Source organism: Lipophrys pholis, assembly GCF_963383615.2.
Source record: "Lipophrys pholis genome assembly, chromosome: 9".
In the NCBI taxonomy this organism is placed as follows: domain Eukaryota; kingdom Metazoa; phylum Chordata; class Actinopteri; order Blenniiformes; family Blenniidae; genus Lipophrys; species Lipophrys pholis.
In genome coordinates, this window is record NC_137639.1 from 18,384,115 (window position 1) to 18,456,203 (window position 72,089).

General features: G+C 40.5%; 3 protein-coding genes across 5 annotated transcripts in view; 1 reads left to right on the forward strand and 2 right to left on the reverse strand.

The window, feature by feature from the left end:
* Positions 1 to 16,148: 16,148 nt before the first annotated feature.
* On the reverse strand, positions 16,149 to 18,616 carry utp11 (UTP11 small subunit processome component). The gene is made up of 8 exons (XM_080471988.1): positions 18,426 to 18,616; positions 18,244 to 18,305; positions 18,040 to 18,142; positions 17,802 to 17,921; positions 16,995 to 17,088; positions 16,775 to 16,905; positions 16,534 to 16,644; positions 16,149 to 16,437 (listed from the first exon to the last, which is right to left on the reverse strand). Exons 1-8 carry the CDS (start codon positions 18,483 to 18,485, stop codon positions 16,354 to 16,356), a joined length of 765 nt encoding a protein of 254 aa, XP_080328114.1. The 5' UTR covers positions 18,486 to 18,616; the 3' UTR covers positions 16,149 to 16,353.
* An 8,681-nt stretch (positions 18,617 to 27,297) lies between these two features.
* Positions 27,298 to 60,025, forward strand: fhl3a (four and a half LIM domains 3a). 2 transcript variants are annotated; one of them, XR_013935598.1, is made up of 7 exons: positions 27,298 to 27,483; positions 50,667 to 50,839; positions 51,808 to 51,982; positions 56,452 to 56,621; positions 56,853 to 57,039; positions 57,829 to 58,084; positions 59,106 to 60,025. XR_013935598.1 is itself a non-coding variant. In XM_080470858.1 (6 exons), the coding sequence occupies exons 2-6, from the start codon at positions 50,684 to 50,686 to the stop codon at positions 57,978 to 57,980; spliced, it is 840 nt and encodes a 279-aa protein (XP_080326984.1). In that variant the 5' UTR covers positions 27,298 to 27,483; positions 50,667 to 50,683; the 3' UTR covers positions 57,981 to 58,089. The 2 variants fall into 2 exon arrangements, 1 of the variants encoding a protein (XP_080326984.1); XM_080470858.1 differs by lacking the exon at positions 59,106 to 60,025 and having other exon boundaries at positions 57,829 to 58,089.
* An 11,545-nt stretch (positions 60,026 to 71,570) lies between these two features.
* Positions 71,571 to 72,089, reverse strand: part of rspo1 (R-spondin 1) — an 18,461-nt gene continuing 17,942 nt past the window's right edge. For both annotated transcript variants that reach the window (XM_080471689.1, XM_080471688.1), the window contains one exon: positions 71,571 to 72,089. This exon is cut by the window's right edge and continues 1,149 nt beyond it. The gene's annotated coding sequence lies outside the window, so the exon portion shown is untranslated.

Below are 72,089 nucleotides of genomic sequence, written 5' to 3' on the forward strand. Positions count from 1 at the left end.
ACAACAATGCTGGTGCATGGCATTAAGCAGTAACAATAACAGTGATGCTTGGAGCTCCTACTCAGCGTTGGATGTTTATCCAACAAACCTCTGTGTTGACGCCCAGTACCGAATGGTGTGAAATACCAGCAGAAGAGCCAGCTTGGGAATATCATGAATGGAGAGTTTGGTGGCTGTTTTCCTGTACAGAGACATTTGACAATCATTTAAAAAAAAACAAAAAAACTGGAAAAATCAAGGGTGGAGCTCAAAATGGGAGCATCTGGTTGGCCGCTCAGGGTACCCCCAAGTTGTGATTGGTTTTAAGTGGTGTCCGTTGTTGTGTAAAGGTGTGCCACCCATACCTTAAAGTTATTTAAACAGAAACAGCAGGACTATATTTTCGGTACCTTTCATTTCACTTTGAGGTGAATTCTGTATGTCTTTCGCAGTAGAACTGAAAGAAGGAGATATTGAAAGAACAACATAACCAGGGGCCCATCAAACCTTGTTGACAGAAAAGTTAAAAAGCCATATGCACTCTCTTTACAAATAGAAATATGAGCAAGATGAAGGAATGAATCCACTAAGTGACCAGTTAAAACCTTTATTTCCACTTAGTAGTGTAATATTAAAGTAATACATCACTGTATCATCAATTTTAATGCACTTATTACTCCATATATGCCTCTTCTTCAGAAATTCTCTCCATCCACCCCAGGGAACAATTAGAGACCGGACTGAGTGCATTTATCATTATTTTTAAGCGATTGAATGAAGCAAGCATTGTTGGTACAGTTAAACGGTACAGCTTTAATGAATAACTGATTATATGACTTGTTGGGTCGGAGCACAGCTTTGTATAAGAACCTCGTGAAATCCATACTGTGTAGATGTGCGAGATTGATAGTGTCCACGGGACAATAGACACATATGAGAGCGAACCATAGGCTCAAAGGTCACCTGGCCCACCCACGTCACTGTGGTGTAACAAGCCCGCGTGGAATGTCGGGGGTGTCGCTCTGGTCAAAAACCTTGGGTTTGTCACCCGCCCAACCCTCCCAGCATCGTGATACACCCGAGTGGGCCAAGCTATGTTCCACCCCCGCCAGCACCCTGTTGAGGCAGAGACCTTCCCCACCCTTGGGTCCCATTCACACAAAACCACACATGGGCGTTTGCGGACAACAGCCATCTCTGATGCCCTTCTGATTCTCGCTTGCTGGCATTTAGCTGGAGAAGAATCAGCGTGTGTGCGTGTACGTGTGTCAGCGTGTGTGTGTGTGTGTGTGTGTGTGTGTGTGTGTGTGTTTGTTTCAGCGGGGCAGTCTGCTGCAGGGAAGAGGTGACAAGAGTTGTGGTGCAGATGTCCCCAGCGCAAGTGGAGCCTCATGAATGGCGGCTGTTGTGATGGTGACGGGGAAACGCGTTGGAGGCCTGGCCTACGCACTCCAGTCATCTGAATGGCTGGAATTCAGCATGGTCGAAAAGACAAGCTCATGCGTGCAGATTGGGAACAAAGTGTCCTCTTTATGACTTTTTTTTTTCTGTCTGTTAGTGTCACTCTTCTTTATTTGACTTTTAATAATTCCTTTTCTCAAGCTGGGGTTGCCTTTATACAAGTATATAAGCATGTAAAAGTAAAGAGTTAAAAGCAAATTGAGAATATATGAAATGTAGTGAATAATTATTAAAGGAACAGGCACTAGCCTTTGAGAGGGAGCCAGAGTGTAATTGATTCGAAGTGGAAATGTTATGATTGATCTATTGATTAGCTGTCCAGAGCTTCAGCCCTTTAACAGCAGACATGTGCTTTTACTCAGGAGACCATGAAGCCCGAGTCTCGGAGGAACAGACACACGCCACAGACGCATCTATTCACCATGTGACGATCAGGACTATGAGACAAAGGGGGGCATGAGGCAACTCTTCAAGCTCTGTCCCACTAAACATCTGTTCAGCCGAACTAAGTGGCCACTGCTCGGTCGACCACCTTTTGTGCCTCAAACGCTGTTTACATCTTCGAATCAATTGGCATTTATCAGCTTTGCCTTGCAGAAATGTATCATCTGACAGAATCATTTGACATAAGACCGAGGAGGAATCTACTCCATATGAGTGAAACCCTTCCTTAATCAGTTTGCGATCAGTTCACTTTTCCATGTATTAAACATATTACTTACTTGTACATTTTCAAATGAAAGTGTTTTGATATGTTCTCAAATTGAACACTACTTCAATGCATTGAAAATACATACATCCTATTGTAGTTATTGTCACATGCAGCACTTTATTCAGCTTTTGAAGGTTTGAAGTGCACTGGGGACAGAGTACCAATTGGACAGTTAAACAGTCCAGCACAGGGCAAACACAGAGACTCAGACCTATGCTGGGCACACACAGGTGGAACATGCAAACTCCACACCCAGGCTTGAACTGGGGACATGAAAATGACACACATTAAATATATCTTTACCTTCTTTTTCGTGTTAAACTGCATGCATAACTAAAAATCGTTTCCGTAAGGGAAAAGGTTGTAGTTGGGAACTAAATACTGCTCGTGTTTTTACAATGTTTCCATAGTCATCATCAAATTTCTGAAAAAGTAAGAAAATTCCAAGAATCTATGGCATTAATTTAATCTCAAAAAAACATTGCGCAAAGGTTTGGAAAATCATTTTTGAGTTCAAACTGCTGTATCCAGTATAGACAGGGAGTCAACAATATCTGTAGTTTTCCCAATACTGTCTATGAATTGAGTAGAGCAAAATAGTATATTGCTAATTAGATCTTTAAAAAAGAAATATGCTTTGATTCATGTTCAACAGAAACCTATAAAGGGAGCATTTTACTATTGGATTTGTCGTTTACTATGTCTGTTTCTTTGCATGTTGCATGCACAGATCTTATATCCGTCTGCATGTGTTTCGTTTAATACCAGTATGTATCAACACTGCCGGCTTCACACAGGTACATACAGCTCTCTTTATGGTGAGTGACACTGAAGTGGAGAGGCTAGACTACAGCGACGTCCTTCATCCCGACGTACAATGAGATAAATCACTAACACCCCCACACAGAGGAGAGACAGACAGTAAAAGTCTGACAAGAGGAATAAGAAAAGGATTCTTGTTTGATGCAGGAAGGGGACATTGTTCACAAGATGCCAAGGCGTGGGCATCCAGGCACAGATTAGCCACAGGGAAACATTATCTCTCTGGGCCAGTTTACGAGACCCACTCTGGACGGGCTTGGCGTATTTTGACCGTCTAGGTACTTTATGTACTGAGTGGCTCTTGTCTCCCATACGAACAAAGTGGGAGCTTGTTGGAGTAACCTCAAGGGGTGAGTCCATGCTCTCCTCCCACCTCCATCCTCCCAGCTTCTCCTCCCCTCTGTGCCCCGCACCAACAGTGAGGTTGCTGGAGTTCAACCCTGGCCACGTGTTAGCCATTACAGTCCCACAATGACCTTGTTGAGCTCAACATTTAGAGTCCCATAAAAACATTATTGTCTGACTCCTGGGATCATTTGTCCACTACCACAAAGACTCAGCGAAAACCAAAATGTTAACCCCTCCAGGGATTTGTGAAGGCGCATTTTTCAGATTCTGCCCCCTCTCTGCCCATCCACCCCCTCGGTGCCACATTGCACCCACATTGACGCACTTCTCAGTGCCCACAGGGTACTCCTACACCAACTCATTCAGATATGAGGAGGGCTGAATGGTCAAAATGCTACCCCATAAAAAAGACATTTTGTCTGCTGAACGCCCAAAGAGCAATCCCAACAATATCCATTTTCTTCTTGCTACACCAGCACTTGGCTTTTTCCCCTTTTAATTATATCGACTTTTACCCACAAATGTTACTGTTTGTCATCTGTCTATCTGTTTGTCCATCTAACCTTCCCTTTCAGGTGCATAGCAATAGACCAATAACAGCTAAAGGTCTGTAATGGTCATTTAGTCTTTATTTCCATTTCACATCGGCTTGGTGCATGTACCTGGATAGTGAATGGGCAAGGTCGTGCCAGCCTATTAGCCATATTAAAAAACCAGCCCATTATGGTAATTGGCGAGGTCTAATGCATGTACAGGTTGCTTAGCGCCCATGTATTAGCTCTGATAGATGACTCAGTGATTAGCATTGAAAGGTACATTGTAGTACAGTGCCTCTGCTTGCCCCCATGCTCGCTGTCCTCCGATCCTGTCTCTCAGTGCGGTGACCTCTACAGTGGACACTTTAGGTCAGCGATGCATGTTCCAGACCAAATGTTTGGCGCTGGGAATCAGAGTGACTGCTGTTGATCAGGAGCATCATTAGTCTTTGATGAAGGCGTGTGACGTGTTTTGTAAAATAACAATATTCTTTTGTACAATAACAATTTGACATTTGGGGGAAAGATGAGAATCTCGGAAGAAATTGTGGAATCTATGTCTTGTTTAATTTTCATTTTCTTATCCATATGGAAAAATGACTCTAAAAATAAACTCTACATCCACAGCCACATCAACATCCTGATAATTTTTTAAATAGTATGCCTACCAGCATGCAGAACAACAAAGAAGACACAGTGATTTGTATTGTGAAAAAGTTTTGATACAATGTCACATTGACTGTTAGAAGTTTGTCAATCTTATTTTATTGCATTTAGTATTTTTACCTGAAGGTTAAGATTGAGGTGCCTTGCATTGACTCAGATCAAATTGTGGATTAGCCTTCAATCGTGAGATCCCCTATTTAATCCCAGACTCATCCATTCCAGGTGTAAAAGTTTCCTGAGGCGAAATGATGAAACACTATATTGGTGTGTGAGTATGTGTGAGTGAATGGGTAAATGTAGTGATGATATTGTTTGAGAGCATGATAGAGTCTCAACCCTGGACAGATTTTTATTGGTCTGAAAATCGAATGGGACCTTTGTACCAAGAATGGTAAAAAAAAAAGAAAAAAGCCCAAACAGCAAATAGTTAGTAGAGGTGAACTGTTTTGATCAAAAACTCTTTAACATTTTGTGATAGTGACACAGTGTCTTGGTATGATGGTATGATTGCAAACATCTAACAATTAGAAAAACAACTACTTGAATGGATAATGTGGCTTGGAAAAACAAACAAACAAACTACATCTTACAGCAGTGTTAATACAGTGTTAATACACTAATAATTTTTTTAAATTTGGTCGCCCATAAGAAAAACACTTTGCCTTGAGTATCCAAATCACATTTCATTATATTTTGCCATCTGTCCCAGACCACCGGCACCCACTACAATCCTCATACTCCCAATATAGAGCTCCCATCCCTTGCTCTGTTAACGGCCCTGACTGGGTCTCTCAGGGAAGGGAGCACATTCTCCTTTCATCCCCTCTTAGAGGACAAACATCAGTCCCATCTCGCTGCCCATCCATATTCATGAGCCGCTTATAAATATCTGATAGGAGCCTTGCTACAGCTGTTTAGATGGGAGCGCAACGTAAAGCTCCCTGCACATGCACAAACACACAAAAACTGTTTTACCGGGGTGTGCATATATGCATGTGCTTTAACATGTAATGTATTGTTCTTCTTCTCTTCTCACACACCCACCCACACACACACACACACACACACACACACACACACACACACACACACACACACACACACACACACACACACACACACACACACACACACACACACACACACACACACACACAGGTTGGTTGCCAGATCTCAGACATTCCTCCACCTGCCTTGCCCCCTGATAGCATCGGCTCATTGCTGGGCTATCACTCTCCCTTGTTCTCTCGTTCTCTCGCTCTCTCTCTCTCCCAGCTTTAATTAAAGTGTAAGTGTGACTACAGAATGAGAGAGGAATCCTTAAGTGCCGTATTTACCTTCCGTCTGACAGGACTCATGCTTATCAGTGAGACTGGAGTACTGGTGCCAGAAGACAGGGGCTTCTCAAAGGCCTAAGTAATCGCCAGAATCCCTCCGCAACAACACACACACACACACACACACACACACACACACACACACACACACACACACACACACACACACACACACACACACACACACACACACACACACACACACACACACACACACACACACACAGATTCCCAGTCTGAGCATCACCTCCCTTGTGACGGTTTTCCTCCTGTTTATGCATATGGAATACAAATGCTTCACGCTGGTTCTCGTGCTTTTCAGAAATTTTAAATGGTTAATGAAACATAGAATAAGTGAGGAAGGTTGGGCTATACCAGCATTCATAACACCTCATTAGAATAACAGTGTGTGAAGATGAGCTTTTCTTGTGTTCATTTCTGATTATTGCGATTGGTATTAATTCTTCTTTTAACTCCAATCAACCAATGGATTTTTCATTGTGGCTGCAATGTTTCACTTGTATGCCTGAGGACTTTTATTATTATTGACACCTAAATATTTAGGACTGCAAGGGTAAAAGCTCATGAGCTAAAATCAAGACTGCCATAGAATGATGATGAAACAATTTTAAAACTCTTGTATTATATTAAAAGTTTAATATGCCATGAATAGCTGAGACAGAGTTTCAAAATGTGTGGGGTGAGATCCGCATTTTCAGAAATAAAACCACCCATTCCAGCAACACACGTCACAGAACCTTGGATTGTCTGTATACTGTAGCTGCACAGCTCCGAGTTCTGTTTTTGTCTGTGATGCTCTAATTTCTGTTGTAAGTATGAAAAGACCATAGCCCACATTGACATTAGCAAATAAAGTAAATAAAACTAATAACAATATTTTGTTTTCCCAACATAACATTGGGTATAAAATATAATAAATCAACTTTATAAAATTAAATTTTCTTAACAAATTGAAGTGAATGTCCTGATACTTGATTTTATTCCCCGTCACTCTAAGTTTTATTCTCCTCGTCAATTTACAAAATCATTTTTTTTTTGTAACAATGAATGTGACACTGGAGTAAAGACACTTGACAATAACATTAGTTAACATCGACAGACAAGGACGGGCTCGTCACCGCCATTTCCAGACAATTTTTAAGGAATGGCAAAGTTGTGAAACTTGAAAATTGTTCCTCCGGTTGTCTTTTTCCCTGTTTTCTGTTCTCATCCTGTTGCCCCCAGTGTTCCCTCATGTCCATTGCTTCAATGTGGATTCTTGTGTTCGCCCTTACCTCACCTAATTACAACTGATTGTTGTCAGCTGTGCCTCATTGTCTCTCAACTCCCTGTGTGTATAAATGTGCTACTTGCCCAGTTTGCCGGTTGTTCTTCGTCAGGTTCCCTGGACTCTTTCTCCTGTAAGCTCTAGTTTCCCCACGAGATCTTAGGTTCTCCCATATTTATGGAATGTTTTGGGACTCGAGTGTATTTTCTTTCCTCATGCTTTTGTTAGCTAAGCTAATTGTTTGGCTTCTTTAATTAAGAGGGTGCATCATTGCCCCCTGTGCAATCTTTGCCCCGGGGGCTAGTGGAATACATTTTGACAAGCGCTGACACTTTCATGCCAATAGCCATCGCAAAGAGTATTACATCCATGTTACATCAGGATTTGTTGGGAATAAAGGGATAAGATATAACAGGTCAAAGCAAAACCATTAGAGATGGGAAATGTTTTCATGTGAGTCCAAATAGCTGGTTTTGCCAGTTTTGAATTCAAGCTTCAATAGAAGGTTGCTTGTGTCCCCCAAAAATGGAACTTTGCCTTTAAATCTCATGTTTTGGACTTTCTTTTTCATAGTTATTTTTTTTACCCTCCAGAAAGATGAAAAGGCTTGATGTATGTTGCCCCTATATGATGGGGTTCCAGACTATTTGGAAGTGGAATACAAAAATTGCTTCTTTTTTTCCCCAAACAAGCTCAAGATTAGAGTGGTGATATAATACCTCCTTATCAATGTGAGAGAGAGAGAGAGAGAGAGGAGAGAGAGAGAGAGAGAGAGAGAGAGAGAGAGAGAGAGAGAGAGAGAGAGAGAGAGAGAGAGAGAGAGAGAGAGAGAGAGAGAGAGAGAGAGAGAGAGAGATGAGAGAGAGAGAGAGAGAGAGAGAGAGAGAGAGAGAGAGAGAGAGATGGGTTGCAGGCACAACCTTGGAAATCAAATGCCACAATCCACCACGTGCTTAGTATGGCACAGATACAGCAACGGCATTCAAAGGTGACATTGCAATCAGTGGACAATGCTGGCACAGGTTGAATGCACTTTTCTGAAGGCAGACGCCCCAAACTGCACTTCTGAGGAACTTTTCTGGTTTTTCCTCCTCTTTCGCTTGTGACTCCTTTTTTTTTTTTTTTATTTACTGATACCTTACTGCTTCCAGTCTCTCCTCTTCTCCTCCAACTCATTAGAAACATTAGAATTGCTGATGCCGGCAAGAAACCACATTTTGCTTCGGTCTGAAGAATATCTTTGTTCTGTATCCAATACAAATAGAAGGAGATTTAAATATTGCTCATCTGGAGTGTGCTTGCGTGGCTCTGCGAGAGAAGGAGGCAGAGAGTCTGTGCATCAGAAGTTGAACCACGATTGGTTGTGCATGCAAAAGGAAGAGATATTGTGTGAGCTTGTATGCATGTGTGTGACTATATGTGCGTTCCCAGAGGGTATTTCAGTTCCTTGTGGGGAGTACAGTTAAAGTGAACAATAGGCAGTGCAGCGCTGCACTCAATGCAGCAGGATACTACAGAACATCAACAAAAGGCAAACCACAGCTTTGTAGATGAATCTGGATGCCGGTTTGGTCAAATAAAAAAAAAATCTAATTTTATTTTCTATTGGGTTTTTTTTCGCAATCAAGGTTATGAACAACTCAAATAAGATGCAACAGAAGTTGAGAAAGAGTGAATCACTTGCATTTTATGAAATTACATCTATAGAGATGCGGGGAATGTAAAAAGGTGAAATGTTCTGCTTCGAACTGAACTCCGACCCATATATGTTATTTTCTTAGTCGGCTCCAGTTTATATAGTAGTTTATATAGACTCCGCCTAACCTCATCCAATGTCAGAGCAGTGTGACCTTCACAACGGTGTGTTTGGTAAGAACTTAAAGTCTAAATACGAGATTGAAGTCCAAATTTTCCATATCATGAAAAACAACAAAACTGATGTAGATACAAGGCTCAAGATACAAGGTTTAATACAGAAAGGGGATGGGTTTTTAAAGCCAGTGTTGTTCATTAGCCATGCAGAGCATCTTGGCTCCTCTCCCACACCTCCCGGCTCATCATTGCCTGAGCCCTGGCTGCCAGCGCTCCCCCACCTCCATGAAATATCCCTCTCTGCCTCGTCCCTTCCTCCCTCCCTTCCAGCCCCTATAATCACACCCGCAATCACAGCCCCTAATTAGGTTAATTAATTTGTATCAGCCCTTGTAGGGACTTGGCTGATGAGGCAGCCATAATAGCGCCAGCACCCCCTCTTTGCAAGTGTAAAAAAAAAAAGAGAAAAGGAGAAAAGAAAAGGGGAACAAGATTCGATGCGAGCCCGTCTGTGGCGAGACGGTGCTATAAACCATGGGGTCACATTTACATCCCCACCCCCAAACCTTCTCTCTCAGCCAACGCACTTCTCCCCTCTAACCTCAACACATTCTTCCCCCAGCTCGGGTTATTCAATAGGGGTGACACTGCCACCTAAATAGTGATATATGCCCCATCATGTCACCGTGCGTCAGTGTGTCCACTGGAATGAGAACATCCTGTAAAAATAATAATTGAGTCTACATCTTCCCGGTGACAAATGTCCATGCATAGAGAAGTGTGATGTTTTGCTTGTTTGTTTACACTTTGGTACTCTGTCGTGGTGTTGCAAAAGTAGAAGGGGGGGGGATAAAGTGTATGGTATGATAATGATTCTCTTGGCGGTTTGTCTCTGTAACCAATCGAAGCATCACATTACAATCAGCGGCCCTCATCGCCCCTCATCAGGCCACTGACGAACAAACTCTGATTAACACCCCCATCTGATTACTGCAATCACCCAGGCTAACCACGCATGAGCACTGTCCCCCACCAGCACACACACACACACACACACACACACACACACACACACACACACACACACACACACACACACACACACACACACACACACATGCTCAATATCTCGCTGCTAGTCGTTGCGGTTTTGAGACACACGTGCACACAAAGTAGCTCTCATCACGCACCGTCACGTAGTTACCATTAGAGAGGTGAGCATCAGCAACAGCAACAAATTTGAGAGAGAAAAAGTGCACATCATTAAGAGAGTGTGTATGTGTGTTAGACACAGAGGGAAACTGAAAGACAGAGAGTGAATTAATGCAATTAATAGTTATGAACGCTCAAAGCTACCATATGAAACTCAACAGTCCAGCATCTCATGATGTCACTCAGGTTTAAGACACACAAAAATCCCTCCTCGCATAAGTGAACAGGGTGCATTCAATTGTGATGCAAGCAGACACTTGCATAAATATACATACACGCAATCTCAGGCAGACAATGACACAGGGAGGCTGCGAGACAAGGACAGATCCGGTAGTTAAAGCGTAATGAACACGTCCCCAAGGCAGGCGCCTGGCATTCCCCTGAATGATGGACTGACAGTAATACCGGGGCAGATGGGTGCGCTCCACGCCCTGTTCAACACCACACACACACACACATGCACTCACCCTCCCCCTTGGTCTATCCTGGCCCTCTCTCCTGCAGAGACATACCCCCTGTAGGTTTGAGGTGGTGGTGGTGGAGGTGGTTGGGGGAAGCGTAGAAGGGGTGCTCTGTGTGTGTGTGTGTGTGTGTGTGTGTGTGTGTGTGTGTGCGCACCCAGAGGTGGGGTGCACAAGTATGAGGCCCCTGTCATGATTTAGGCTCCCATGCAAATTTAATCAATTCGAGTACCTCTCGCCAGCCAGGGCTCATTAGCAGCAATTTAAAAAGGAGGCTCTGTGATCCCCAGCTCATTGCATGAGCCAGACATTGAGCTCAGGCACACATGCATACTCACACAAACATGCTGAGGCACACATAGATACCCAAATATTCACCCACAAATACACAAGAATGCATGCACATCAGGGGCACTGTCAAGGCTGCAAAGATTTTCCTTCAGACAGCTTCCCCCTGGCATGGAGAGAGAGAGAGAGAGAGAGAGAGACAGAGAGAGAGAGATCCCCGGCCTGCACGCCGCACCCCCTCCTCCCCATCTACCTCCCCCTCTTCTGTCCCACCTCTCTTTCCACTACTTCAAAAGCCCCATGACACCCAGCTTCAAGTTAAAGGAGAGGGGGATCCACAGATAAAGACTACCTTTCACTAGCCCTCCTCCACCCCTCACATTGGAAGATACCCTCCCAACACTGATACCCCGGGCTACCTCTCTCTTCTCCCCACTTCTCAGTCGCCAGTTCTCAGTAATTGGGTGGGATCGATTAGTACTGTCCTTAACCATCCTTAACCTCAGCTCAGTATACCGGCTCTGGAGCTGTGATATTGAATGTGGTTGGTGGAGCTGCAGCAGTGGGGTTTTTAAAGATCAAGTACCAGGTTAAATCCATTGTGGTTACTGATAAATCAGCTCTGAAGGAGTACTTTTAAGGTTCAACGTTTCAATCAGGAGATACAAAATGAAATATGATTTTGGCTTACGTCTTGTATTGTGATTGTGGCGGAAATCTCAAGTAAAGTCAATCCAATGTATGCTACGTGCAAGTCAACAACTCGTATCAGAGATTGTTGCAAATTCAGTGGGGGGAATTAAATTGACAGCTATAATGTGCTATTAATGCCATGAATAATATTTTTTGATCATTCTTTATTCTCAGGATTTGAACTTTATTTTTTTTTTAAAACACGTATTTGCTTAATGAGTCACTAATGTGTCATCGTTTTTCTGTTAACAAAACAGAGAACAGAAATCCATTGTATTTTACCCCCTTTTAACCAGACTGCACTTTCCCTCTCAGTTACCACATATCAGGGTCAATGTCATACCCTGCAGCTGTGTGACTGCCACACAGTGAAGGGCCTCATTCCAAAACAGACTTTACGTTAACAAACCTCAAGGGTCATTAACTTTAGAGATGGTGTGTGTGCTGGGGACAGGATGGCCTGTGCATGTAGTCAAATAAAATGAGGTTTTTGACGTTAGTGGAATGCCTGTCTATATCTTTAATATCAGAAGGTCACCCTCTGCCCACCCCTGAGGCCTGCCGCTGCACCCCGGCGAAACAGCCCCGTCGCTGGGGGGAATGAAAGGCGAGCTTGAGGAGGAAACAGTGGCTCATCTGTGCTCGGTCGGCATTGTCAGATAGGGGTCCCGGAACTGCGCACACAGTGTTTTGACCCCTGGGCTCTCCTCAACGACCTCCACCCCCTCCGCTTATGGACAGTAGGCCCCAGGGTCCCTGTCCACGCACGCTCTCCCAGCAAAGTGACGCAATAACAGGGGGCAGGGAGGGTTGAGAGGGAGGGGGGGGGATAAGTGGGCCTGATTCATTCATGTATTGGGTGCAACAAAATTCAGACAAGAGTGGTCAAACACTGGCAACTGAAGGGTCTTGTCTGGCCTCATGTGACTTGTGCAGAAATACATCAATGCATGCCTATACTGTATAGGTTTAACTGGTAACCTGTTGTTGCATTTTAACTATTGATAGGCAAGTCAATAGAAATATTCTTTTTTTTTTTTTAAACATTGTAACTTCAAATAGATCGTAAACATAAACATTATATGCAATCCATCCGTCCCTCTACTATACCGGCTTGACATTAGCCCAGTAGTCAATTGGATGAATGAAGTATTATGTATGCCATTTTATGTAATATAATCAGTTGTAAAGTGTCCAACTGACCAACGTCATACATATTTTCCCATTTAGATCTTCAAAATATGAGAATTTTCATTCTGGTTTTTAACAGTCCTATTGACAGACCCAGTCCACTAAAGACCAATGTCCTGTATCATAATGTGGTAATTTCAAAAAAGTACAATATATTTGACTCGTTATCCACACTGTTTAGTTAGTTATTATCCGTAAGGTGCATATCAGATATGGTGCTATTGCTCTTTCAAGGTAAATGTACTTCAACTATTTGTGTCTTCTGTGATAATTACGAGCTTACGATTATCATGTCAAAGGAGATCAGGTAAAATTACCCAAGACTTCTTCAAAAAACGGTAAAAAAATATAAAAATCCTTGTTTCTTATTGGTATGATATTTACAACTGCTGAACCTGAGGTTTCCAAAGCTGTCCTGGATTGACTTTTAAATGAAGGCAACTTGTTTGGCCATATGTGACTTTCAATGAGGTCCATCCGTGCATACATATACTGTATAAGTTTGCAACACCTGTTTACCTTTGGATGCATTTACATACATTTAAAATGAATCTTAATTGACAGAATATTCAAGTGCTGCAGGCTTTTACAGCTGGTATTTGTGTACCTACTTTTAAAAGCGGAGCAACTAAACCAAACATGTCGTGCCCCGGTCACGATTTTCTCTGCTTTGGCACACAGACTCGTTCAGCTCACCTTTGCTCTGGTCAGCAGTGTCCGGGCCAAGGCCCCCAGTGTAGTCCCTCCACCTCTCACTATACGCCTGGTGACACGTCGGCCTGGCTCACTCGCTCTCTTCTTCGCCTGCACATTCTCCCAGGAGAGGCTGATGGATGGGCTCTGTTTATGAAGCTGCTGCCGCCACAATGATCAATCAAGCCTGGTCACTGTGATCTGCCAGGCCTTCAGTCTATTCCACACTATAGGCTGAGGGGAAGGCAGCACACATGCACATATAGCCAGTTCACACGGAGGTTAATGAAAAAAAAAAAAGAACAAATAAAAAAAAGAGCTGGAGTTTCTTAGTACAGTTGGGAGCGAGCAAATCTCGACTGTACCAGCTTCACTGGACCAAACAAAAACTGACCACCAAGGACTTGTTACTTGAGCACAGGGAGGCATCGCAATGTGTTTCTGCTCCCATATCCCACTCAGATAAATTGATCAGCACAATCACACACATTTCCTGAGATGTCTAATTAGCAGAACACAGTGTGAGCTCTTTAAATGTGAAGGCAGAGATGGGGAAATGGCAGAGCTTTTTTTTTTTTTTAAGAGGAAAAAAAAAAAGAAACCGCGCTGTCACATCAAGAGATTCACGGGTATAAATAGTGAAATTAAAAATGGCAGTTTTGCATTTGTCTGTTGTAGTTGCTGTGTGGTGGATATGTACATACGGCTTCACAGACATTCAGAAATGAATGGGACACCTGAACAGACAGACAAATTGTTAATGTTACTAACATCTGTTCTTTTTTTCTTTTCTTTTTTTCTACTGAAAAAAAGAATGACACATCACTGCATGTTTTCTAATCTAGAGTGTGAAAAATTATCTGGTCACGATAAATACTGAAACACTTGATTGCCAGAAACAGTTTAAAGCTGCCTCATACTAATTAAGATACTATCAGATAAACTTTCCGAGGACGGAGCTGTAACAATTTGCCTCTGGAGGGAGGCTTTTAACAGAGATGTCTTTCATAAGCACAGCTGCAGCTAATACAATTAATAATGGGTAATTCTGATTAAAGTGAGCTAATGAGCAAGCATTGACAATAGATGTATTGTTATCGATGCCTGATAACTGACACCTAAACCCTATTTAATTCTATTAGCTGCAGCTGTGTCTACCCTGCTGTGACAGGGGGGGGAAAGGGGCCCCGGTGAAGGTGTGCGTTCAAAGTCAAGGGCCGCAACAAAGATGTGTCCTTCAGAGGCTGTGAGGGCTTTGCTGAACCTGCGTCTCCACCACACAAGAGTCCAAGACATGAAGCACAACTGCCAGGCCGCACTGCATCAGTTTCAAGAACTCAGATGCATTTACTCTGAAGAGATTAATTTTTCTTTATTGGCTCACATGACTGATAAAAGTTTGTGACCTGAATGAAATTTGTGCTTTTATGAACAACCTGGAATTGATTTAAGCCAGTTTGGTGGTTTTATTATCAGTTTGAATGATTTGAGATGTCAAATATGTTTCACTGTCACCAAAGTCAGATGCTTGTTTGAAAGTCATTCCACCAAAATGATAAGTCAAACGGATTTTTACAATAATCTGAGTGCAAAATCTCGGTATCGGGCCAGATTATTAACTTCCAGGATCGAGCTCGGACTGCATTTTTGCTCTCAATGTTTTTAAGACGGCAACGCGTCGCTTTCCCAAAGTGTCACAAAGCGCAATAATGCCCCCTAGTGGAGGCACAAGAGGGACAATAAGGTGGATCCGGACAAGCGCTGCAATTAAGGTTTTCAGGAAGTTTAACTCACTTTTTTAGAACCAAGTTGTATTTGTTGTATTGTAATTATAATGTGCAAGGAATGTAATTGATCACAAACAGCAAACACAGAGGCAGAAAACCACACACACTCATATTTACACCTCAAGGCAATTTCAAAATCAACAAATTTACAGGAACATCCGGGATCGATTGTCAGTCCAGCACAGAGCAAACACACTGACAGTCCACCACACACATTCACACCTACAACCAAAAGATAAAGGGAATATTTGTGGGACTGTGGATCTTCTCCAGGTTTCTGGTTCCTCCCAAACTCCACAGAAAAGCCCCAAAGCCCAACCAGCAGCCCTGCTGCCATTACAACACTAAAATTCTGCAATGTTGTGTTTTGGATTGTTTTCAGACTATTGTCAGAATAAACGCCACTTAGCAATTTATAGCTTTAAATTTTCTTATTGTGATGCGATGTTCACCATATATATGTTCAAATCAAAGTTGCCTATAAACTACTGAGAAGTACAATTTTATTCACGGGTTATTAAGAAAATCGGGTTAGGACTATGTTTGAAAATGCACTTACACAACAACATGCCTTCTGTTTGGAACAGCTACTCTGCATTTCCATTATTGATGTGCAAGAAAACAGGAAGAAATTAACAAGTGAACATCCATGTTCGCTGGTTTGATAAAATGTAGACATAGAAATTAGAGCTCTGATTACTTAAAAAGGACAACATATAAACATCTGCCTATATCATTTGTAGTCCTGGATCCCTCATTTAAATGCAGGCTGAGAAAACCCTTCACTAATTATGTTCCTCGTCATCCCACCCCCACCCCCCCACCCCCATGGATAAAAAAAGAACCATGTGAACCACAACATCACTGTGAATTAACCACTTCAACCTCTGTGTCTTTCTGATCTTTATTTGAAAGAAACTAAGTCTTAGATAAATATGTACAAATCTCTGCAGCTGCAACAATGAGCGAACAACATTGCTCGTTCGTCTCCACTGTGATTACAGCTGTCTGGTTCCACGTGGCAGAAGTTCATTACGAACACATCCTAATAACAGATGACTTCGCTCTCAGCGTTTCCTCTTGGCTTCAAACTTGTAGATGGCTGCACTGTTTGGCGTTTCCTTTTTTACCTTCACTTTCTTGACTTTGTCCTGAAGCGTGAGGAGAAAAACAAAACAAAAAAAAAACAATGTAGGAATGAAGATATCTATGATGCTGATAAATCTCAGGATCTCCTCTCGGCTCACCTGTAGATCTTTGCGGGTCTGGATTTTCTGAGAGATGACGTACATTTTCTTCTCTCTGTCAATCCTCTGGGAAAGGATCTTATACTGGTGCGTCCTTTGCTTTGCCAGTTTCTACAAGTACATCGAAAAATAAAACAAAAACACTTGTAATCAATGTATTAACTTGCATACTATTGTAATTTAAAAATTTTGTGAGAGAGAGCGAGAGAGAGAGAGATCTTTATTGATTATGACCACAGACCTCAATAACGCGAGGCGTTACGGCTCCCTGGATGGCTTTCGTCTCCAGAGTTTTCAGAGTTGGCCTGTTGTACACTCTGTCCACCAGCTCAGGAGCCGTGTCCAGGTGGCGTGCAAGGTCAAACGACTTCACTGTGGGCGCACGTACACACACAAGACATAATCTGAGATTCTCTGCTGTTGGTAAATCTAAATGTTTTTTCACCGGATCAATTATTTACCTTCTTTTTTAGAATCCACAAAAAACATGTGCTTGTTATTCTGTTTGCTCTCGGCGTCCAAAAGATGGAGCTCTGCTTTCATTCTCTCAATTTTCTAAAACAATAAATAAACATTTTATACACAAATACATAGGTTAAAGGGCGCCAAAGTCAAGATCTTCAGCATTATTTATACTGCTACTACGATCCTGCAGCTTATATCCAGGTGCGCTCAATAGTCCGGAAAATACAGTACTTCTCATATCGATGAGAGTTTTCTAAAGGTCGGCAGGAGTACTTTGCCAGCAATGGATCCTGATTTAATTCACAATTAGACAAGGACTCGAATTGAAACATTTTAAGCGCGAACTTAAGTGGCAGTGCCTTCCTAGTAAACAAGCAGCGAACTGCCTGTGTAAAAAATAAAAATCTGTGGCGTATTATTGTTTAAATGTGTTGAATATTTATTCTAAACATGTTAATGAATCCTTGTTTTTCATCAGCATGCTCTACTGTTACATTTTGAAGAAGTTGTTATCAGGTTGGGAGGACTCGTGTTTTAAAATTGTACAGGTTGCGCTGATGACAAGTTTCAAACTCGTATGCCATCACACAAAGCGACACGCCAAAGCCTGGTCAGAGAGGATCACTGTCAAGCATGGCAAATATTATATTGTAACTTAAATATAAGCCAATTATTCACATGTGGCGGGAGTGTAAAGTGTGAAAGTGTTTTCATAGCTTGCAATGTAAAAAGGAACGTGTGCAGAATGCTGCGGCTGAACAAAGTCTATACACACCCATGACAATATCCCCCATTTAACACACCTTAGTCTCCGCAACCCTTTTCATCTCTACATATTTAATGTCCTGCGTCCTCATCACTTTCTTTTGCTCCTCGGTCACCTCCACCTCCTCCGTAGGCCGTTTTATTGTGTGAACTCCATCCTGTCAACACAAACACAGGAATCAGAAGCTCCAGAAGGAATCAGAAGAATCCAATAGTGACACTCATGACATGTTTAGTCAAAACAACACATGATCATAGTAACGATGCAGTGGTTACCTGCAGTTTGGTGTTGACCATTTTGAAGTAAAACTCATCTGGATTCTTCTCCAAAGCCTTCTTTCGAAGAGCAGTGAGGGTGTTTTGTTTCTTGTGGTACTCACTGAATAAACAGATTGAGTTTAAATCAGTTGTCATCCTTCCACTGGCATTAGGGGTTTAAAGAAAACATGGAACTTATCCCTCAGGCATGCATTTACTCACTCTGCACGGAGCTTGTAGTCCTTCTTCTTCTCCAACAACCCCAGGTTTTTTCTGAAACCGGGCTGGTCGGAGAAAAGAACATATTATTAACACAAAAACACGAGGTTATATGTTCACGAGATCTCCACTAGCGTGGTTTTAGCCAGCCGGCACGCTGGTGAACAAAACACCGAATCGCTTACCTGAGATCTTTCATGGTGATTTCTCTGGCGGGATTTCAGAGCTTTCCTGAACGACGACATGTCAGGACGATATTTACGACCTCAAAAAAAAAGCCCAAAACAAAGCAAAATACTGAATTATAAGGGAGCAACAAACACAAGCAGCACTACAGCTTCCTGGGAGCTGAACACGTGGTTCCTGCATCCGACCTGTTAGTCGTTTCACTTCCGCAGATTCGACACGCGCTCAAACCGACACTGAAAATACAAATAGAAGAAAAACGACGGTCTGTTTCACTGTGATTAAATTCAGTCTAGTTTTATAAATTACACGTTTTTGAAATTTTTATGTTAACAGTTGTGTTTTCAATAGAAAAGAATAGTGTATGCAGCATGTTAGGCGCGTGCAAACACCAGGGGGCAGTGTTGCACACAGAGTTAAAAAAGTTTGAACTCAAGAGAAAGTAAATGTTGTAGGAATGATCCTATTCCTTACTTTGAGGCTGCTTTTTCATTTATAATTTTTTTTTTTTTCAAGAAATCTCAAAATCACATTTGCTCAAAAGTGCAAAAAAATTGACCTTCATTTGTGTCTTTTTTATTTTTTTTAACTGCATAAGTGACAAAATTGCATGAAAATTTGATATGAATGATAGAGAAAAACAAACACCAGTAATGGTACAAGTTCAGCTCTGCTACTTATTTAGTACTAGTAAAAACGAGAGGGACAGGAGACAGACAGGACAAAATGAGAAGGATCTTCCAAAAAAGTGGCCAAATTATAGCCATTATATATTTTTTTATCTACGAAAAAACCAGCACACTGCTACTGTATACATTTTAAAAGTTGTAATGAGTAAACTGTTGGCTGACATTTGACAAAAACAACAACAAAAAAACCAAGCAAACTGGAAAACACAAAGTACTTCTAAAGATCTGTCTTTTTCACACTGTGGTGGCTTCATTTGCTACAATAATAACATTTCAAAAAAAGTGTTTACCAATTTATAGGGCACTCAAAAAGCAGAAATGGGACATTTCAACGTGATGGTATAATTGAAGGATATTCTAAAACACTTTTATCACTTTTTATAAGTCATTATTATGTGCCCTGATAATAAAATTAAGTAAAACACAAAAAAATCAGTATTGGACTGTAAACCTGACCAAAATCTGACATATCCAAAACATGTTTTTTGGTTTATCTTAAAATTGTCTTGAAATGTTCTCTAAATTGGATAAATATGACAAAATCAACAAAAGTTATTGTGCTTACAGCCTTCAATCAAACTTCATGTCACAAGAATTTTGTTCGATCTATTCAAGCAAACCAGGTATACAGCAGAGCCTAACTGAAATGCAAAGCACAATTATCTGATGATGCATTAAGTAGATGTCATCATCTTGTTATTGTTTGGACGTAACAGTAAGTTACTAAATATAATCACTTTCCTGATAATGGTGTGTTGTAATAGTAGGTGTGGTGCAGTCAAGCACTTCTAACATTTTAGATGCAGAATGATGTGGCGTTTTAAATGTGGCATCAGTAATGAAAAGAATTTACCTCTGGTATTGTAACAGTAATATGAGTGGGATCATTTGAAATGTTTAATCAGACAATTTCCTAAATGGTATTTGTGTATTATTACAAGGTTATGTAAGGTAACAGCAATATGATACCTTATCTTGCTTCACTCACATCCCAACAATAGGTTCCATAATAAGGCTCAATGGCAAAGACAAATGCAGAACAATCATGATCATCCATCTACAAAAGCCGCGCGTTTGATGTCTGCCCCATCCAAACTGTGTACAGGTTTGTTTTGGAAAAGAATAAAACAAAACAATTAAGGGTCATCATAAGAGTGGTGATCTAATATGTTTTGGCTGCACTGCTGGTACACCAAATTATTTCAGTCATTATAATAAGGACCAGTATTTGGCAGAATACAGTTTACACTAATTGGTATCAAGTTAGTGTTTTTCCAGTAGGAACCTTGACTGCGTGTTTCCACTGGACTTCAAACGTCTGAGTTTGATTTATGAGCTGGCTAATAGATACAAAAGAGGCTGCGAGAAATGTTGTGGTATTTTATTTGATGTCATTTAAAATGGTCAAAGAGTTTATGTGAATCATGCAGGTGCAACTAAAATACTGCAGTTTTAGCTCCCATGCAGAGATGTTATACATATGAGTATCTTTGTGCTCCTCTCAAGTTGTTTATCTCTTCACTCTGAGAAAAAGAAAAAAAGTTCAGGACCTCAGAGGATAGGGCGATCGCCACTCCTCCCCGGGGGAAAAAAGACTATCCACTTCCTGGCGTGATATTTTTGTGGAGAGGAGAGACAAAGACAAAGCCACAGTGGCACCAGTCCCTTAATCTCACCCAGACTCCCATCTCTCTGTGGATGTGAGAAGAATCCAGTAAGACAGAGAGTGATATTCCGCTAAACAGACATTTTCCCCCATGGAAGCCCACTGTACTCCCACCAACCGCAAGGAATTTGTTTTATATGTGTGAGATCTTTCTGGCATGCAGAATGTTTTGTGGGTGAAGCGACCTATGAATGGGATCAGTGTTTCCACATTATGTCACCGACTTGTTTATCAGTCTGATGGTCTAATGACCCTGATTCCTGTGAAGGTTACAGCCAGGCCCTGACTGATCCAATCACCCACCAACATGTGCCTAACTAGGCAAACACAGACAGCTGGCGGGCTTTATGGGTTAAGTGTCTGTGTTCTGACTTACTGGAGACCGCGCTGTTTAATTCACGTGAGTATTTATCATTACGAGTGAAATGCCTGGTGAGCCGCAGCAGGAGTAAATGCTACTTTTGAAATCGGGGGCTTGTAACTCGCTAATGCAACAACAGGAGCGCTCGGGGGTTTGCTCAGGGTCAGCGGCGGAGGAATGCCCATGCGGAGCAGATGCAAAACCATTTGGTTTTCTAAAATGGCCCTGTAAAAATAACACTGCTGACATATTCTAAGGCTGCTGCACTGGGGCTGAGCTCAGGACTTTGGTATGTCTCCCCTGACCATGGTTGGTTGTCATCTGCACTGAGCCGCTTGGCCAGCCCTGCTGAAAAATGCTTGACCCAGGAGTCCCTTCACTGTGATCATAGTAGCAGCTCCTAAAATTCATTCTATGGTTAAAAAAAAAAAAAAGGACTTCAGACTGACTCAGGAATGAGCCCATTAAAAAAAAGCCATTGTTGTCCATGGTAAGCACTGTACTGAAGTTTTAAGAGAGTTGTATGTGCCTCATTCTCTTCTTCTTCTTCTAAACCTTTACATTGAAATATTATCAGTTTAACTTTACTTCATTTACCTGACGGCTACTAAATACTTTCTATATGAGCAAATTTGATCCTGTTGAAGGCGACACCTTGGACAGGCACTATCGCCTCCCAGCAAGAATGTCCCTGGTTCACTTCCTTGGGGGCCTTTGTGTTTGAAGTTTGCATGTTCTACCTTTGCCTTTAGTTTCTCCAGGTTCTCCGACAAAGTCCAGGCGTTAAGTGAAGTGGTGTCTCGACGTCGACCATCGGCTTGAATATACGCATGCCTGTCTCTCGGTGTCCGCTGTGGGACTGATATTTGACCGATGTGGTGGTAAACACGCTCACCTTCTTCCTGAGCGTGTGAAATTAATGTTTATGTTTCTCCGTGTAGAAAGTCATCTATAGATTGTTGGGTTTGAAAACCCAGATTACGCAGCACCATACAGTATGTTTTATGGTCGACTATGTAATAATTTAACACTCACTGGGCCAGTTTAGTTTAGAACTCGTAACATGTGTGCATATTAGCATTGTTACAGTCCTGTCCTCTTACCGTATAGGTGCTCTCCTGGGTGGGATTCCTCGCTTATAGTTCCTTAACCACAAAACCTCGTAAAATAAAATTGTCTACAATTAAGTGCCGATATGGTGCTTATTTTCACCGCTTGACTTTAGAGAGCATATATATAGTGTCATGAGTAGTCGTAGCCTCAACACGATCACAACAGTGAAGTGGAAAGAAGTGGGTGGCTTCTTAGAGGATGTACTTTATATTTGAAGTGCTCTGTATACTAAAACCATTACCGCTCACACTATTAAATGCGTTTTGGGTGTTCTGATACACGTTTTGAAGCTTATCTGTGAGAGGCGGGACAACAGTCCACGTGCCCTTGAATTCGAAGCAACGGATGTCTTGCGTCTTTTTCCAATTGTGAGAGTTTTTCTGCGTCACGCTGCTGTAGTTTCTAATGTTTTTTACGTCTTCATGGCAGCACGCTACTGTTTCCACTTGCTATAATATGTGACGAAAACCGACACACGCCTTAGCATTACTTAAGCGGGATATTTATCCGTTTAATTGCCTCATTAGACTAGTGCTCCGGGTCAGGACGCTCATTAGAGTTAATTTCACTCAGGTGTTACAAAACCACACATCCAAGGAAAGAGTTGAAGGTCTGCGGAGTAGCAAGAATTTTATGAAGCACAGCGTGGCAACCACTCAAGACATTATGGTCATTGTTCACATGACTTTACTTTATAAGGTGAAGTGTGTTAAAATAGGTTACATTCAGCTGCTGTCTTCTTTTCTGGTGCAAAGTATCTTTCAAGCCGTCCTATTTTCATTTAATGCATAGAGAATCATTAAAATTACGTCTCCAGAGTAGATTTTCTTCAACCAGCCATTACTGACAGGTTTGTCTGACCTAATACAGATAAAGTCTGCCACGTGAAAGGATGAAGAAAAGGGAAGCTGATAGATTGACCGACATATATCCTCTCATTTGTTGGACAGTCTGACAGGACCACTCCTCAGTGTGTAAATATAGAATTTAGAATTAGGGGCTTGTGGGGAAATGAGCGATACCAGTCCAGAGCAGAGCTTTCAATTATCACAGCCCTGTGAAAACACAAGTCACATGTTTAGACATTTGTGCTTTAATTGAGCTTTTTCAAGTGTAATATACATATTTTTCACCTCCTCAATATTTTTCCCTGAGTGACAAAATCGGTTTCATGTATTTCTTCTTATCTGCTGCTTAATGTTTGATGGATTGTGACGCCGCTATTTGTCAGAACGTACGAGTGTAGAAAGCGGAGCAGTTTGCTGACATATATATTCAGTTATTTATCATTTAAATGTGAGAGGGGGTAATCTTAACATCTCTTTTTAAGAAATATATAATTCTGAAGTGTTGAAACGTTGCTTTAAATAAGTAGTTGGCAGGCTTCCCATTGGACTCTTTTTTTCCTACGTGCAGAAGCAATTATTCATTGTGAGTTTTGATTTTTAAGGTGTTTGTACACTCTAGTCAAGGAAATCCTTTCACCAATCATATATTTAAAGCTGTCAATTCAACATTCTTCAGCATATTTAATGTCTGAAATCTTTTTTTTTTTTTTTTGTTCCTTTCTTCTCTAAGAGTCATTTGTGATCATCTTAAAGAAAGCGCACTGTCTTGATTTGGCCATTATTATGTAGAATAACATTGAAATAAATATATTGTTGTGCAAAAATGAACTCTTGCAAGCTGCAACTTTCAGTAGTGGCAGTCGACCAGTTTTCTTGCAGCTCAGAATGACCACTTCCTCGGAAAAACTGAGCTTTCCAGCTCCAGTTGATTACAACACGACGAGGTGAGGAAAGTAATCAAGCCTAAAGTTAAAGTTAACTCTTCATTAGAACAAATGAAAACATTATGATATTTAATTTACATTAACATCATAACTTACTGCAAAACAATGACAAAGCTATATGTATGAGTCACTTGGTGTTAAAACATCAAAACACTATTATACTAATATTTCTTGCAGCAAAATTAAGAACAGGATTTTTTATAATATTTTAAGTTATCTTTTGATCTTGGGAGTTTGTTGTTCCAAGATGTTTTTCGGTGTGATTGAGCAGAAGTAATAAAAGAGCATTGAGGTCACAGTTCCGATTGTTTTTACTTCTTTTACTATGAAAAGCCACTGCTCGTTTTTCTTAGTCCAAGAACCGACTTCCTTCCAGAATAATCCAGAGCTCTGGGATGCACTATCCAGGTCCTTGAATGTGTACCCAACTAGAAGTCAGAATTCAGACTTCGAGGAGGCAAGTTAAAAAAAGAAAAGCTTGGATTCCTGACTTCAGAGGCAAATTGAGCAGACTTTAACCTGCTGGGTTGAATGAAAGAACCAAAGAAGACCATCCTTTTTATAGCCAGGAGAACCACATTGAGATTAATAATCTCTTTTACAAGTGATGCCAGTGCATGTTTTCTGGACTGTGGGAGAAACTGGAGTACTCGTAGTAAAACTCGTTGAGAGAGAGCGTGCAAACTCCACACAGAAAGGCCCTATATTTGAACCCACAACCTTCTTGCTGTGAGGCGAGAGCGCTAACCACTGCACCACCGTGCGGTTTCTTTTGGACGAGAAAATAAAGTCGTCTAATGCTCACACGATAGAAATCTAAGCAAATGCCACATTACAGGTATTTGTTCGCCCAAACCATGACCAAGCGCCATAACACACCATGACAATAAAAGTCCCCTTTGAAAGTAGCTCATGTGTTATTTCGATTTATTGGCGAGTTGGACATACAAAAGCTAGATTTGTGTGCCGTTTTCAGCGATAAACTTGATGAGATAGTGTGATGACGGTGTGCCCGAGCAAGCGGGAAGGCAAACAAAGCGCCCTCAGGAACAATTTATCTGGAAGGGTGGTGCTTCTGTCAACAGCAGTGTGTTTTAATGCAATGGGCACTTACTGATTAACTTCATAGTTGATGACTCAAACGATCAGATGTTCCACGTACAGTATGACCAAACCTCAGCCAGCTGCCCTCCCGGAAAAGAAACGTCACTCCCACTCATTGAGTCATGACAAAAATGAAACGTTAGAGCTCGAGAGAAAGGATTTACACTGTAAATAAGTAGGTGCGATTCGACAGCTGCGTTTGTTGTTAAACTGTTTGGTAATGCGCGGCTAATTCAGAGAGGGAGTCGTCTGTGTGCTTTTTGTAAAGCCTTCTCAATAAAAGGCAGAATTGTTGTAACTCAATGGAAACAATGTATCTAAAATAGTTTCTTTGACTGAAACGTGACAAAAATCGCTTCGATAGAATCAGTTGTCTCGGTTGACCTGAGCACCCACCCACAAGAGACTCTCCACAATTTCACCTTAAAGGTTATAAATAAGTGATTTGACATTTTTACTCAAGTAAAAGTAAGAAGGAAAAAGTACTACCTCTGCAATGTATTCAAAGCATGAATGTAAAGTTTTCTGACTGTCCGTTTACGTCCTCCAACCTGACAGCTTTAAACGTTGCTCTTAAGGTCACGGATGAGGAATGTGTTACTGTTCTGAATCTGTTTTGTTCTCATTGTCGTCTGGTTCGCGTTCTGTCATGTTGCTACTAGTTCTGCTCGTTTCCCATCACAGACAGCGCAGACATTCTGGGAGGTTGAGTCTCTATTCATTCACCGAATTGTCTGCACTTCATTCATTGGGCAAAAGGCAAAGTACACATGAACATGATTCCAGTCTACCACATGGCTTATACACACTCACACCTACTGGCCCTTTTATTCGCTATGTAACTAAACATGTATATTCTCAGATTGTAATAAAAATCAAGAGTACCCGCCCCCAAAAAAATCTTGCATGGGTGATGGTCACAGACACAATGTCTTTTTCCATTCAGGTTGAAATTTGAGTTTCAGCTCTGGATAAAAATATATGTCATCATATCACGTCTGAAAAAAAGGCGAGAGAACTTATGTGGTTAAATTTAATTTTGGAAATAATTGACCTGGTAAAATAAAATATGTCACTGGATTTAAGTGATGTCAATCTTTGTTTGATTTTGTCAGCCATCTTTGTAATATTAAAAGCAATAAAAACTCAAAATGTCCTTGATTTTACTTTGAGGATATTTCTGTATGTGTGTTGCTGTTAAAAAAAAAAAAGTGAATTATTACTACACTATTTGTTGATCAACAATGCAAAGATAGTACTGTTCTTGTTATGATCACCAAAAACTGGATGAACGGCTTAATGATAGCACGGAACAACCATCTGTTGAACGATGAAGGAAATAATACACAAACTGAACCATCAAAACCTATTTCCATTAAGTCATCAAAATTTAGACAGACGATCAGCATTATCTGGCCCATTAGGTTTACTCTTCCTGTCTCCTCTACCCCATGTCTAGAGGTTTTCTGGATCCGCCCCTGGGAATTGTGACATACTGGGTATATTCATTCTTGTTGATACTGTTGAATATTACAGCCCAGATGAATACCTCAGTGTTGGATGCATCCAGAGGCTTTTGCAAGTGATCTAAACACAAGCTCTGTATAAACACCTAATCCCATCAATACTGTGTACATGTGATAAATTGACACGTGACAAAAATACAATGAAAATGCATTAATTGAAGATTTTTAAAGTTTGGAAACAGATGTTAGTGGCAAATTGCCATCAATTTTGGTCCCCTCCCGCCCTTTCACCTTTTAATTCTCAAGATCCACCCATGACACACAATCTTGAAAAGTCTAGTCCCTTCTCATATCTGGCAGTTACATGATCATTTAAAAAATATGTGAACTTTTTGATTAAGTGGTTGATTAAACAATAAAAGTAAAGAAGGGCCAAAGTGGCTGAAGTTTGAGAAACTGAAGTAAATCCAGAAAACCTTAAAGACTTGTGCTCAGTTTTCTAAATGTGAGAGAAAAGAGTGTAGAAGAGAGCCCTGCAGGGATCTGGTCTCCTCCGTTTGAAGTCGCTGGAGGCAGGCGGGGAGGGAGGGAGGAATGTATTTTGGGGGGAGGCGGGATCTTGTGACTCACCAGCAACTTCCTCAGTAGTAGGACAAAAGTAACCGGCAAACTGCATCCCTGTGCGCCGCAGACAGGGCTGGCTACACACAGGAGAGACGCAAAAAGTTCCCCAGCTGACAAGAGACGCTGCTGGGCGGTGTGAAGGCGTGATCTGATCCCGGTCCTGGTCCAGATTCCGGTCCTGAGAAAGCGGGTTACCACTGACAACTTCCAAAGTTGCTTCCACACTTCAGGCTTCACTCTGGGTAGGACTTTTTGAAATGTATTTTCACCTTTGTGCACTTCTTAGGATTCATAAATACAAAAGTATTTTGTTTTTTAATTCCATGGGAATAGAATTTTGCCATTTAACTGGTTTTGGAGTTCAGCTGTAGTTTAGTTACTTCCAGCACACTAGTTATATCTACAGTCAATGTGATGTGGGGGAAAAAATAGTGTAATACTTAAAAAGTGTTTTTTAAAGTGTGGGCCTGACCTCCTTTAGGGGGTGCAAGAGAGCTTCATGAAAGATGCAGCAGAAAAAAAAGTGGGGGGGTCATAGAGATGCCTTTTCTTTAAGTAGTGAGAGAACTGAGTTCTTCCTGAATTTAGTGAGCTTTAGTCAAAGCGTACATGCAACAGTCACGACAGTTACACATTAAATATCAGGACTTACTTGATATTTTGAATTCAAATTATCTGATTACCATGAAAATAATTCTGCTTTTTATTGCCTGTAGGTCACAATAGATGTTAACAAATATCTTATAGTGTTAAAAACATTCATAGTCTAACATTCAACCAAAGAAGAGTATTTAGTGAGAAAGAAAGCACGTGCTGTGTGAGATTTGTTGTCAGGGTTGTTCATTGTCACAAGAAGGAGTGGTCAAAGTTGTAATTTTACAATTATTTGCACCATAATTGAGATCTACTGAACTTGAATTAAACACAGATTTACTCTTTGCTTGTCTTATGATTTTATTGCTCTCGCAAACAAAATGTGAGTAAAGAGATAACAGCGGTTATGGGCTTGTCATCATGACAAGTAATAATGCTTCACACCTTAGACAAACACACATGCCTCTGCATCAGCCCGCAAAGTCAAACCCTGACCTTCTCTCTCTGCCTTTGTGTTCTCTGCTTCCCCTGTTTATTCACTCAAATTACAGTCTGCTCTTGTAAAACGTATGCAAAAAGAGAAACAAACGCATGACCCTCCCCTCGGTGGAAGCGCTGACTGTATCAGCTTGGGTGACCCACTGAACTGTGCGGAGGAAGCATTAAGGGAACAACTGTTGTGTCACGGAAGCTCCCAGCTGAGCAACGCGTGAAGGCTTCAGAGAGCCGAAATCCCTCAGGCCAAACGTGTCTTTTCTGAAGCAGCAGGAAGCGGGGTATGGCAGCATGGTACGCATGGGATGGGTGTGTCTGGGCCGCAGCCTCTGGGTTTGTGTTGTGCGTACATCATTGCATCATAGCGCGTAGCAGTCTCACCTCCGTCACGAATGTCTGGAGTTACACCTGTTGCGTCATGTGGGTGCAGTGGGCACGGTGGGAGAGGGAAGTGCCGAGGCTTGTCAAAAGTCTTGAGGATTTACCAACGGCGTGTGGTTCTGTGACCATCTCAACAGGTCACATAGAATATGGCCAGGTTTTGTTTTCAACCGAGTTGACAAGATACACTAACTGTCCATTTGCTCGACATAATACTGCACCTTTTGTTTGATAATGAAGTGTTGAGATCTTCAGTTACGTGCTTCGATCTTGCAACCTTGACCAAATCACTGAGTTCGAATGGACACAAATAAAAGGTTTGAATTGAATATCTCAAATGTAAAACTATCCCTATAAATATTCCTTAAAACTGAAACAGCTGCATTTAAAATCACTTTGGGACTGTCCAAATGATCTCTAAAAAACAACTCTGGTACATTTTCAATACAGTTTATATGATTCATTTAATTGCGAATCTGCATGTAAGTAGATTGGAGACGAAAGAAGAAGAAGAAACACGAGTAGTTAGTGGCTTCATTGTTGCATGTAATATCTATCCAGTCCACAGTATTCGACATTCGCTGAAATCAGCCTTATGCTGCCGAGAGCAACAGGGTTCAGGAGAGCAGAGACGCTCAATAAACACAATGAAGAATGTGAATAATCTCTGCAGCTGAAGAGACCTTTCTTTAGGTTCATCATTGCGAGTAATACCTGTCATGTAAATGTCGCCACTTCTTTCATTTATGATAAAAAAAAAAATTGACCTCGTTTTTAAAGGATGAAAGTTTAAAAACTCAATGACTCCTTAAGCGGTCTGGGAATCGCTTTGATTTTATCTTCACTTGAAATAATTCTCAATTCACCACAGTGGATTTCAGTCCAGCACGTCTCCTTTCTGGTACTACTGGATTTACACCTTGAAGGGTTTTGAGGGATCCCACTGTGCTTTCGCCACTGACAGGTTATTTTTACCCTAACTATCTGTCATAGTAAAGAGAAGAACCGAGCAGCCAAAAGCCAGTCAGTCTGTCCCATTTAGCATCTGGGAAGTTTGCCCTGACAGAGCCCATGGGCTGTATAATCTATTTGTTTGCTTTTTCCTCTTCCTCTCTCTCCCTCTCTGTTTCATTGACCATGGTCACATTCTTCGGAGGTCTCAGTGTTTTCCAAAGGTTAGCCCAGCGTGGTGGTTGGAGCCCAGCCAGCTCTAAACTGCAGTGGAACTGCAACTAAATGACTCGGACTGGTTGTGGTTGGTTTTATGTGCTGGCACCATTTGAAACCAGGCCAACGATAATGATGGAGGAATCGGCGGTCAAGTGTTTGCAGGTGGTTTGGGAGCAGAATATAGATTTGGTTTGAAGTCGTTTAATTTTGACATGATCCAACTTTTTGTACTGTAGTGTTTCATAGCTCGACAAAGTAGTCCCCCCCCCCCCCCGATGATGCCACTAAGGTCATTCTCTTAACAGGTTTCATTACCAAGATGCAGGTCATATATTGTCTGGTCAAATATATCAAGAGTTGGATTTCTAAGGCTTTCTTTAATTATTGTGGTTGCTTGGAATTTGAATGACATAAAAGTTCCTTCGGAAATCAATACGTTGCCCACAGTGCTTTTTTAATTGTTTGTCATATTGTAATAATCTTATATTATTGGGCTGTGTACTGTAGGTATAAGAGCACAAAAGTTGTTTCATAATTATTTCTCATGGAATTTGAAAAATGTAATCCAAGCTTTTAGCTATTTCAACTGATTAAAAAATACCACATCTGCGTTACTTGTGAGACCAAATAAGGCAAATTGAAACCTTTGCTGTTGTGTTAACAAATCCAGTCTGGCACATAACTCTCATCCATGAACTACGTCAGTGGAGGAACCATGAGAAATCATATGGTTTTGACTACCGTATGTATTGTAATTTAAATATCTTCTATGTCGGGTTCTTTTTCTGTATGGATGTTTCTTCCTGGCTGGTAGTTTCCTGCTCAATAGGATGTGGGGGCGCGTGGCTGGCAGCAGGAGTGTGTCTGCATTCCCTGAAAGGGGGGAAGTGACCTCAAATTTCCTGTGTGGGGATGGCCAGGTGCTGTGGTGTTATTGTGGAGGTCGCAAGACTTCCTCCATGGATGCTTTGTTGGTAAATGTCTGAAATTTGATCTTCAGAGCCAGGGCCCCTGTGGGAGGCCACGTGCCTCACCATCCAGACATATAGCATTACTCGCTCTTTCCTTATGATCTTCAGCATTATCTGCTACAGCGTTCACTCTATCCGAGGTTTTATGTTAAGAGGACATAAACTTTATATAGGTAGTGCACGAGTGTGAATGGTAACGGAGTCTGTGCTAATGGGGTAATTAAATTCCTCCAGGGATACAATTACTGGTTTATACCCAGCACTTACCTGTTACTCTCTAAGGAATTGCTGCATTCAGAAAGAAATACCAAATTGTGAGCACAAAAGAGTCGATGCCTCTTAACTGCCCGCTCACTAGTTTAATCCAAACTAATTATATGCCCTGAAAGAATGAGGTTATGCGTTGCCTCTGCCCACCTTTTACCTGGCTTACTCCAATTTTCCACATCTGCGGCGTCGTATCTATCACAAATTGACAAAATGGAACATGCTTCAACATAATCAGCGTTTCCTCTGCACTGTCTCATATGAAACAGATGTTGTTTGGGTGCAAGGAACCTGTCTATTCACTCCTGCATCATCACGATCTGTCTTACGTTGAAGAAGTGCGTGACTCAGCCGTGACTGTTTTCCTGCACCCTCGCCCGAAGGAGGGAGGCTACGTTCATGCAACAAAAGCTTATATGACTTCGCAAGAACTCCATGAAACAAGTGTTATGCAAAATGTGCTGTGCAAATCTCTTTCCTCCATTATGTGCTCAACCTGCCCGGGTTTGTTTCTTTGGATCACGATCTCTGAAAATCCTGTCTCCATTCCCTAGGAGCTTTCTCACCTTGACTGTGGGATCAAGAAATCTTTTCCAATGAAATGCAGACATGTCAGGTGTTGAAAAATGTCACGGTTTGCGCAATACTTTGGAGCCAATGAAAGATGTTATCCTAAGAAAGCAACATGTTTCTACATCGAGAATAAGCATTGCAAGTCGCATCAAGAAGCGAGGAGAAGGGGGGGACTGAGAGGGAGGCAGAAGTTTAAGCCTTGTGGACAAATTGAAGTGGTCTACTACGACTGGTAATGCAATGTGTACTATAAATTCATACAACTCCTGGTTATGTTGGGCTGCGGCGACATCACAGGATAGCCTATGGTTAATGGAAGGAGCTGAAGGCAGGAAAGTTGAGTAAGGGGAAAAGCTCCAGAACACAAGGTAATAAGATGTTATTCCACCCTGTTATGTATCCACTGAGAGGGATGACAAAGTGAGGAGCCAAGCCTTGCACTTCATACTACAGCACCACATCTTTATAACTGGGCTACCAGAGCGATATTCTGAGTACATTTATTATTGGTGTCCAACCTCTGGTCCACTGGTTTGCAATTATCATGACTTCTCTCAGAGGTAGATCGTGAATAAATTGCTACATGCTTCACTTACTGTTGGCTTAGTGAAGAATTTAGTGCCAAATATTTCATGCGAGCTGACACTCATGGCCACTATGGTCTCTTTCACTCGGAACATGTAATAAAGTTGATCTATAGTTTGAGTAAGTCTACAATAATGCAACACTGACCGTCAACTTAGAACATGGTTTTTGTTTCTGTGGGAAAAACAATGTCGTCATCGTTCCCATTAGATTTTCTTGTTCGCTGGTTTAATTGAGCAATAATCTGAGTGCACGTGGCAAGCAGGCCTTAACTATGCATTGATATCCAGCAGGCATCAAACGAGACACACCATGCCTGAAGCTCAAAGTGCCAACTTTCAAAACACAGCAACCCCCAGAGAGAGTGTAGGCCTGTTAACAGAGTATTTCTCCACAACAACAAGCTCACAGAACTCTGCTCTCATAACAGATGTCTTGGAGAGGTAATTAAACCTTGGCTGCGTATACGTGCTCTGTTTGTTTCACCATGCCACCACTACTGTATCCCCACCTTCTGCCCATGCTGGAGTGGGAATTGTGTCTTTATATGGCTTGTAACTTGAGTTTGCTGCAAAGGCAGCCGCATTAGTGGTGATTGCTTCCCAGATACTTAATATCGTTGGCCTCCACATCTGCAAAGAATGAACCTGGGCCCGTGACATCACTGGAGACCAAGTACAGACATGAGTTTGGGTGTGTGGTGAGGCGTTGGTGTTTAGCATGTGTTCGCTTTTATTTGAATACACATAAACGTTCAGCGTTGCACAACTGCCTTCCAGGAATGAGCGGCATGAGAAGACGTTACTTGTTGAGATTTGAAGTGTATTATCCTGTCTCTGATAAGTACAACACTGTTTATTTGGAGTGCAGCTGTGAGGGAGGTCATCCCCCTCGCTTAAAGTAAACGGTATAAAGATGCCTGCTCTGCATGATGAAACTAGCAAGTGATCAAGAATGTGACTCCTTAACAAGAATTTCGCGCACTATCTCTTCCCATCATCGCTCTCTTTAGTCTTTTCTCCTGCTCACGAGCATTTGCAGACTTGTGCAGACTTTGTTTCACCCTCTTGCTTTCGTCTGTGAGGCTGCGAGAGACAATGCTCTCCTCTGCAGAGGAGGCAGGCTGAAACAAGCCAGACTTGCTACACAGACACTCTGCAGCGTGGATTTATGTCAGTCTCTCAATTTAGCTGTATATGACAGTTCTTCCCTTTTTGGAATAAACACATGAGGGAGCGTTTGGCACTGCTTGGGCACACTTTGGCATGACTTTGTGAAGCCGTCACAGATGCATTGAATAGGCATAGGAAGCGGGCAGGATGCTTCTTGGCCTTCTTCGCTTCCCTGTCTTCTCTCACCTTCAAGAGATACTGATCAGCCTGCATACTGAGTCTTGTGGAAGCCATAAATGGGAGAAGTGGCCTTTGTGTGGCTATAAAAGGATGTCAGCTCCGCGACGAAGAGAAAACAAAAATGTGCAACAGGGATGAGCAACGGAGAGCGCAGGGTGAGTCTTGTGTCTTCCCCAGTTGAATTAGGAGATAGAATGAAGTAGGAGGGAGTGGCCCAAGCAAGATTTTATTGCCTGCAGATCCATCTGTCAATGGTCTGTTGCAGAAAGGTGTAATTGAAGCTGAACACAAGCCCCTCTGTGTATAATTTGCTCTGTGTATCACCTCTCCAGCATGGAAAAAAAAAAAGAAAAAAAATCCATTAATCCGCAGAAATTTCAACAACTATTTACCCTTATCAGAACCAATGTACACATGGGAAGGAACATGTTGTGACTTCCCTGATGCATCTGGCGTCATGTCTCACGCACCTTGTGCAATTAGAGTTCTCTCAAGCAGTACAGTGCGATCATTACAATGAAGAAACTGCTCTATTTGACAGTGTGTTTACGGCCAGGACATCAAACTGAGCGATTGCATGTTTGTTGTGAATGAGCATAACTCAGTCCTGATGGAGGGAATTTACAGAGCCTCAACACCCGACAGTTCTGGAAGTGTTGTGTTAGTTTGACAAGTATTTAGCAGAATCCTCTGGCGGTGACAGTCTCAATATTAAATACATCACAACAAGATTGATAAAGGCTTTTTTATTTTTTTCACTGTTATCAGGCTTCTATCCAGTATTCAAGTTGTTTATTTATTTATTTTGCTCCATTTCAAAGATTAAAAAAAAATCGACAAAATTCTTCACGTTTAAATAGATATGATACAAAAAACATCCAAAATAAAAGCATATAAATAGATAATGACAGCAGAATTAAAATACCAGTTTAATAAAACAAGCTGTTAAAAGCCTGCCCTACTATTACAGGTGTGTTTTAACGTGCCTCGTAGGACCTGTTTACACAACTTTTGTTGCGTTTTGAGGGTCCGTTTGCACAACAATAGTTCTTGATGTTACTGGAAAGGGAACTTCCACGGTGGATGGTCTTGAAAATGTTCCAACTCTGATGGGGAAAAACAGAATTTTTATGAAACGCAATCGTAAATCCTGAATCATTGTCTGCATGTGCGCCAAAGATTCATTCATAACAATGACTGCAGTGTGCGCTCCTCACCCTTGAATTTAACCGCGGTTCTCTAATAAAGTGCATACTTACTACACCATCATGTGATTCACATGTGGTGACACTTTTTTTGTTCTTTCTTACAAACAACCGGGTGAACTGAGTAGGCCAAAACAACAAAGAAAGACCGATTAAAGTTGTTTCGATGTTTACAGCGTACTCTCTGCAAGCATACAGGTGTTTTTACTCTATAAAGGTCACCCATTAGTAGCTGGTGGTTCTGCCATTTCCGTGTAAACAAACATCGTTTTCAAAATGTGTTAACGTGAAACGAAAAAGCGAGAACGATGCCCATAGACGCACCAGCTCTTTTGCGGTATTTTCACCGAGTATTCCATTTTGGGGGGCGCAACAAACTCAGAGACTGTCATTTTTTAATGATGATGCTTCCAACAAACCTTGGTGTTCACAAAGGGATCTGCATGTAAAAATAAGGATTTTAAAGTGGTTCTTAAAGCTAACTGGAAGCCAGTATAAGGGGGCCAAGACGGGAGTAATATGACAATATTTGTTTGATACTACAAGATACTTGCAATTATCTATTTGTATGCATATTGTTACTCATAATGGCTGTAGAAATTACAACGGAAGTGAAGTGAAGGTGATGTTACACGGCATGTGAAAAGTAGCAAAGTAATCAGCTGTTGGGAGAGCGAACAGATGGATAATAAACAGGAGTTTCTTCAGAGACGGCAGTTTTAGAACCATGAGGACAAAAAAATTCCAGCTTTAATTTGAAAGTGTATCCGATAATGCCCCTAACAAAATCTTTCTGTAACAGTGCACTGAGCGGAATAACTGCATTATCAACAAATTTGCGACCACTTGAGTACATTACACATTTGTTCACACAAAAAAGACAAAAGTCCCATTTGTTACTTTGTTCTTTTTTTTTTTTTTTAACAATAGGCATTTATAATGAAGGCACATGCAAATGTATATATATATATATAAATATGATATAAAATACAAACTGTATTTGGGTGTTTTATTTCTGTACACGTTTGTACAATTATTTGGGAACAAATGTATAAAAAGGTTAATATTATGACCTTTGTGAAAGGATGAAAGAGCAAATCTCATCAGGGCTCCCATAGTTGACCTACTACTAGAGTTTGTAATGACATTAATCCTACAAAGCACATAAATATTAATACATCTTGTGTAAACTTGTGTAAACTTTTAGTAAAGGCTATAAAGTTGTTTTCCTGTTCAGAATAACAAGGTGTTGCACATATTTGTTTGACTATTTTTCCTTTATTTTCTTATGTAGTTCCAGTACGGATCTGAGTGACACAAATGAGATTCATATAGATTTCGCCTAAAAGTGCAAATGAGCATGTTTCATATGAAAATCTTGAACTTATGCCACATTCACATTCATATGACTTGCTGACTTCGTGTTCGAGAAGTTTTCACCCTTGTATTCTCCTCTCACCACAGTTCACAAAATGACTAAAAGACAGCACACATTACTTCATGAATGATGGGCAAACCCCAAGCTGTAGTAATATAACATTTCTGTTTTTCCACCACAGCTGGAAAAGCATAGATGGGCACACACAATCGACTGTGCTGTGGTGCACGTGGTATAGTAATACATATACAGATGGCAAAGTGAAGTTGAAGTATAGCGACGTGGAGTGCTTTTGTAGCAATTTAATTTAGTTTGACTGCAAAAAATTACAGATGTCTAGACCTCAGTGTCGTGCGCTATAAAGAAATATATATTAAATGCCAGTGGAAATGTCCTTTTTTCCTGCCAGTGAAAACCTTTTATCTCTTGGAACATCACTGGAGAAATAAAATAGATACAATTAAAAATATTCCATCAGGTGTGGATTTCACTTCATGTAGTTAACCACAAATTGGTGTCTATTTTCTTATCTGAGCCTTAATAGTTATTGTGTAAGTTCACTGCTATTACACCCAGAAATAAAGCCGTCTCAGAGATGTTGGAAGAATTTCGTGACAGATGCGGAACCCCATTACAAATAGCAGCTGACTGTATTGTGTTTGTCTTGGGCAGTTGGCCAAACCACCTACAGAGATACAGAGGTACTTGACCACATTAACAGAAACAAAGTGTGAATGTGAACACATCCCCGCCACCAATATACAAATATATTTTATATAAGTGGGCACTGACTGTTAAATGTTGACCCAGTGAAAAAGACAGACGGGTGAACTTTACTCATATCAAGTATAACTTTGATGAATCATATTGTCTATAATTCATTGAAGTATGTACATTTAAAATAAAGGGTGACATTTATGTTTTGACCCATTAAAGATATTTTGTTACATCGATTCAACCCTGCATCAAATGAAGATGAACAAATCTTTTTAGGAGCTATACATTTCCCCACCTCCCTGGAAGTTGCTCAGAACTGTACATTGTGTTTACTCTGATCCACTCTCCAGCCTTGCAAACCTCACTGAGTTGTTTTCTTCTTTACTTGTCCTTAGGACCGCCATACGTTTGCAATTCTGTCAGCGCTTTAATGGGCCAAAACACTGAGCTTCAAACAGAACCACATCCAATGTTGGCAATGGAAATTAGATCAATGGGTAGAATGTGGGCCAGACGGTGAGCAAAGCGCAGCAGAGGGCCAATGACACAAGCATCATGACTTCACTGTGGAAGCATTCAACCCCCCTTAAAAAAAGAAAAAAAACATCCCTCATCCCATTGCACGCTTTCTCAACACTAGCGAGTGGAAACTGTTTAAGGTTTAATGAATGCTGAAGAAAGAATGGAGCAAATGTGTCCTGTCGTAGGAGAAGTCATGCACGATGGCGATCACCGGTCACACTGTGCTTTGCTTCTGGTCATTGGTCAGGGGAGTGATAAACCACCATTGCGGAGTTCTGCCTGTCATGTAGCTTTAACTTATACTTGTTTCATTGGATCCTGTTAGTTCAGTAATCAAAGTGGAGCCATACGTCTTGTTGATTTATTCAATGCATGACACACATTTACACTACACTTGATTGATGGCGAGACCGTGGAGCCTGACGAGAACCGAGTGGCCTCTGCTTGGTTCTTCACTTTGTTTGTATCTGTTTTGTGTTCAGCTCTTTTTCCCAAATCCCTTCAAGCCAAGGATTCTCCTATATAGGAAAGAGCAGCGCGACAAAAAGAGAATGAGGTCAGAGGAGAGTCGGGCAAGACTTGTGGTTAATAGATTGAAAAAGATAGACAGGTTTGCTTTGGGTAGCAATATAATTCAGCCACGCTATCAGTGTTTACCAAAGCACCTGTTTTTTGTGTCGCCACTCCATTTAACAACTGCAGCCAGGACTTTGCATTTTATCACTGATAATGAATTAGGCAGGGAAGATGAATGGTGTTTTGCATGGCTGCATGATAAAGAGATCCCAGTGTGTGACACGTTGAGATAAGGACCTGACGGATTGCAGCTCTCTTCTGGCAAAGTCAAGAAACTAGCTGTAGGATTTCTGAACTTGCAGGTCTTCCTGAGACTTCAACAAACCTCAGATAAATCCTCTGAAATCGGTTGTCTGTCAAAGGTAGCCCAGTGTTTTTTGATACCGGAGCTAATCAGTTTTAGGCGAGTACATGTTTACATCTAACACTATCACTCCTTCTTCAGCTCTGACTCATTTAACAAGACGTGCTGGCAGCCTGGGCTCTACACAGTTAAGTCTACCTGCAATGCCACTTGTACACCATGGGTGGATGCAAAACCTTGAAAATGAAGTAAATGCTAGTAAACCACACGGTTTGAACCTATATTGGAAGTGCAGCAGTCGCAGGAGAAAGAGGTAGGTGGGTTTGTGATGTTAGGAGCAAAAGGGTGGAGGCAGTGGAGGATGCATGGCAGCATGATTTATGGACACCTTTTGAAGTGAGCTCACTGCAGCCTCACTGCCTGCCTGCTACATTTCAGAGCTGAGGCGTTCTCCTGGTAGCATGACAAGGAGGATGAAGTACCTTTAGGTCAGCCATGTCAGCCAGTTTACCTCTTACATATACACGTCCTCATTTTGTAACAAATCTCCAGCGTTTGTTTGGTTTCCAACCAGCAGAAATCTGCTGCCAAAACATCCACCAGACATGCGACGCTCTCCTCGGTAACCTATTAGAAGGTCAATGCAAACAGGGAGATGAACAAAGAGGGAAAGGAGGTGGTCCTTCTGTGGATCGTAAAAACTGGGTCACAAGGGGATTTGTTCCTACACGGTCCTTTTTTTTTTTTTTTTTTTTTTTTGCTTCAGTATGCAGAATTATCTGGGGAAATTTATGGTATCTCCAGTAAAGCAGTGATGGAAACTGATTTTTATCATCCTCTGCAGTTTAACGCTGTCTGCTGTAGTCTCACCAGTGATGACATCATTGTTTGAATAAGTGAAGCTTCCATCTTCTGGTCTGCTCATGAGGGTTGAGGGCTGAGGAGGGCGACTTGGCACCGCTCTGTCCCGGTTTGTCAGTCTGCTCTGAATTCATCATCTGCTCCATTTGTTTGGATTGCTGTTACCCAGATCGGCCCACTTTGTTTGAAACTCATTTCCAAAACACATCAAATTGTTTGATCTTATCGACTTCATTCATGTGAGCAGAAAAGCTGGGGATCATGGATATGAGGGATAATTACACTCAACAGGAAGTCCCCACAAAGAGACTTAAACAAACTCTGGGTGTGTGTATGCAGCTGCTCTCTGTGTGTGCTTGTCGTGTACAATTCGCTCATTGTCCACCAGTTTGTTTATTTTTTGTTTGATCCCTCTGTCTCCTTCAGCTTTGTGCACAAATCTGGAGGTGTGGGTCTCCGTCTGCACGTGGTTGCAGGTGTGTTTTAGCGACTTTGTCCCTCTCTGGCACTATTTAAGTTTTTGTTTTTTTTACATATTACATCGCATTTTCAGTGCAACTCTGTGTTTACAAAGGTGTTACGGCCTGTTTGAGAAGTCCCAGAGATGTCTCTGTTTGGGGAAAGAGGAAAAAAACACAGTGGGAGTTCAAGCTGTCTTGTACTTCTCATTATGATTCGTCCCAAATTGGAACTGGAAGGTCAATGCTGTAAGCTCTTAAAAAAAAAAGAAAAAAAAAAAAGGTTTTAGCAGCCTCTGCTGGGTTTAAATAAAATATTATGAAAAATTAGTGTCATGCATGACTCAGTCTTTTGGAAAGGTAACCTGAAAATAGGATGAGCCATTGATGTGCTTTGTTAAGGAAACTTATAGTGAGAACATTTTGTTGATTTGAGAAATCATATTATACTGTCAGAAGTCATTTTAGTTGGTACAACATGAAATGACTTGTTTATGTAACAAAAATGGTGCTTATTCACTTAAAGTAGGGACGTCCTGAGCAGATCAGCAGTTTAATCTATTTTTGTGTTTTTCAGATGATCAGCGATTTTGCAAATTGAGTCAATCAGGTCAACTTTTTATTTTTTTTTTACAGCTTCTGTAAACTGAGGACTGTTGTGAATACCCAGTAACAACCCCACTGTATTAGATACATAGCAGCTAAACGGTCTGTGGCACGGAAATATTACAAAGGAGAAAGAGAAAACAGTAAACCTGATTCCCAAACTTGCAAAAGCTGCAATACCAGCATTTCCCGAAGTGGAAGCATCAGAGGTTCATTCTGTGCAAACCGGTTTAATACGATATCTAAAAAAGTAAACACGAAGCAGAGTTTTTTCGTAAGTGCAATGTAACTGTGCACAACTAAAAGTGTGTGTCACACTAACACGGCACTTCAAAAGTGCCTTTAAGAGGTGGACTCGGGGCGGCAAGTAAAAATAATCACTGTTAGATGCGTATGCCACAAAGGTGAGCAAAGAAGGTTCCTGTATTTCAGTGACCAATGCAAATTATTTTATAAATGCATATATATCCACAACATACACGAACATTGAAGTATATGCCTTCTGGAGAGGGTCTTTCAGCTCTCGGCATAACAATCTGCATCAAGGCAAAACAATTCCTGGTTAGTGACTGACAATGTATCCCAGATCCCACCTTACTGGGGCTGTACAACAGAGTACGTGACATCATGCAAGGTCCTTCATAACAAGAATTGACCACTATTAGTTTTACTGCAGACATCTGGAGCTCTGACAGTTACTCCATGTCACTGCTAAGCCTCCTTACACAAAACAAGATAATTTGATTTTTATATCATAAGACCACTTTGCAGGTCAATACGGGAGGGGGAAATGGATATATCGGCTTGGGAAAGTATCTGGATCAGTCAATACTCAACTCTAAAAAATGAGATTGGGATTGTGGGTTTGGGTTAGGGTATGCTGTCAGAGCAAGTGATTAAAGTTGGTAGAACCTATGTCGCCATTTAAGAAACTGAAACACTGTACTTCCTGCTTTGTCTAGTCCAACATTTTAAATCGGGAAGGTTGCAATTTCCTCGTAGTCGGGCCACTTGATCATTTTTACAGTGTAGGAAATGATCCCACATTTGTTTCTCAGACCAAATAGCAGCGTGAAGGAAGAGCACATTATGTTTTTATGACAGGAAAGAGATGCATCGGGTTGGTTCAGAGGTCAACCCACATTACCATGTCTATTTTTAGGTTTTATGCTGTGTGTTTTTGCACGGCAGTGATTTGAAATCCATGTATGATAGCGTGCAGTTAACTGAGCCATGATGTCAGGTTAATTTTAAGCCAGTTCGACCTGATTTTTAACATGTGCATTTGCAGGCTTCACTCCAGACATAGTCAGGAAGTCCAAAAGTCTTCCCAAATGATCTAAGTTTTGGGAAGTGTTACTAGGATAGCTGAGTTCCCCAGTGGGTTCAATATTTGTTTTGGTGTAACACGTTAATTTCCACATTGACAGTGAATCTTTAATAAAACACTTAGCTGCGTCGTCTGTCAGATGGGAGCTGTGCACCACTGCCAAGAGGTTTATGGTCCCGGCAATTGAGGGCATTATTTACAGTTTGCCATGGAGACGTGTCTGAGAAATGGAAAAATGGCTGCATTTACTGGAAATTACTTCCAAGATAGTCACTCCAGCCGGTTCACATTTGGCACATTCCCTCAGTTCTCTTTGCCAACGTAAAGCTTTTTAAAGCATGAACCCATCTTCTCAAGGTTACAGAGTCAAAGGGGGAGAGAGGTGAGTATTTTAGGTCAGCTGTGGTTGTGAAAGATAATTTGTGCAGCTGTTGTCAAGAACGGAGGTTGTTCCTGCCTAAAATGTCAAGTATTATACCCACGACGGCCCTCGGTACCTAGTGATTTAAAACATCCACCTGCTTAGAACAACATGCTGAATAAATGAATATTCATGTTTGGGGATTTTCTGATGTGTTTAAGCAAATATTACTTTCAAAAATATCTTGTCTGGGCATTAACCTCAAGGTCAGGTGCCACCACTGCAGCCACGAGCCGCAAGTCTGAAAGAGTTATAAATAATTGCTTGCAGGTGTGTGTGTGTGTGTGTGTGTGTGTGTGTGTGTGTGTGTGTGTGTGTGTGTGTGTGTGTGTGTGTGTGTGTGTGTGTGTGTGTGTGTGTGTGTGTGTGTGTGTGTGTGTGTGTGTGTGTGTGTGTGTGAGGAATGCTTAGATTGCTGAGAGTGCGGTCTGTGAAACCTTAACCCAGTTGCTTGATGTCATGGGTAGTCGTGCTGACTCAGCAACTTTAGGAGACCACCTGGGAACGACCAGAAGTCTGCAGGAGCCATTTTGTGTCGATTGTTTCACAGTAACCCGATGTGTTTAGTACCGGTGTGTGACTAATAACCACAAAGGGAGTGTGTAAACAGCAGCAGTCAAACACTTAAGTCGAAATGATGACTTAGTCATCACAGTCTGTGTCAGTGGGCTTTTCACCTTTTAAATTAACATTTTAAATTGTGTAAATTGTGCAAACATACTACTACATAAAGCTTTATATTCAATTAGTTTTATTGTTCGGATTTTAATGAGTGAACCTAGATTTTCTGTGCATTTTCAGGTAAAAGTCACCAGCTGAGTGGGTGAAATGAGTCATGGTGTTTGGCTCTTTAACCATTTAGTACCATTTTAGAGGATAAATAATTTATAATATCAATGTTAGTCTCCTCTGAGGAAAAAGTCCACATGTGTGATGGCTTTTTTAGTAAAACTAACAAAACCTTTCTGGAGCACTCTTTATGATGGCTGATCAACGGGACTAAAATATTAAAGTAATTTGGTTTATTATAAGGTCAAAAAGCTGCACACATGCAAATTTACCAAAGTTCAACAATAAGAACATTGTCTTAGCAGAAAGGTAATGCATTGAGAAATGGATATAACATGTTTTTACTCATCTGTGGTGGGATTTCATGCCTCAGAACCCCACAGGCAATAGACCAAAGGCCTTCGCCTTAAATCCATATTAGGAGCCGTATAAATAAAATGTGTTTGCCTAATTTGCTTTTAAATCTCATTGCTCTGACAGTTTGAAGGAGTTAGATTTATTTGCAGAGACACTTCAGAGGCATTTTTCCATGGAGTGAGTCAAGAGATATCTGCTGATTCGCCAGGCCATGAAACAAATACACAGATAAAATTAGATTTCTGTCTTGCCACCAAAGCTATTGCATCAGGACTCTTTCTGTTCCCCCTCTGGAGGTCGATCTTGTGAAAACAACATCCTCTCGTGGGGCTTGCAAAGCCGTAACTGAATCAACCAGCTCGCAAGTGGAAGTACCCTGACCTCACCGCGCACGATTCTGATTCTGACCAGATTTGAATAGAGTCTGTACTGTGCACACATGCTGAATATGCGGGTGAAGAACGGCCCTTAAAAAGGTGCGTGTGCTCAAGCTGGAGGCAGGACTGTTATCCTCAGCAAAACAAAGCCAGTGTTAAAAATTGTGACGGTTGTCTGAGGGAAGGCTTCACATTTCAAAGGGATCCCCTATCGTTTGGATCACACGGTTCGAGGATGACAGGGAGCATGTGAAGATAGAAGGAAAGTGGCTGAGATAACCATGTTTGGGCACAAATCTGTGATGGGAGAATTTTGAGTAACAGGGTTCCTGGGAATAATGGGCTTGTTTGTTTAAAGAGAAATGACATGCAGTTATACAAAGGTAGGAAGAAAAAATAATCCTGTTCATCTCAAATTCTCTAAAAACCTATCCCAAAGCACGTAGTGAAACCCCCAGAAAATAAGATCTCTCTTCTTTAAAACAACACACTTATCATTGTGAACATTTCTACAGGCATCAGCTTTTAATTCAATTGTTGAATACTGGCTGTTGATCACAAGTTCTTTTTACCTCCATTGTTTCTGCATTCCTCACCAGCCTGTTTACCACCTCAAAGGGTATCCCAAGATCAACCAGCAAACTGTCAAGAGTTTTTTTTTTTCTTCTTCTTAGCTTTCAAGATTTGCTTTCTCCTTTGTCACTCTCATCCTACTTTTCGCTCTTCCGTCTAAACATTTACTGGCAAATACCAGTGCAGAGTCAGAAAAAAAAAAAAACTTTCTTGCATTCTGCAGGCAGTGACTCTCCAAAACCTCCACTGGCACACAGGAGTTAACTGCATAGTTTCCCCAAATGCAAACCAGATGTGAAGCACTAATGTATGGAAGCATTTTTTATTTTTTTTCCTCAAAGGAAGACAAATGTAGGCCAAAAATGCAGTCATTTGGCCTCCGCACACAGTGATATAAAAATAAATTCATATTCATTTCAACTCCAAACTCTCCATCCTGGTGGTTGGGTCAGTACTGTATGATTTAGTGTAATTGCAATGTTATTGTTAGGTGTTTGGATTGAGACGGACTCGTGGAAGCAAGAAGACGACAAGTGACAGTTGTGTTTTCTGCTGCGTTCGTTAGATAGTTTTGCTATCCTGCGTAGAGTCATCCTCGCTAGCGCGTCCTTAAATCTGACTCCGCCAAAGGATTGTCAAGGTGATGACAAATTTGGGCTTTAAGTGCAGCTAAATGGACGTCGGTGCAACATGTGATGTGCTTTTGGTTATCTTCAGTCCAAATTTAAATCATTGTTTGAAAATCCTTTTAATAAATGACTTCAGAAAGATGCGGCACTTGCGGCCAACATTCACTCGAAGCTTTCCTCTAATGCTGCAGTGAGAACCACACAACTGCATGAAGGCTAATATTAGGAGACATCAAGTCATATCCCCACACTTGCATTGTCATTATAAGTTGCCAAGAAGGGACAAATTACAAAGGCCACGGTGACATTTTCTGCTTGCAGGTATTCATTTTCCTCCTTTATGTTTATGACGTTGGCTTTGATTTGAGCCTTCTGTTGCCTCCCACTCCACACCAGGCGGTGTTTAAATGCTCAGGGACAATAACAGGTTAGTGTTCCAGTGTCTGGTCCTGCAGCCTGTACTCTGTCGTCAAGTCTGACCCAGGATCCCACAGCAGTCTCAGGTAGCCCCGCACCAACTCCCCCATCTACCTACTCCTCTTCATCCTGCCCCGACAGATGCTTGATGTTGTTCAAAGAAACTCAGCGGATTAAACACTCGGTTTCGTAGTCATCATTTCTAGTCACATGCTCATCCAGCGTGCTAGGAATTGTGGGTGGCCCGGGTTTCCTCAAATGCAAGACGGGGAGAGACAAAAAAAATGACGACGTGCATAGAAGAGCCACCGGTTATTTACCAGGAGTGTCTCAACAGTGGCTGAGTACTGGCCCCATCGTGTAAACTCTGATGACCACAGATTGCTCAAAGTCCAAATTGTTATGAGGTTAATTGTCGTTATGGTTTTCTGTCTTAGAATCAGTGTCACGTCGTCACTAAACAGCCCAACGTTGACTGGATTGTCAGTGAATTGTGGTGAGCCCGTTTGTCACATTCATGCAAGCACATTTTAGCTCAACATCAGAATTGGGATGTTTCTTGGACCAGCGCTCGTTTAAATAAGCACTTCTATGTATGAATGCGGCTGCAGCATTATCACGTCTCCACCAGTAATTTCCTCCTCTTCCTGTGATAACATTCGTTGCCTCTGTGTGTAATTTTGATTACCAAACCTCAGTTATCTGATCCAGTGAAAGCCAACAGGAAGCATTTGACAGTTTTACAACAAATATATTTAGATGCAGACTCTCGCGTTGTTGTGTTGGGAACTTAATGCTTCTGACCACTTCTAGTGGTATTCATGAAAACAATTAGTCATGCTGATCTTATTTAGTTTGTGGAGTGACTCTTCTTCAAGAATATGTGGACATGGAAATTCATCCTAGCGGGCCTGACCCAAGATGCCCGACTCTTGAAAAAAAAACCAAAAAAAAAACATGAATGTAATCCCTCTGAGAACTCAAGTTCTGAACCATTGTAAAAAATAAAAAAAAATCTTCATTGTGCAAGTCATACATTTACTAGCATTAGTCACCAAAAAGAAATCCATCCACGGCGAAGAGCTGCCGGAATAAATACCATCAGATGACGTCTCCATCAGACTCCCTTCAAGTGGAAACACACATGGCCTTTTCTGATGTTTTATTTCTGATATGCTTAACCAGGTCCTTGAATTAGATCCTTTAGTGTCCAGTGCTGCACTTTTTCCTTTACGGTGTCTGGAAGTTGTCCAGGCACAAGACAAGACACGGTGTGTTGTTCTGTGTTTATCCAAATGCAGCTGTTTTACTTTTCTTTTTTTTTTTTTTAAATTTAAGACATGAATTCAAGCTTCTGCTCAAGCATGCATTTTTTTCCCCAAAGTGACTCCTTCATATCTTTTGTGTTACACGCCTATTCAAATCCTTTCTCACTTATCTCTGGGATATATATATATATATAAAAGGAAGCAGGTGTAAACTGGATGGTGATGAGACACTAACTTTTCTAGTGTCCAAATCTATGTTCTGCCAAAACCACCAGATGTTTAAAAGCGATTGAGTAGCTTTTGTTGCTGCTAGTTTTTAAAAGTAATTCAGACCTAACTGCACACAGTAAAATCCACCCTTGCTGAAGTATCCGCTTGGTTATAAAAGCACGAGTCACACTGGACCTATAAACGGACCTAACAAGTCCGGCAGTCGCCCGTGTATTGAATTGGTTTGTTTTTATGTATATTGCTTGCAGACTTTTACAGCAGCATACCCGGACCGTTTGTATGATCGCTGCTTGGATTTGAACTAAACCGTTTTAGAATGAGCTGCCACCACTTCATTGGCCTTCATTGGTCAATGGGTTTGCGCCATTTCCGAATTCCTATGCGTGTGAGATGTGTGTATAAGCATTATTGAAGCAATATAATAGTTTTTTTTTCTGTTGTCGCTTGGAAGAAGAAATTCAGTAAGTCATATCAATATGCTGTCACAAAATTACAAGAACAGAATTAATGCCTCATTGAACATTTAAATGAAAGTACATGGTTAAAATACAATGAAATATGAAAGGATTTAAGAAACATCTTTGTAGAGCTGATTTAATGATATTAAAAGTCTGAATATTGAGAATTGTTTTGTAGTTTTGTGGTTACATGTGCAGTACACATTCATTTGCCTGCTGTGGCCAATACAACGTTTCCTGTGTTTATATAACATTCAAGTGCTTTGTCTAGTCTAAGAAAAACAGATATTTTACAAGTATATTCTTTTAAAGGCCAGGGAGGAGGAGGCAGAGTGCTCAGAGATTTGTTCCCAGCAGGCCGTGTGGACTGTTCATTTGGGATTAACCAGAGCGTAAGCAAAGTTTGGACTGGGGATTAACAGGCCTGCCTGTGGGACCGGACTGGACAGGGTATCTAGTAGGCCATTCAGGAAACCAACCATGACTGTGTTGCCAGGCAACGGTGTACAGTCTGGTTGCTTGCATTGGTCTGTTGCACTGTGGCGTCTCTCAAATAGCCTTGAACCTGACCTTTTTATGCCAATCAGAGATGGTTGTAATGACTAGTACATTATACAGGAGCCTTGACATTTTTTCTTTTCTCTCATAGTTGGAAGTCTGAAGGTTTGTTTACAGGCTCATAAAGCATAAGGGTTTATCTTATTTTTAGGAAGCATTAGTACTGTGTCTATAAGTGTTGTTTTCTTATGCGGAAAAATTTACATTATCCTTGAAAGAATGGACAGAGAAATGTTATTTGTTATTGCTTACTCAAATTCTGAAGTGTTCTGGTGCCCCACCAAGTGAGGCGGACCCCACCTCTTGCACACCACTGTTTTACACAAAAGACTCACCTGACCAACTGTGTTCATATCACTTTCATTGATTTACAAATCAGAACTTGGGCATTCTGCAGTATCATTCCTATTGACCCATATAGTAAGCCATATACTATATTTTTGTTTCACTCAGCTGAACTTTCGCCAAATCGTTATATAGTGACTGGAATGTGCCGGTGTCTATATTTAACACAGCAATGCTCCAATCACACTCTGGACCATACTTCTATGTGGATCCAGTGGTGATTTCCTTGAAAAGCTTACACTTTCCCCAGGGGGCTGAATTTAGTCACAGCTCTGGTATTTGTGAACAATATTAACCCAGAATGGGGTTCTTAGTCGCTCTTTGCCAGGAGATAGACCTCTGCTGGGAAGCTTACGTTAACAGTTGTAGATATACAACCCTGTGAGAACTGGCCTTGGGTCCTCTTCTCTTCTCTTCTCTTCTCTTCTCTTCTCTTCTCTTCTCTTCTCTTCTCTTCTCTTCTCTTCTCTTCTCTTCACCCTTGGGTTACCAGTCTCACGTCATGCCCCACTGTGTGCCACCAGAGGTTCATTTCAGACTCTGCATTGGCCAGTCAAACACTAATATTTGAAGACAAAAACTGAAATGGAAACAGTAAAAGCCCTTCTTTCTAAGTAATCCCATAAAACAAATGCCAGAGAAACTTGTCAAAGCTGCGTGGGACTTTGGTTGTGTCATCTATCCCAGGTACAATCTCCTGGATTATTAAGAAAATCTGCTTTTGAAAAGTGTCAGATTGTCCGGGCCTCCAAAAAGTTTTTTTACCTGCTTCTCTGTCTCTTTTGTGCATCCGTATTTGAATCACGCATCTGAACTCTGCAAGGGAAACAAATAGCTCAAGTTTCCTTGGAAATGAAATATGACGTTGGACGTCATAGCCCTGGCTCCCTGGCTTTTTGAGTCATGCCTCATCTCGTTTCTCTCACCTGGCATGCAACGACAGGACACACTGTACCTACCTGGCATTGCAGATAACATTAAGGTCGTACGCTCGTCTTCAGCTCTATACTTTGTTGATCTAATCTCGACATTGTGGTTTCGTGGGCTGATGGCAGCATTGCTGGAATTTTCTGAGGAATGGTCTGTCAAACGCACAGAAATTGATCCTTAAACACAGACTTGCAAGTTCAGCACCTTGCTGTACATTCGACGGTCCAACCACAGCTGCTTATTCTGATATTCTGCCATAACCTCCAGCTGGATACTATAACATGAGACACAGGATCCTCAAGATGTATCCATTCCATTCAGCCATTAAAGAGAGAGATGTGGAAATGCAGTGATGTGAGTTTGTGTACACATACCCGCAGAGCTGTCAAGCATTTGAGCTTCCTAACTTATGTTTTAAGGTCATTGAAGGGCTTGACAGTGCCTCACCAGAGTGGAACAAAGTAATGTTGTGCTTTTGGAAAGCTTGTCACCGGGTTATATATGAGGACTGCGAGCAGGTGAGGGCTGTCGTATCTTGACTTTCTCACCCCGAGTCATTAAGAGCTTTTGTCTCGCAGAGGACTGAGACAGTTGAAACCTGAGAGTCTGGGAGTAATGTTTTCTTTGATGATGGATCCTGTGTGATTTGGCTTCTACTATTCTTTCTTCCTTTTTTTTTTTGTGTGTGTCACCCTGTGCTTTGGTGTGGATATTTTTGGTGCGTGGGTGTAAGACGGGGCAGCGCAGAGACGGTCTGAAGTGTGATTGATTATTACATCAGTGATGATCATCATGACTCGGCGGTGGGAATGAGCATCCAGCCATGCACCCAGCCAGAGGACTGTATCACTTATCGCTGGGCTTTCCTCCAACAATGCTGTAATGTTTTGACAACCCGATATTGTTGCCATAATGCTCTCACAATATTATTCTGTCACTTTGTTGTGTGTTCAGTCTTGATCAAGGGCCCTGTCGCACAGCGGAAACCGTGTTCTTAGACAGTGCGCCTCTTGTATCTGTACGGGCGCACGGTGTGGCCCCTTCCCTCTCCGGAGTGGAAGCCACTTGCTCAGAAGTCGTGTTCAGACAGCTTCAGTTGTCTGCTCATTTGACACCAATGCGCTGAAATGCATCGCGGGGTTTTTGTATGCGTTGGTGGTCCTCACTTTAATCACAAATATATTCTGGGCTCATAAATATTTACAGGTGTGCATGATGGGTAAGCTTCATAGGCGTGGATATGCTGCTTCACCTTCTTCTCGTCACCGCAGACGTTGAGTGTGTTTGCGCTTTAATCTCAAACTGCAGATTTTGAGAGGCTGACAGCGACAGAAAGGTGTTTCATTAGCAAGTGCAAGTGGCAGTTTTATTTTGTGCCCTCCCTCTGCATCTAGCAAAACTTTCATCCATAGCAATAAAAGTTAACAGGCATTTTGTACGGCCTCTCTTTCTTTTCCACTCTCTCCCACTTGCGCTGTGTGTTTTGTTTGAGCTCAGCTCCATCGCTGCTACAAGTCGAAGTATTTACAACATAAATATTGGCAGTGAAAGACTATCCTGATGCCCAACTGCTGTGATGGAAAAGGTGACTTAGTCATTCCTCATCCCACTCCCCACTCCCCCCCCTTTTTTTTCTTCCCCCTATTGTTCGTTTATTTCTTGTTATATCCCTTAACTTTGGAGTTGTTGACACTTGCTGACCGGAGGTTCTGCTTTCTGTGTTACAGACTTGCAGAAAACCACAATGGCCGACCGATTCGACTGTGACAACTGCAAAGAATCGCTGTACGGTCGCAGATACATCCAGTCAGATGACAGTCCCTACTGCATCCCCTGTTACGACAGCCGGTTCTCAAACACATGTGACGAGTGCAAAGAACTGATTGGCCATGATGCAAGGGTGAGGCATCTGCTTTGGCATGAACTGACGTGTAATCGGCTTTGTGCTGCGCAATAACTGATGCTATGCTTTTAAAACTGCAATCAGAAAGGATTGTTAGGTTTGAAGAGAAAAAGTCATTTTCACTGAAATGCTTTCTCGCTGAAATCGCAATGTGATATATGTCTTTCACCATTATGCACCATCTGTTTCCATATCAAACAAAGATAAACAACATCAAAGAACAACTGTACATCGCTCTAAGTCATTTTTTTAAATGTTTTGACGTGGTTTTGGATCACTCAAACACAAGCTATGTCATGTTAATGATGCATAATTCACGATAAATGAGGCGTGTTCTATATTTTTTTTTTGTAGCACGACAGCGCAAAAGGCTAATTTAAAGTGCAATCATGCGGGCAATTTCCAGTAAATCCACATAAGCCAACAGACTAATTTAGTCCAAGATTGTAAAAATGCACCATGAGCAAATGTCTCCCGCTTCCCCACAATCAATTTAAAATGGAATCTTCCCTTAAACGGAAAAGACTAACATGACGTGGATTACTGAAGAATGGGCACATGCTCATTCATACAATATACAGAAAACTAAAGTGCTAAATAGTCTGCTTAACTGGTGAGTCCAAGGAGTAATGAACACCCTAACAAGGAGTGAACATTGACTTAAGTCAGCATTTTCTCCTGTCGATCGTCAGAAACATCCCTCCCAGCCTTAGAAGACATTTCAAAACTCCAGTATGTTCATACTTCCGCATATGTGCCACATATTTGTTCCTGCAGATATATTAAGTGTCAGTTTGACCAACAGCAGTCTAACACTTCTATTTGTTCTTGGGGACTTCAAAACTTCCTTCATGTCTTATTTTCATCTTCCGCACAAACCTAAATTAAATGTGGCTTTATTTTCGTGACACTTTTATGACTCTCTGAAATGACCAATGAGTGCCTGCTTTTGTTCTGCTGTCAAGGAGCTCTTTTATGAAGACCGGCATTATCACGAGCACTGCTTCCGCTGTTTCCGCTGCGATCGCTCGCTGGCAGACGAGCCCTTCACCAGCCAGGATGATGCATTGCTCTGCAACGACTGCTACTGTAACGAGTTCTCATCCAAGTGTGTAGCATGCGACAAGATCGTCATGCCAGGTAAAAGTCAGTGCCCATTTCTTTAATGCCCTGAGGGTTTTTTGGGGGTTTTTTTCCACCAGTTTAACGCTTTTATGTGGATCTCAGGGTTTGATTGGTGAAGAAACGATCGGGGAATTAATTTCCAGGGGTTGGGGTATGTCTTATTTCCTGTATTTTGTCACAGGAAATCAGCATTCATAAAAGAATAAATACTATAATAATATGCATGTACTGAAAACAAATCAAGATAATGAAATAAGCTATGCTGAACAACAGTCAGTCTAACCTGGATAACAGTTGCAGTCCTATAGAGCAAGACTCTCCCCACCTAAATTCTGCTTTCAGGTGAAAACCTGTAATTGGCGCTAATGTTAATCCTGCGATAGAAATATACTTTTCATTTGGCTTTCTGTTCTATAATATTGATGACGTAAACTATCTTTGCTTGAAATCTAAGAGGAAAAAACTTGAATACATAATATAACGAGTGAATGATGCCTTGAATAAGATGCCTCATACTAATGAATTTGACAGTGCCATACATTACAGTATATCCCCCAACCGCTAAGCTTTTTCCGGACTGTCCTTCGTTCATTTTATTTTCCATGTAGTATACAAATTGAATTTTAAAAGTAGGCAAATGACTTTGGAAAATGATGACATGGCAAAGTCTTGGAAGTTGAGAGATCAAGCAGATAGAGGAGGGAAAGAGGTTTTGGGGAGAGAGAAGAAAAAAAAAAAGTACAAGGCAAAAAGCAAGGGTTCACGGCAGAGCAGCAGGCAGGAGTGAATGTGACGGAGTAATTGCCAGTCTGCTTGATTTGTTGTCTGTAGGCCAGATCCCCGGGGCTGGCAGGCTGCCAGAAAACTGATGATAAAAAGAGATAAGCAAACTCAGTTTATTCCAATCCCTCTATAGCAGCTTTCACAGCACTCAGGCGAAAGATTCCACAAAGAGTGTGACTATGCCCTTTATTTCCACTGTGGGGGGATTTCTTGTGAAGATCCCACATTAGCCACTTACTCATACTTTGGGGATTTATTTGATAGTACTGTATGTGGAAGTTCATCCTCATGAACGTCACAGTGTTATCAATGTTGACTCAGGTTCATCCGACAAAGGTTTGCTGCGCTTTAACACAAAATGTAAATCTAACAGTAGAATTATGAATGAACCTATCACATGGTACGGATACATAAACAATCTAAAAACACTTTCTTTTAATTGTTTGGCTAAGAAATGTACAAGTGGATACCATCTGGAACCACTAGATGCCACTGTATGACAACAGAATGTTGCTAAAATACCCTTGAAAACTTCAGCTGACTGAGCAAGCAAAATGTCACCAAAAACAAAAAGCTATTCAACTAAGTTTCTAAGTAAAAAATAATAAGTATAGCTTCACATGCGGTTGAGTATATTTCGGATTATTGAAAAAAAAAGGACATTTGAAATGTTTATCTTCCTGGCTTCTTGTTTACATCAAACAGAAACGCTTGGCTTTTTCTGTACGGGACAGATTGACGCCAACACACCCCACAAGTTATCAGCTATCAACTTTTTGATAAAGTAATGAGTTTCCAACAAAATGGCATTAACAAATCTTGTTTCTAAAAAAAAAAAATTGTAACTAGTAACTGCCATTAGGGAACAGTAGTCAACGGTTACACAACCCAAATAATACAACTTATATTTTTTGTCACTAACACTATAGCAGTTTGTACCAAACACACCCCAGATACCCAGAATTTTTAGTCAGCCTAATTAAAGGAACATTGACTTTGAAACTGAACAGACTGTCATGTATTTGATTTTAATGTGGCCATCCTCGATTCCTTCAAGTTTGCTGAATAATAAAAACTTAACTGATAAGAATGATAAAAATGTGTTTGACCTCAGTTACTCAATACCAATAATCAGTCTGTACTTTTCATGTATTTTTCTTTTTTTTTTTGACAATGTCAGTAATTTTCAATAAACCACACCAACCTTGCATGCAATACATTTTCACACAGTACAATTAAATTAATTGAAATCACTCTTCCATGTTAGATACAGACATGCTCACCAATATTGGCATTAAAATACACAATGTTGAACACTTCCTAAAAACAAAAAAAGTGAGTAGATTTTTTTTCTCGAGAGAATTTCTGTTAAATTTATCTTGATATTGATATTGGCAACCTTTGCTATATAAATAAGAACGGAAACACATCATGACTCACCTGTGGTAAACCACAAAATAGAATCACCTGTGCTAAGTTGTCTGTGTCCATGTAACATCAATTAGCCAATGAATGATGACTTCCATTTTTTAAAAAGCCAGCTGGTATTCCTTTCTCACAATGGTTAGAAAGCTCTGACTGAGATTGCAGAGGCTTTGACTGCCTCAAGGGAATCATGTAATCAGATAATTATCGGGGTCCGTAAATCAAGATCATGGGTCCGTCATAAAGACAAAGACCCAAAGCACACTCCAAAAACAATGCAGGAATGGTAGAAATGTAAACGATTGACTGTTTAGGGAATGCCAGCAAACGGTTATGATCTCAATCTGATTTAAGCTGAAACTGCCTTTGGGGAAAATAAACCTCCAAAGATTCAAGAGCGTAAACAAATTGCAAAGGAATAGTGGGTGAAAAGAAAAATACCAGCTGAGCAGGGCAAGACAGTTATAGAGGACTACACAAAATGTTTGGAGGCTGTCATCACTGTCAAAGGGTGTGCAAACAAATACTAAGAGGGGTGTCGTTACTGCTGCAACTAAGTTGACAAAAACAATTTTCTTTGTTAAATTACTTTGGGCCACCAATTAAAACGTCCTGATGATAGAAATCTGGGACATTTCCAATTATTTCTGAAAATATTGATATTGTACAGGTGATGCAAAATATGAAGGGGTGAGCAGTAATGGTGAGCATGACTGTAATTGTATTTAGGCAAGGCACATTTATTTGTAGAGCCCAATTCAGACGCAAGGCAATTCACAGTGCTTTATAAAGAAATGAAGATAAATGCAGTAAAACTTTACAAAGAAATGCATTAAAGCATGCAATTAAGAATCTTAATCTCTAGCAATTGGGAGTATGAATTACTTCAAAAACTCTGATACTTTTGTCCTTTTTAATTTGATCAACTTGGCGCTTTTTGCCATATTAGTATTTGCCGTCCCAAATCACCCACAAATATTACGTCGTCTTGTCAGAGACAGGTAACGATGCTCTGGGTACCTGAAATAATCCAATTCTACATGAGCGGAGGAAGCACTTCACTGCATCCCTTCAAAGATGTAACCGTCTGTAGTACCAAAATCAACTTGGAGAGTTAATTTCCATATATTAACTATCCAGTCATATCTACATGAACTCATCAGATTGTTTAAAATAGTGTCATGTAAATGGCTCTGTTTGATTAGATCGGCCCTCTCCAAATGAAATTAAGACCAGCTTGGAGGAGTGGGTGTAACCTTGTTTATGATCCATGTAAACAGCACAGTAGATTGTTTCTTGGGCAGCACAATAAAAATGTATCACCTTCACAGAATCAGCAGTTGCAATTTACATATGACAAAAGACTGACTCAACGACAATAAATCATATGTCTCCATGTTCTGTGCCTTCATGCTCCACATGGCACCAATCAGATGGAGCTTTAGTGCACAAGACTGAGTCAACAGCTGACTGTATTTCAGTTATTTATTCCAAAACTGCATCTTAACTGGTGGAAACAAAGGCAGAAGTCAAAATCACAATAGGAAAAGCCATCAAATTAAACAAACTTCTCTGCCTTTTAAAACGCTGTTGGTGAAAACAGCAGATGCACGTGATTTAAAAAAAAAACAAAAAAAAAAACACAAACGTGGCATGTTTGTCTGGTTAAATTGAAGATTCTTTAAACTTGTTGGAATGTTGTAGGAAAAAGTCAAAAGTGCAGCAGTTTACTCTTTGTAATTGTCTTTGTCGAGGTTCTCGACTCCTCGGAGCTGGTATCCTGGAAGGGCTTCGTGGGGGATTTTTTGTGTTTTTGATTTAGAACCACCACACCACACAGCCTAAAGCACTGAAACATCACAGAAAAAAAGTCAACTCTGCACAGACCGCAGCATCGCTGCAGAATAAACCAACCGGTATAATAAAAAACTCAACAACCAAAGGAGTATAAGATGGATGGGTAGGGCACTGAGGGGAAAATTACTTTATCCATTTAAAAAAAAAAAAAGCTTGCTACTAGTTTCCAGCCGTAGGAAAGAAGTGTGGGACCTGTGGTATTATGATTGAAAATAAATTTGGGTGCAGTACAATGAATTGTATATTCCTTCATGCGATACAAATATTTGAAACCACCGAGGATACCGAAATGATCTTCGTAATTCTGTCACACTGTGTAAATGATGCTAAGTCAGCCTCCTTTAAAAAAAAATTTTTTTAAAATTCTTTCCACCCATCTTGTTCCCTCCTGTCATGTCTCTTTCCTTCTGCTACTGTAGGTACAAGAAAGCTGGAGTATGCAGGCTCTACATGGCACGAGGGCTGCTTCATCTGTCACAGTTGTGAGCAACCGATTGGCTCCAAGTCCTTTATTCCCGACAAGGACGAGCACTACTGCGTGGCCTGCTATGAGGACAAGTTCGCTCCACGCTGCACGCGCTGTAAAAAGGTAAAATTTATGTGCTGCCAATTTCAAGCTTTAGGTGGCAGTAGTCAAAGTTTGCCTGCTGCTTTCTGGATTGATTGGATGCTGATTTGCTTGCGGACTTTATTTCTTCCCTGTGATTATGAAAGCATTTTGATTTAGTAAACCTCGGCTGAAATGTCCTTTGGAATTTGGAAAGTGGAGTGGGAGGCTTTTGACCTGACCTTTTGGACTTTTCCTTTTTTGTTTTTAAAGATCCTGGCTAAAGGCGGCGTGACCTATCGGGACGAGCCGTGGCATAAGGAGTGTTTTGTGTGCACCGGCTGTAAGATGCAGCTGGCGGGTCAACACTTCACCTCCCGAGAAGAGAACCCATATTGCCTCAAGTGCTTCGGCAACCTGTACGCCAAAAAGTGTGAGGCCTGCAGCAAGCCGATCACAGGTAAGATTTCACTTGGTTTCGCCTTATGAATTTAATGCACATTAGAATACTGGAAATGCTGTTTGTTGTCCTCCTATATGGATTTCATTTTTGTTGCCATTCATTTTTAGTTAATTTCATTCATTTCTAAATTGCCCAGAAGTTAGACACAAGTGCCACATTATGGAGTGAACAAAATACACCGTTTATGAGTTTTGTTTTCAAAAGTGACACTAAACACTGTATTTTACAAACATGACGATCCTAACCCCCCCCCCCACCCTTCGCCCCTGTAATGTTTGAAAACAATTTTACACAGAAATGACAGCTGAAAACTGTAGGTTTCATGTTGGGCCACTAGTGGGTGCTGTTGTTTGTTTTTGTAATGAAATCACACACGTTCTCAGAGAACAGTTTGATATAAACATTAAGAATGGTGAGTACACAGACATTCGTATGGACAGACGAAGTTGGATTACTATTATGGGTGACTCAACCGGAGAATATGGACTTTGAGTCAAGCCATTCTGGAGGCCGCCATTGTTGTTACTGTCCATCTACATATTGTACATTCCATGTACACAGGAACCAATTAGTACAGCCGTGGTTGCACATGCACAGCAGCAGCCTTTCAGAAACTTTGTCAAACACAATAACATTTTTCCATTTTCATTTGAAAATGTTGTCGTGTACATGGGACCTAAATTTAGCTATTCAGATGGGTGATGAGTTTTTTTTTTTTAGATATTCAAAACCATTTATTGCAACTTAAAACTTGACGTACTCTCATTCGTCCCTCTTGTGTCGCAGGCTTTGGAGGCGGGAAGTACATCTCATTTGAAGAGCGACAGTGGCATCAGCCATGTTTCACCTGCTCCCAGTGCTCGGTTTCACTCGTGGGCGCCGGCTTTTTCCCCAACGATGACAAAATCCTGTGCCGTGACTGCAACAGCAGCCTATAGAGCAGCCATTTACCTGACTCCCACCCCTTCCTTCAACACACTCTGAAAGCTTTTAAAGAATGATTACCAAGGAAGGTAACACAGGCTAACAATTCCTGCCTCAGGTGATTACATTTTTTTTATATATATATATATACATATATATATATATATATATATATAAAGACATCTATTTCTCGATGTCTATGTCTGTATCAGATTATCATCCAGGAGCTTGTGCGCAAAATCCTGCTTTGATGCTGCATTGTTTTGCATGAAACCACCGCAAAGATTTTGTTTTTCTTCAACCAAACTTTATTATTTTCTTCTGTTTTTATAGAGTGCCTTAAATAATGACTTGTCTTGTGTGCCGCAGAAGCAAAGAAATGCAAAATGCTTGCCACTTTGCAGAAAGTCTTACTTTTGATATACATAAATGATACGTCAGGTCGAAGTCAGTCTCTGAAGAGAGACACACTGATGCAGTACAAATATAACTCTTGGTATGTATTTTAAAATTAAGACAACATAAAACTTTATTCATCCCACCTGGTTGTGGATTTTATCACAGCAGCTCCACATTGCACAAAAAGTATGAACATATAACAATTTTATCGTATAAATATAAAATATTTTGAATATTTAACAAGAAAATGATACCATGATAAGAAATTCACAATGAAAAGACACATTAGTGTTCAGTATGGTGGAGTTACTGTTTCAATGCTCTTATAACTGCAGATTTATGCATTTTGAATGTTGCTTTTCCTCACATGTCAGTTATCTTCCCATAATGTTTTGCTTTTATGTATCCGGGACGAATTACTGTAAATAATGACAGTAAGGTGAGACACTTTCTGTAGCATGTGGCAAAAAGAAATCTGAAAAAGTCAAAGCAAAACCAGTAGGAAAAGAACTTGCTGATTAAAATTTACTGGGGGAAAAATAAATTCTGGTTGTCAGTCTGAATCATTTGCACTTTGGTTAAGATATTATTTTTGCTTGTTTTATGTGCACATAAAATCACATTTCAAATACATGGCAAAATATGCAGAGACCACTTTTGCCACATGTCTGTTTTAATTATTTTTTTTTCCTTGAAATGACTTATTTTCCGTCAAATTATATCTTATTTCTCTTTTCCAGTTGTGGTAATGGATTGTTTAATCACTGATGCGCAGAGAGCCAGCATTTATAACCCAAAAGAAGCTGAAAGGAAAAATCAATTACCATTATTGCAGGATTATGCATGTCTTCATCTGCCATGATACACCTGAATAATGACTTTTGTTGTCACTGTTTGGTCTTTTCTTGTTAGTTTGTATCATGTTTATGTCAAATGATATATATAAAAGAAATACATACAATAATGTCATTATTTCAGCTTTGATGCTGGTGAGTCAGAGTTGGCAAAATATACCTGGTAAGATGGAAGAAAGGCCATCGAGAAATGTTTGAACTTACTGTAAATCAGATGATAATTGATGTGGCTGAATGGTTAGTTGTATTTTTGAAGCCTTATTAAATCAATTTACACTAACTTGTGTTTGCTGAGCAGTTTGTTGTTTTTTTTTTTTTTTTTTTAAATATACGTTTGTAATTTTGCGGCTGCAGTGAAATCTTTATTACAGGTTTAAGAGAGCTGTGTTTAAAGTCTCAGGCATTAAAAAAAAACAACCTTTGGTGTATTTAAAATGCCTTTCTAGGAACTATCAGTGTACGTGTGTCTGTAGCTGTGTGTGTCAACTTGATCTTCCTTTCTAGTTGGAACCTTGTTGTGATTGCACGCAAACCTTTAGGGACTTAGTTTACCTCAAGGAAAAAATTAAGGCGAGCATTGTTTCAAGGTCAGAATGCAGTTGGTTTACATTTTGTGTAACCGGATGAAGTAAGTAGTAGTTACTGTATTTAGTCTGCAGTGGGTCAATGTGAGTCAATACGTTCTCATTTAAACATAGAGATGTGAAATGTGTGTATTTGTGTGTAAATCTCAGGCTCAAGGGCAACAAGCATGTGATTGTGAGAATGGTACCATATATGAACTAATAAATGAAAGAATGAATCATAAAAGTTTTTTTTATTTTTTAAATCAAGATATTCTAGGAAATGAGTGCAAGTTGACGTAGCGTCCTGAAAAGGCATGACAACTCAATGGGGTGTGTGCATGTGTAGTGAAAGGGAGAGTGAGATCACACATCTGAGTGTCCCTGAGTGGGTTTGCATACACTACTGTTTATGCTGAGTCGACCATTTCATTGCCTTGATGGAGTACACACACACACACACACACACACACACACTCTCTCCTGTTGGCGTTGTCCTCCTCCCTGCCCCCGTTTTCAGATTTTTTCACCAAAAAAGGAAATGGAAAACTCGTAGCTGCATGGGGGAGGGCAGTGGTGAGAGTGTGGGAGAGAGAAAGAGAGAGGGAGGATGTTCACATCTGGAGTTGCTCCATGGCACTTTCACTGGGGGGGGGGGTCAGCTCCACACATGGCCCCCTCTTGAATTTATTAGAAGAGGGGAGACAGGAGGGAGGTGACGGCTAGCAGGAAGGGTCAGAGGCAAACTGTTAACTACATAATGTGGTACACGCTCTCGACAAGCAGGTTAATCATTCACAGTAACTGTGAGGAGAGGGATGTCCTTGCTCACTCGGACCATCGATTCCCACGGATTCATTTAGCAAGGCCTTATTGTCTGTCAGATTTCCCACAAATGGTGTCTCTGTCACTGAAAATTAAGTTTCTACACAATTTTATTCCCCCCTGTCATTTGATATCAACTCAAAACTTAACAGTGTGAGCTGTACTTCACATCGAGCTGGAACAGACAATGACTAACTTTACCTCATGAATATTCAACTACACCTGTGAAAAATTGAGCAGTGAATTAAAAAAAAGAAAAAAAGAAAAGTATACAACGAGAAGAGTGAAGTTGACAGTCATGTTAGTGCAGTGCTGTGCAGTCAAACTGTAGCAATACTCAAAGTTGGAGTTCAAGAGCAAAATGTATGCCCTACATTTTCTCAAATATGCACTTGAAAGACTTTTCATGTCAAACCTATAATCAGGGAGGAAAAACTGTTCGCATTCGACATTTGCCAAAATAATAAAGTCGGCAACAAAGTACGTCAACTGAATTGATGGACTCACATCACCAGAGGAGCAGCGCTGCCATTAAGTTCAGCCTGAAATGTAAATCAAGTGAAAGTTTCTTTCTCTTCCCAGCATGAAATTGTATGCAAAAAAGTGTAATAATTCTTTTATTTTTCTGTACTCTTGCATGGCTAGCTTTTTTTTTTTTCTTCTTTTTTTTCTTTAGATATGACATATAGAGTTTGTTTGAAAAATTGTTATATATTGTAAGTCATATTTTTTCAAAGTTTCTATTTTCAATGATCTAATACTTTATATTTCATGTTTGTGTTTCTTTCTTTTTTTTTTTTTTTAAGGTTATTGGCCATCTGTTGAATGCAAACAGCTCCCCCTATATGAATGTGACAGATAGTTCTGTCTGTAAAAGAACAAAATAATATAGAAATGTCCCCCCTGCTGTTTATTCCTCAGAGTTCAACATTAATGGGATCTGAAAATCCTGCTTGAACCAGCAGTGTACGTCTTGCAAGCAACTGAGGGCTACGTTATGTTATAATGTCTAGACAAGAAGACAATAGCATGAGTCAGTTGTACCTTTGATACGGTTCATGCTGCTGTGAGCTGTAATCACACGTAGGCAGTATCATTTACCAGGATTAGGAGATGAGTAAATATTTGGTGAGCATTGTATTTCCTACATGTGGCACTCAAAATGTGTTCTTAGAATAATCCCCTTTCGCTCTAATCTGGTAACATCTGATACACCAGGTAAAAACACCCTTTTTTTTTTTTTTTACAAGTGAGAAAAAGTTGTGTACCACTGACGACTTAGTGAGAAACGCCTTGATCGAGAAAAAGAGTGTGTATACAGTCTATACTGAGTTGTCTTTAGCTTCTCTCATTGCGACTAGAAATTTAAATGAAAAGCTCTGCTTGTAATGAAATATGTCTTTGCTTTTTTTTTTCTGAAAATGCCGTATTTTAAGCCATCGTCTTCTTGATGTGGTTTCGACTGAGCAGTTTGAGCAGTTTAGGGAATTTCCTACGCCAGTCTGTGCGGTGTGTTTTGCGTTCAAGCTGTTGAAAGCTTGATCCTTTGTACTGAACGTCGAGGATTTTTATTTTTTATTTTTTTGCAGTCATTTCCTGACAATATCAATTAAAACCTTTTCGAATGTTTACGTTTTGCAAGAGTGAAAGTTTGAGAGCACTTTGGTCAATTTCTGCGAACGTTCAGCAGGGAAAAATGTTGCATCAGTGTTGAACACAACCCGAGGAGCCTCGCAATCTAAAAATACGGATCCATTGGGAGTTTCATATAAACTTTTTTTTTTTTTTTTTATCAATCTGGCCAGAGTGAAACAGGAAGTGTGTGGGCTATCTATTCCAGTTATCAGCAGTGACACAAGAAAAGTTGAAAAACAGCCAGCCAAAAGAGGAAGCGAGGTCACTTCTTTCACACCAGACTCCTCTCCACCAGGGGACGGCTCTGGTGTGTCGGTGTGTGAGAGGAAATCCCACCACAACCAGTTTTAAACAACTTGAACATATGTGGGAATGTTTTGTGATGTTCTGCATTCATCCAAAAGGGACTTTTCTGGCATTAAAAAAAAAAAAAGAAAAAAAAAAAGTTTAGACTTGCCGATATACCTATACTGTGAAACCTATAAAGTTATTGTAACTTAATCCTCGTAAAGGTTTTGTCACAATCGTTTGAAATGAATTAAATTTAAGTGTTGTAGTTGTGAAGCAACTGTTTCAGGTGTGACTTCATTCTCTTTGTTACAATGATTCACTTTCCTTTGGTAATATAATATTACAAATACGCTGATAAATGATAGGGATTGTAAATTACTGCTGTGTGGTGCAGTGGTTATCAGTACTGCCTCAAAGCTCAAATATCTAAAGTTTGAGTCTCGGCTTTGGATCGTTCTTTGTGGAGTTCTCCCTGCAGGGTTTTCTCCGGTTTCCTCCTGCGGTCCAAAAGCATGCATTCAAAGGATAGTTGTTGACTCCTAGTCACCCATACGTGTAAATGTGGGACTGAACCATCATGTGTCTCGCCGTGTTTGTCTTAGGGGCTGTTTTTGTCAACATTTAGTTACAAGAATAACTCAAATCAGTAAAATGATGTTGTCAGATTCAAACTTTGAAGAACAGTAGGTCCCAATTGTGACTGAATGAACTAAAAAATGCAGTTAATATCTCTATGAGGTAGATGCCAAGCTAAAAAAGTTGTTTTACAGGTTTGATCAGTCATATTGTTCTCTGTACAGAGATGGCCACACTAACATCATACATTGGTGGAAGTAGTAATCCATTGATAATGAATTCATTAAATTAATTTCAGTTCAATTCGTATTGCTTTTGTTATGACTATTTGGATGAACAAAATTGGATGAACAGTCACCACAAAAAAACAACACTGAATAATCATTTGTTGTATGCTGTTTTTCCTCTGTACCCTGGCTTCTGTATCATTCAGTTTAATGTTGGGTGTCCACTTGACAAAGTGCACTGGTCTACCGCAGTCACGTCTCTAGTCGGTAACCCCAGTAATCATGGGTAAACCCCAAAAGTCTCAGAGATTATAGTCTCATTGTTCAGCACAATTTGGTGGATCCCTAACTGTATGTTTGCTACTGGGGAGGCTGCTGTAAAGCAGAAAAAAGATGAACGGTGCGTCAGAATGAAATTGCATTGCAGACGGTGACAGTTTAAAATAAATATGAAATCTTTAAGCATCCCTACTCGACAGAAAATGCTGTTAAACACACTCTTGTTTTAGCGTTTTCTAATCGTAACTTCAACCGCATTTTTCAACTGCAAAATATAAATCCTCAACCTCAACAATAATGAACAATGCTTTATGAAGCATTGACCTGGTTTCTGATAACTGGTTGATAGTTGCTCATTATTTACCTTGTACATGACAACCACAGCGCTCCTGTCTCTCTCTGTCCTTCTGTCTAAGCATCAGTGTAAACCAAAGCGTTTGTTTACTTGACTAGAAGTGCCTCATTAATCCTGAACTATCTCAGCCATTCTGACAGCGTCTTGAAAGCTGTCCGACCGTCAGCAACATAAACATCACAGCACCTGTGAAACATCTGTGGACTGAAATCATTCTCAAAGATGCATAATAAGGATTTTCATCCTTTATTTTTTAAGTACCGGCTTATCGGTATGGTCATAGTTATACTTTTATTTGATTCTGATCTATTTGTCGCTCGTAAATGACCAAGACATTTGTTGAAAATTGTGACGTTTTCTTTTTTTTTCTGTGAACACAGAAAAAAAAAGAAAAGAAAAACTGAATAAATTAAATAAACCTTGCACTCTGTAATACCAAAACAGACATATGAACAAAAGAGACACTCATCCATCTTTTAGTGATATCATAAATCCATCTTGCATACATAATGGAGCCTCCTGGAGCCAAGGTTATTGTCGAGAGCATACTCTGAACACACGTTCACACAAAGACACAAAGCAAAGTCACACACTCGCCTATAGTCGCACTGCTATTCCAAGATGTACTTTCTACCATTGGTCCAGAACAGCAACAACAGAACACAGGGCTGCACAGCAGGTATTGGCTCGTTTTGCACTGAAGACGTCTTGTGAGCTGGATGGGGGAGAAAAAAAACAAAACAGAAGAGGACAACAACATACATCTGTGTCCCAAGCTGACACTCACAGAGCTGGTGCCGCTTGTTTGGTGAGGTTTGGAGTCTGCCTTCGTGGCTTGGCCCAGGCATTCATCCTCTGCATTTACTCCCATCTGAGGTCAAGGAGTTGTGCTCGCTTGTGGGAAGCTCCTCATGCTGTCTTGTAATGAATGTTCTCAGCAGGAAAACAAGGCCCTGTTTTGCCGGAGTTCGGGGTCGGATGTGTCCAGCGCTTTAATCTGACCTCCATTTGAATCGTTTCTGTTCTCAGGGTGACTGAGGACAATTTGAACTGTGGATGTGTGCTTTTTCTCAGCAGGATACTTTGCTTGTTTCCCTCGAAACATGCCTCGCTCTCATTCTGAGTACCCACTTTACATGCACCTATGTGAACAAACAACAACAAAAAACACAGGAAGACAAAACGTTTGTGTTTTAAGAAATAGTCCACCTCAAGGCAATAAATGTAGAATACGGTATATACATTCTTGTCCTCATTGTACTTGCATTTCACACTGACACATCTTTTCACACACTCGATGCACAAGCACACACTTTTGTTTGTTCTGCCAAAATGTGTTTTGAACTTTTGCTGGCTTGATGTGGTCTTGGAAGTAAACAGTCCCAAAAATGTGACAATATTAGAATGTGATAAATGATTAATTGTCAGTTTTGCTTGTCTTTTATCTGCTCGTATGTAAACTATGCCTTCATCCCTTTCTTTTTAAAAACGCACACACAAATCAAATGCAGAAATTGGCTCTTTTCCTTCCTTGAAGAAGTAAGACGTTTGCGTTAGGAAAGTTCATTAACTATCTTAGAATATGAATAATGTTCTTTATATTCTTATAATGCCGAATAGCTTTTCTTTTTCTGCCCGATTTCAGCTTTGTTAAGTTCTTGAGGTGCTTATTAGTTTCTGACGAAAAGAACGAAGCGGTTATTTAGAAAAGCAAGTTATGGGTTGGTTGTGATCGTTTCTCTCCATCAGCCTATTGGGATGTCTCGGCCGAGCTGTCAGTATTTTGTTAATCATTACATTCTGTCACGGCTAGCTGAATCCGCTGGAAGTCAAATATTGGCTCTTCTTTTGGTCAGTTTGAGGGTCAGCCATCACTGAGGTTTAATTTGGGAATCCTCGAATGACTGCGCTCTCATGAGAGGGAGGAGTTGTTTGGCAATCATGCAGAACTTTGCATTACACCTGTTGTTTAAAGAAAGATTTTAGATTTTTTTTTCTAGAATAAAATCAATTGAAACAAAACACCACAGGGTGCGGGACGGGGAGACAGCAGTTCCACAACTGTTTTTCATTCACGGCAAAAGTTAATGGAGGAAGCTATTGGGTTTTTTGCTTTTTTTTTCAAACAGTTGCTTGTGTATTGCTTCCAAAAGTTGTAGGATGACAGTGATATAATACTTCAAAATGTGTTGTTCCCAACACTGCCTGTGAGGGAGTTTAGAAAAATATCTGAGATAAAAAAAATTGTAAGAAAACACAAGGTTTAGAGCTTGAAAGCATTCAGCAAAAAAAACATTTGTTGACGTATTTGTTCATCTTGAATTTGACAGGTGGACACTGAGGGTACATAAAGAGCAAATGAAGGGTTTGTCAACCATGACATTAAAAAGAAAATAAAAGAAAAACTGTATTGAGCTGTTACAGGGATCACAGTTCGGTGATTCTCCACTCGCAGTTGTTTGAGAAACCCACAGCAGTCAGAATGAGGTCAGCAGGGAGGAAGACAATGAAAGGCTGAACAAATGAGCCAAAGCTGTTGACAAGACACGATCACTTTTCTGCTTCAGTGGGACTGACGGTTGTCTGTGGAAACAGTCCTGCCGGATAATGTGCTTGAATCTGTAAAGGCTCATGACACTGGCGGGGGGGCGTTGAACGGCTGGTTGAGTGGACTCAGTTTTGTAGTTCAAGTATTAGAATATCGATATTGGTATGACCAAGTGTTGCGGTGTCATCTGACGGGACCCTGAACCCCAACTTGCTCCAAAAGATGTGAGAACCTTACTTTATACCTGAGTGTGTAAATATCAGATCATATAAAGTGCACTGAGACTATTCAAACCCTAAAATGGGCTATATGAGTAAAGTGTTTTCAAAGTGTCTGAATGAACTGCAACATGAGACCAAGTCTGATATCCAAATACTTTTCTTGATTTTTCTTTTGGGGCTCTCCAACATAGCTCCAGCCGCTTGCAGCTGGCAGCTGGGCAGCTCAGTTTGAACAGTTGTTTAGAGATGAGATGTTTGGAATGTAAAAGCGTTACATGAGTGGCTTGACCGTGATCGACTGTAATTTAAAACGTCAGAAAGATTTAGCATTGAAACAGGGAAAAAAAAAAAAAAAAAGAGGCATGGACGTTCTCCAGGTCTTTGTGAAAGATGATTTTGGTCTTAGTTTCAGCTAAAAAAGAAGGGAGAATGTGTGTGAGGTTATGTTGATGGAATGAAAGAAAGAAGTAAATACACAGAGCTGTGATTATCCGTTTGATAGAAGTAATCCGAGAGGATTCACTCCCTCAGGGAAAGAGTTCAAGCCGCCGGCATGCCTGAGTGCTTGCATGGACAAAACACATTAATGTATTGATGCAGTATTTGTGGCATACATTGTATTTTTTAACTTGATACTTGAGAAAAGAAGGAATTATATTCTGAGCAATGAAATGTAGCCAGCGACCAACGCTGATAAATTATGAATAAAATGCTCTCAATAGAATGAGACTGTAAAAACACTGATGCTTTGAATTAAACGTTATTCACCTTTTTTTTCTGGTTTGTTGTTGACTTGAGTCTCTCATTTTTTTATGTTTTCCCTGCCCCTCAAAACATTTCATATTGTTTTTCGAAGAGTGATTTTCAAAGTGGGGAGTTGGCCCACCCCTGGATAAGCACCGGGGAGCCTCAGGCAAGGAAAATCATGTGGATGCCCTTTTTTATTTTTACCCTTCTAATATTTGAGGAGAAATAATCATCATAAATAGGTGACGAGTAACACAATCATTTTATCCAAACATACATCCTTAGAAATTAAACAAAACAAAAGTGACTATTAATCATTTATCACATTCTAATCCTCTTACATTTGTGTTTGATGTCACATAGTACATCAAACCAAACTGGACTTTTAGTTTCTCCACAATGACCATCATCGAGTGATGTGTTTGTTCATGACGCCCTCTTGGGGTTATTTCGTATATTACATTCATCCAGCTGGGACACTCAAGCGGAGAAGTACTGAGTTAATAAATCTGATTGATAAAACTCTTCGTATTGCCCAGATTTCTTTCTCCATTCTGAGGGAAACGCAGTCCGTTGCCATCCATCCATAGCTCTCCTTGACGATCTGCCTGAATTCATCTGTTGTTGAAATGAATAAATGAATACATGATACAACAAAACATCATCAACATCAACAATGCAATAGAGCAATCGATTTTTTAATTTAAAAAATTTAAAATCCAAAGAGATTTAAGAGTATTTTCTATGGGCCTCACTCAAAGTGCTTTAATCCACAAATTGAACAATCTAGGAGCAAGTTAAATAATCTGTTACAAACTGCTGTAGTGGTTTGCACCGATGCCTCACAGTGACACATACCTGGTTCAAATCTGGGTTTAGGGACCTTCTGTGTGGCATTTATATATTCTTCCCTTGCCTGTTTGGGGATTTCTCTTGACAATTCTGTTTTCTCTCACAGTCCGAAGATATGCATGTTAGTTCAGGTTAGGTTTATTCATGACTTTGGACTGTTCCTCTGTGTTAGACCTCAGGAATTGGCTACCTGCCCAGGTTGTATCTTCTATCTACCCATATTTTTCCTATCATCATTAGGACTTGGCCCAAGCTTCCCCATGACCCTGAATGGAATTAAGTGATTTAGAGGACGTATGAATAGATACAGTAGCCTACTGTGGATGAATCTGTTGACGTGCAGTAGAGTTGAGATCCACAAGAGAGCAGTATACACCAAGCGAGTTTCATGACTAAATAATGACAAGCGTCTTCCAAACTATGTTCTGTTTTCAGACTGATACATAATTGTGGCTAAATCCGGCTTCACAAATCCTTTTTGTAGTACTAAAATGTCCTAATAACCATTCATGTTGATACAAAATGCTTTCAAATAGTCATCAAAAGACCAGATATGATCTTAAAGATCCTTAAATGTCAATGATTTTCACTGAGCTTTTGGATAGAGCCTCTCAAATTCAATTTGAAAATGATGTTTTGACTTTGTAGATTTGATGAGTTGACCTATCAAATCTACAAAGGGCAGTGCAGTAGGGCAGGCGACATATGGCCTGGGGGGCCCGAAACCATGTATCCAGAGGGTCCATAGATGATACGATATTGACTGGAATCTTTCCAGTTACGACTGTTGCTAATTCATCTAACAGGGGTTTTAGTATTTTAGTGGCAATCATGAACAGTGAAAAGTGACTATCTTTTTAACTGTCATCATTACCAAGACACACTGTCAATGTACAAAAGCATGGATGGAGGCTGCAAAGAGTATTTTGAAACTTCTGACCTCTTTTCTAGAATATCTAGGTTCGCCACAAATTTGTATTTAAAGGGTTTTATGCTGTTACAGAGACAGATTCAAGCCATTTGTGTCTCCTGAACCGGAACAAGGCCAACAACCACGTTGTAGTCTTTAAAGTGAGGGAAGAATCCAGCTGATGTCGCTGGCTGTCACTTGTAACTCTGTTACAGCTTCCAGCGGCCCCATTTACCCCACAGCTCTTAATCACTCGGCTGATGACAGAAGATTTCTGTGAGATTTTCTTCAAGAGTTATGTCGCCAATGCTGGACACTAGAACAGGACAGAAAGATGAGGAAATATTTGTCTATCTGACAAGGCTTTGACAGGAATTTTAAGTAGGACATAACACAGTTTAAATGTCCACAGGCAGTACGTATCAAGTGGTGGCTTATCTCATTTATAGCCCTTTAAAGATTTAAACATTTATATAGTAAAAAAAAAAGAAAACAAAATAACCTCAATATATTTTAAAATTCATGTTCCTTTTATATATATATATATATATATATAAATAAATATTAATAATGATAAAAAATCATTTGGAGGGCTTTCGTTCTGTAAGTGATTCTGTGGAGGCTCGACCTTCCTTCTTGGAAATAAAATGTACAGTTTATTTTCTCTAAAAGGGATTAACTGGCTTTTCTGCTGTGCTTTCTGATTAGTATTGATACAAACAAGGCACACATTGCAGGATAATGACAGACAGACAGACAGACAGACAGACAGACAGACAGACAGACAGACAGACAGACAGACAGACAGACATCTCTCTTCCTTACCAACCTTTCTGCTTGTGGTTATGACTGCTTGTTCTGTTTGTTTCAGTTCCAATGAACGTCTGGAGATTTAGTTACTTTCTTGCGTGATGAACAAAGATTGTGACACTCTGTTAAAGGAATAAAGTTTATTGACAACCAAGATGCCAATCAAAGTCAACAGACTGAACTTAAATATGAATAACGTATTCAGAAAAGTACATGTAATTTGAAATACTACTTTACTTATTTTTATTTGAAATACCTTGATGCTCAGAGTAATGCAGTTTTAATGTGTTTCTTCCAGCTCTGCCATCTACTAATCCAATTTTGTCATGAGTTTATATCAACAGTAAGCTGTAATTTACTGACCATTTTTCTCAACCTGATATAAGACCTACAAATCTGGTACAGTGATGGCCCTCTTATTTAAACTTCAGGAACCGTGCGTTTGAGTCAAATGGACATAGACAGGGTGTTCCCTACTGACGTGATGCACTCCCTGGGGTCTGGCTTAAAAGCCAAACTAAAGTAATGAAATCACTCAGTGTTAAGGATCTTGGCAAACTGAGAGCACCCATATACTCCAAAGATTTACCATTCATTTCTCTTGGAAAACATGGGAGTGGGGAACAAAAGAGCAAAGACGGAGAGAGTGGGAGGTGAAAGAGCGAGAGCTCCGTCCAATGGAGCCAGGGTAGGAATTTATGGTCAGGAAGAGCGATGAATGTGTAATTTACGGTGCATACTCTACCATTCCCCCTGCCCTCCCCTTTGGTAATGAGAAACGGCTGTTTTGTTGTGGGGCCAGTGCATGGTATATCCCCTCCCTTCTGGCTATGACACACCATTAGTTTTTATTTCTGTCTCTGCTTTTACGACCCCTGCCCAGGCGCCAGCATTTGGCCAGTGATCGGGACCATCACACCATCTAAGCTCTTCCACCTCCCAAGATGGCCTCCTGTAGCTTTGAGGAAAACCATGACTGGAGAATGCATCGGGATCGAGCCGGATAGCAACAAATTCCCAATTTTCCCCCAATTTTCTAGAGGTTTTCATTGAGTTCAGGTCACAAAGTTCAAAACCAATACTCATGATACACAATTATTGTCCAATCCAAATGACCAAAACTGACTTTCCTAGTCTTGAATTTTCAGGGAGAATTTAATACATTAAAATTATGTATTTATAAAAAAAGAATTATTATGATTATCACGATCGTTAGAATCAAGCAGTATTGAGAGCTCAAAAAGAAGGCAAAATTGTAACCAAATACCAACAACTTAAAGAGGTTTACGTAATCTTCTCTTGTAAATCTTCTTCAGTCATTTTATTTGAAGGTTTGAGTTTATTTTACACATGCTGCTTTTAATAGTACAACTGTCTTTAATCGGAATGTTACGAGCTCCCAGCTCCATGAAGGCACCATGAGTTTGCGTCTGTAAAAAAGAAAGTCATGGACGAAGAATGGACGAAATTAATTCATTAAAATGTGCAAAATCAGACTCTGAAAATCACGGTGTGACTGAGAGGTCATCGGCCTCATCTGAATTTTATTCAGGCTTTCACAGAATAAGCTATACATGACGATACTAATATTTCTTAGGTTTGATGATAAACACAGCTTGACATGATCCGTATCACAATCCATATGATAAATGAATGAATAATGAAGAGTGTAGAGCTCCTGAAACTAAAATCTTGTTTAAAAAAAAAAACCAAAAAAGAACATGGAAAATGTTTAGGGAATAAAATGACTTACTTTCACTGCAATGCCATGAAGCCAGCTTTGGAAATACATATTTGTAAAAAAAAAAAAAAAATGCTATGATTGTTCTGAAATATGAGCAGTAGGAAACATTATACTTGTGCAAAATCTTTAGACCCTGTTGCCAAACATAGTGATAACTGAACAGCTGATGGTTTGTTGGCCTGTATAATAATCAGTGACTTGTATTTACTGCATATTTGATATATCACTGTGCATTTACATTTTCTTTCTTCTGTTTTCCAGACACTATTCCTTCATTCGAGGAGTCC

Excerpts from the sequence above, each read along its gene's own strand:
- utp11 (XM_080471988.1), bottom strand. The coding sequence starts at position 18,485 with ATGTCGTCGTTCAGGAAAGCTCTGAAATCCCGCCAGAGAAATCACCAT. Across the intron at positions 18,306-18,425 it reads ATCACCATGAAAGATCTCAG|CCCGGTTTCAGAAAAAACCT; the intron begins GTAAGCGATTCG and ends TTCTCCGACCAG. Across the intron at positions 18,143-18,243 it reads GACTACAAGCTCCGTGCAGA|TGAGTACCACAAGAAACAAA; the intron begins GTGAGTAAATGC and ends CTGTTTATTCAG.
- fhl3a (XM_080470858.1), top strand. The coding sequence starts at position 50,684 with ATGGCCGACCGATTCGACTGTGACAACTGCAAAGAATCGCTGTACGGT. Across the intron at positions 50,840-51,807 it reads TGATTGGCCATGATGCAAGG|GAGCTCTTTTATGAAGACCG; the intron begins GTGAGGCATCTG and ends TCTGCTGTCAAG. Across the intron at positions 56,622-56,852 it reads GCTGCACGCGCTGTAAAAAG|ATCCTGGCTAAAGGCGGCGT; the intron begins GTAAAATTTATG and ends TTGTTTTTAAAG.